Source organism: Ranitomeya variabilis, chromosome 8, assembly GCF_051348905.1.
Source record: "Ranitomeya variabilis isolate aRanVar5 chromosome 8, aRanVar5.hap1, whole genome shotgun sequence".
In the NCBI taxonomy this organism is placed as follows: Eukaryota; Metazoa; Chordata; class Amphibia; order Anura; family Dendrobatidae; genus Ranitomeya; species Ranitomeya variabilis.
The window spans coordinates 81074908-81146996 of NC_135239.1; positions in this window are offsets into that span (position 1 = coordinate 81074908).

Sequence of the window (72089 nt, forward strand, 5' to 3'; positions counted from 1 at the left end):
TGGAACCAGGATGGGGAGCAGAAGGTACAGGAGCAAGTGTCTGCGTGGCTTTTGCAGGACACAATGCCGGCTGCACAGCAGGGGAACAGCTGGCGGTGCTGAACCCCACTGACACATTGGCTGGTGTTTTTCTCTGTGCAGCTAGCAGTACCGGGCCCCAACTGGCGGTGTTAGAGCCCGGGGTCAGCAGGAGGAGGAGATGGAGCAGAGTGTAGGCCGAAGCCTGCACTGGCGGCAGCTTTGGGTCTGTTGTGCCTGCGTGGCAGTTGCAGGACACGTTGCCGGCTGCACAGCAGGGGAACAGCTGGCGGTGCTGAACCCCACTGACACATTGGCTGGTGTTTTTCTCTGTGCAGCTAGCAGTACCGGGCCCCAACTGGCGGTGTTAGAGCCCGGGGTCAGCAGGAGGAGGAGATGGAGCAGAGTGTAGGCCGAAGCCTGCACTGGCGGCAGCTTTGGGTCTGTTGTGCCTGCGTGGCAGTTGCAGGACACGTTGCCGGCTGCACAGCAGGGGAACAGCTGGCGGTGCTGAACCCCACTGACACATTGGCTGGTGTTTGGCTCTGTGCAGCTAGCAGTACCGGGCCCCAACTGGCGGTGTTGGAGCCCGGGCTCTGCAGGGGGAGCAGAGTGTAGGCCGAAGCCTACTTGAACCAATTTCAAAGGTAACCTTTAACCCCCCCTCAGGGGTTACAAAGTAGAAGAGCCACAGCTTATGCAGCAGTAGTGCTGCACAAGTCAAAGGTTGCTCTTTTAATTTTGCTCCTTGCACACGCTGAATGAAACACGTATAACATTTAGCCCTTTATACAGTCAAACTGTGTTGGAGGCGCGAGTTCCCTTTGTAATGAGACGCAGCACAGATGTCAAGAATCCCACCTTGGTGCTGGGTGCAGCCTCCTGAGCGTTGTTATTTGCTGTACAGGAGTCTGCGCTGTCGTGTTATCCCCTGGCCTAGCGCTGTTAGCGCTGCCCATCTTCTGACATCATTTAATGTCGGCCGGTGCGGTTCGCGATGACCATGAATCCCAGCCCCGCAGTGTCTTAACATTGTTAAAACACTGCGGGGCTGGGATTCATGGCCTGGCGCAGCACATATGTTCGCCTCTCACACTCGGGTCCTTACACCCGCTTCAGACTGTGCGGCGTCAACTGATCCCTTATCGCATGCCACGGCCATGAAGCCGCACAGTCTGAAGAAGGCGGAAGGAGATGAGGGACAGGCGAAGTGATGCACTGCTCATGCCCATCAATCACACCCTCGCAGTCCCAAGAAATAAGACACCGAGGGGCGTTGTGTGGGTCAGGGCGGCCGCAGAGGCGCAGGCAGCCAAACAATGATGCCAGAAGACGGGCAGCGCTACCAAGGGGGTTGCAGCGTGTCATTACAAAGGAAAGTCACACCACCGGGACGGTTAAATGGTCACACAGAGGACACATTTTAGACGTGTTTTCAGTTCCACATGTGCGAGGAGAATACGTTTATGAGCCACCTTGCACACATGCAGCATTACCGCTGTACAAGGTGGCCTTAAAAACGTACAAACGCCTGGGGGAGGGGGGACAGGTTCCCTTCAATTTCAGTTCTTGTGTCTGCGTGGCTTTTGCAGGACACGATGCCGGCTGCACAGCAGGGGAACAGCTGGCGGTGCTGAACCCCACTGACACATTGGCTGGTGTTTTTCTCTGTGCAGCTAGCAGTACCGGGCCCCAACTGGCGGTGTTAGAGCCCGGGGTCAGCAGGAGGAGGAGATGGAGCAGAGTGTAGGCCGAAGCCTGCACTCGCGGCAGCTTTGGGTCTGTTGTGCCTGCGTGGCAGTTGCAGGACACGTTGCCGGCTGCACAGCAGGGGAACAGCTGGCGGTGCTGAACCCCACTGACACATTGGCTGGTGTTTGGCTCTGTGCAGCTAGCAGTACCGGGCCCCAACTGGCGGTGTTGGAGCCCGGGCTCTGCAGGGGGAGCAGAGTGTAGGCCGAAGCCTACTTGAACCAATTTCAAAGGTAACCTTTAACCCCCCCTCAGGGGTTACAAAGTAGAAGAGCCACAGCTTATGCAGCAGTAGTGCTGCACAAGTCAAAGGTTGCTCTTTTAATTTTGCTCCTTGCACACGCTGAATGAAACACGTATAACATTTAGCCCTTTATACAGTCAAACTGTGTTGGAGGCGCGAGTTCCCTTTGTAATGAGACGCAGCACAGATGTCAAGAATCCCACCTTGGTGCTGGGTGCAGCCTCCTGAGCGTTGTTATTTGCTGTACAGGAGTCTGCGCTGTCGTGTTATCCCCTGGCCTAGCGCTGTTAGCGCTGCCCATCTTCTGACATCATTTAATGTCGGCCGGTGCGGTTCGCGATGACCATGAATCCCAGCCCCGCAGTGTCTTAACATTGTTAAAACACTGCGGGGCTGGGATTCATGGCCTGGCGCAGCACATATGTTCGCCTCTCACACTCGGGTCCTTACACCCGCTTCAGACTGTGCGGCGTCAGCTGATCCCTTATCGCATGCCACGGCCATGAAGCCGCACAGTCTGAAGAAGGCGGAAGGAGATGAGGGACAGGCGAAGTGATGCACTGCTCATGCCCATCAATCACACCCTTGCAGTCCCAAGAAATAAGACACCGAGGGGCGTTGTGTGGGTCAGGGCGGCCGCAGAGGCGCAGGCAGCCAAACAATGATGCCAGAAGACGGGCAGCGCTACCAAGGGGGTTGCAGCGTGTCATTACAAAGGAAAGTCACACCACCGGGACGGTTAAATGGTCACACAGAGGACACATTTTAGACGTGTTTTCAGTTCCACATGTGCGAGGAGAATACGTTTATGAGCCACCTTGCACACATGCAGCATTACCGCTGTACAAGGTGGCCTTAAATACGTACAAACGCCTGGGGGAGGGGGGACAGGTTCCCTTCAATTTCAGTTCTTGTGTCTGCGTGGCTTTTGCAGGACACGATGCCGGCTGCACAGAAGGGGAACAGCTGGCGGTGCTGAACCCCACTGACACATTGGCTGGTGTTTTTCTCTGTGCAGCTAGCAGTACCGGGCCCCAACTGGCGGTGTTAGAGCCCGGGGTCAGCAGGAGGAAGAGATGGAGCAGAGTGTAGGCCGAAGCCTGCACTGGCGGCAGCTTTGGGTCTGTTGTGCCTGCGTGGCAGTTGCAGGACACGTTGCCGGCTGCACAGCAGGGGAACAGCTGGCGGTGCTGAACCCCACTGACACATTGGCTGGTGTTTGGCTCTGTGCAGCTAGCAGTACCGGGCCCCAACTGGCGGTGTTGGAGCCCGGGCTCTGCAGGGGGAGCAGAGTGTAGGCCGAAGCCTACTTGAACCAATTTCAAAGGTAACCTTTAACCCCCCCTCAGGGGTTACAAAGTAGAAGAGCCACAGCTTATGCAGCAGTAGTGCTGCACAAGTCAAAGGTTGCTCTTTTAATTTTGCTCCTTGCACACGCTGAATGAAACACGTATAACATTTAGCCCTTTATACAGTCAAACTGTGTTGGAGGCGCGAGTTCCCTTTGTAATGAGACGCAGCACAGATGTCAAGAATCCCACCTTGGTGCTGGGTGCAGCCTCCTGAGCGTTGTTATTTGCTGTACAGGAGTCTGCGCTGTCGTGTTATCCCCTGGCCTAGCGCTGTTAGCGCTGCCCATCTTCTGACATCATTTAATGTCGGCCGCTGCGGTTCGCGATGACCATGAATCCCAGCCCCGCAGTGTCTTAACATTGTTAAAACACTGCGGGGCTGGGATTCATGGCCTGGCGCAGCACATATGTTCGCCTCTCACACTCGGGTCCTTACACCCGCTTCAGACTGTGCGGCGTCAGCTGATCCCTTATCGCATGCCACGGCCATGAAGCCACACAGTCTGAAGAAGGCGGAAGGAGATGAGGGACAGGCGAAGAAATGCACCGTTCATGCCCGTCAATCACACCCTCGCAGTCAAAATAAATAAGACACCGAGGGGCGTTGTGTGGGGCAAGGCGGCCGCAGAGGCGCACCCAGCCAAACAATGATGCCAGAAGACGGGCAGCGTTACCAAGGAGCTTGTTGCGTGTCAATACAAAGGAAAATCACACCTGAGGGACGTTTTAATGGTCACAGAGGACACATTTTAGACGTGTTCAGTTCCACGAGTGCAAGGAGAATACGTTTCTGAGCCACCTTGCACACATGCAGCATTACTGCTGTACAAGGTGGCTGTAAAACATAGAAACACCTGGGGGAGGGGGGACAGGTTCCCTTCAATTTCAGTTCTTGTGTCTGCGTGGCGGTCGCAGGACACGTTGCCGGCTACACAGCAGGGGAACAGCTGGCGGTGCTGAACCCCACTGACACATTGGCTGGTGTTTTTCTCTGTGCAGCTAGCACATCTGGGCCAAAACTGGCGGTGTTAGAGCCCAGGGTCAGCAGGAGGAGCAGGGGGAGAGGAGTGTAGGCCGAAGCCTGCACCGGAGCAAGTTGAAAGGAATCCTTTAACCCCCCCCCCCAGGCGTTTGTAGCTGAAAGAGCCATTGTGTACAGCACTAATGCTGGAAAAGGTAAACTTAGCTCTTTTAATTATGGTCCTTGCACATGCTGAACCTCTAACACTTATGAAATGTGTCCCCTCACAGCGTTAAACCGTCCGGTAGGTGGAACTTTCCTTTGTCGTGTGACGCAGCACAGCCATCATTTTTACCCCCTTGGCGCCGTGCGCCGCCTCCTCAGCATTGTTTGAATCTGTCCCGGAGTCTGCGCTGTTAGGTTAGCCCTTGGCCATGCACACATTTTGCGCTGCCCGTCTTCTGACATCATTTGGTGTCAGGCTGGCTGCACCTGTGCGGGTGCGCTGGCCGAGATCCCGCCTCGCAGTGTCGTCTAATGTAATCCCACCGCGGGCCTGGGATCCGTGGCCATGCGCAGTGCATATCCTCGCCTCTCACTCCCCTCCCTATGGCTTCTTCAGACTGTGCGGTGTCACGGCCGTGGCATGCTATTAGGGATCAGCTGACACCAAAGGAAAGTTCCACCTACCGGACGGTTTAACGCTGTGAGGGGACACATTTCATAAGTGTTAGGTTCAGCATGTGCAAGGAGCACCACGAAAAGAGGCACTTTTTCCCTTTGCATCATTACTGCTGCACAAGGTGGCTCCTTCAGTAACAAACGCCTGGGGGGGGGGGGGACAGGTTCCCTTAAATTTAACTTGTTGTGCCTGCGTGGCGGTCGCAGTACACGTTGCCGTATACACAGCAGGGGAACAGCTGGCGGTGCTGAACCCCACTAACACATTGGCGAGGTGTTTGGCTCTGTGCGTACAGCACTTCTGGACGGCAACTGGCGGTGTTGGAGCCCAGGGACAGATGGAGGAGGAGGAGGTAGGAGGAGGTAGGAGGGATTGCCACACACACAGCAGGGGAACAGCTGACGTTACTGAACCCCAATAACAGAGGAGGGACTGTTGACTGTGCGTACAGCACTTCTGGACGGCAACTGGCGGTGTTGGAGCCCAGGGACAGGTGGAGGAGGAGGAGGTAGGAGGAGGTAGGAGGGATTGCCACACACACAGCAGGGGAACAGCTGACGTTACTGAACCCCAATAACAGAGGAGGGACTGTTGACTGTGCGTACAGCACTTCTGGACGGCAACTGGCGGTGTTGGAGCCCAGGGACAGGTGGAGGAGGAGGAGGTAGGAGGAGGTAGGAGGGATTGCCACACACACAGCAGGGGAACAGCTGACGTTACTGAACGCCAATAACAGAGGAGGGACTGTTGACTGTGCGTACAGCACTTCTGGACGGCAACTGGCGGTGTTGGAGCCCAGGGACAGGTGGAGGAGGAGGAGGTAGGAGGAGGAAGGAGGGATTGCCACACACACAGCTGGGGAACAGCTGACGTTACTGAACCCCAATAACAGAGGAGGGACTGTTGACTGTGCGTACAGCACTTCTGGACGGCAACTGGCGGTGTTGGAGCCCAGGGACAGGTGGAGGAGGAGGAGGTAGGAGGAGGTAGGAGGGATTGCCACACACACAGCTGGGGAACAGCTGACGTTACTGAACCCCAATAACAGAGGAGGGACTGTTGACTGTGCGTACAGCACTTCTGGACGGCAACTGGCGGTGTTGGAGCCCAGGGACAGGTGGAGGAGGAGGAGGTAGGAGGAGGTAGGAGGGATTGCCACATACACAGCAGGGGAACAGCTGACGTTACTGAACCCCAATAACAGAGGAGGGACTGTTGACTGTGCGTACAGCACTTCTGGACGGCAACTGGCGGTGTTGGAGCCCAGGGACAGGTGGAGGAGGAGGAGGTAGGAGGAGGTAGGAGGGATTGCCACACACACAGCAGGGGAACAGCTGACGTTACTGAACCCCAATAACAGAGGAGCGACTGTTGGGACTGTGAGTACAGCACTTCTGGACGGCAACTGGCGGTGTTGGAGCCCAGGGACAGGTGGAAAAGCAGAGGAACACAATGTAGGCCGAAGCCTGAGAAAGTCGAAAGGGAACCTTTAACCCCCCCCCCAAGGCGTTTGTAGCTGAAAGAGCCAGCTTGTGCAGCACAAAAGATGCAAAAGGAAAAGGTGGCTCTTTTCATCATGCTCCTTGCAAACACAGAACTAAACACTTATAAAATGTGTCCCCTGAAACCGTGAAACCGTCCCGGAGGTGGGACTTTCCTTCGTAATATGACGCAGCACAGCCGTCATTCCTACCCCCCCGGCGCCGTGCCCCGGCTCCTCAGCGTTGTTTGATTCCGTCCCGGAGCCTGCGCTGTTATGTTATCCCGTGGCCAGGCACACTTAGCGCTGCCCATCTTCTGACATCATTTGGTGTCAGGCTGTCTGCGCCTGTGCGGCCGCGCTGGCCGAGGGCCCGCCTCGCAGTGTCTTCTGATTTAATCCCACTGGGGGCCTGGGATCCATGGCCATGCGCAGTGCATATCCTCGCCTCTCACTCCCCTCCCTACGGCTTCTTAAGACTGTGCGGTGTCACGGCCGTGGCATGCTATTAGGGACCAGCTGACACCGAACAGTCTGAAGAAGCCATAGGGAGATGAGTGAGAGGTGGAGGTTCAGATATGCACTGCGCATGTCCATGGATCCCAGGCCCCCAGTGGGATTAAATCAGAAGACACTGCGAGGCGGGCTCTCGGCCAGCACGGCCGCACAGGCGCAGCCATCCTGACACCAAATGATGCCAGAAGACGGGCAGCGCTAAGTGTGCCTGGTCACGGGATAACATAACAGCGCAGGCTCCGGGACGGAATCAAACAACGCTGAGGAGCCGGGGCACGGCGCCAAGGGGGTAGGAATGACGGCTGTGCTGCGTCATATTACGAAGGAAAGTCCCACCTCCGGGACGGTTTTACGGTATCAGTGGACACATTTTATAAGTGTTAAGTTCTGCGTGTGCAAGGAGCTAAACAAAAATAGCTACCTTTTCCTTGTGCAGCATTACTGCTGCACAAGGTGGCTCTTTCAGTAACAAACGCCTTGGGGGGGGGGGGACAGATTCCCTTACATTTCAGTTGTTGTGTCAGCGTGGCGGTCGCAGGACACATTGCCGGCTACACAGCTGGGGATCAGCTGACGTTACTGAAACCCAATAACACTGGGTCGTATGTTTTGACTGTGCAGACGACACTTCTGAGCCTCAACTGGCGGTGTTGGAGCCCAGGAATTACAGTTCAGGTGGTAGAAAGATGAACACAACAGGAGACCTGGATACTGTAGACAGTCACCTAATTATTTAATCAGGAAGAGGAGTGGCAAATTCCTGCGAGATCCAGGCCTTGTTCATTTTCAGGAAAGTAAGCCGGTCAACGTTATCGGAGGATAGTCGCATGCGACGGTCAGTTAGTACACCACCTGCAGCACTAAAGACACGTTCCGATAATACACTGGCCGCAGGGCAAGACAGCACCTCCAATGCATACTGGCTTAGCTCTGGCCATGTATCCAGCTTTGAGACCCAAAACTTGAAAGGGGAAGAGCCGTCTGGGAGTACAGCAAGAGGGCAAGACATGTAGTCTGTCACCATCTGACGGAACCGTTGCCTCCTGCTGACTGGAGCCGTCTGTGATGGTGTAGACTTTTGTGGCGGGCACAGAAAACTGTGCCACAGTTGGGCCATACTGGTCTTGCCTTGGGCAGAGGCACTGCTTCTGCTCCCTCTTTGTGCAGAGCCTCCACCACTGCCTGGACGCACTGAGCTGCTTTGGAATGCACTAGCAGCACTTCTCTGAGTTGGAATGGAGAAGATGATGGAATTGACCAGTGTGTCTTGGTACTCCCGCATTTTTCGCTCCCGGTTCAACGGTGTGATGAGGCTTTCTACGTTGTCCCGGTAGCGAGGATCGAGGAGGGTGAACACCCAATAATCAGACATGTTGAGAATGTGGGCGATGCGGCGGTCGTTTCTCAGGCACTGCAGCATGTAATCCACCATGTGCTGCAGACTGCCAACTGCCCAAGAAACGCTGTCCCCTGCTGGAGGCGTGATCTCTGCCCGCTCGTCATCACCCCACCCTCGCTGTACACACTGAGTACTGGACAATTGTGTAACTCCCTCCTCTGGACGGATGTCTTCCTCCTCCATTGACTCCTCCTCATCCTCCTCACAAACTGTCCCCTGCCTACGCGTTTGTGAGGAACCACGTGGCGCTGACTGTCCAGAAGATGATGGAAATGGTGAATCCTCATCCTCCACCTCTTCCACAACATCATCCCTTAGCGCTTGCAGTGATTTTTCAAGCAGGCAGATAAGGGGGACAGTCATGCTGACTAGTGCATCATCTGCTCTCGCCATCCGCGTGGAATAATCAAAGGGACGCAAAACCTGGCAGACGTCATTCATAGTGGCCCACTCTGTGGTTGTGAAGTCTGTACGGCGCTGACTGCGACTTCTTTGCGCCTGAAGCAGCTGGTACTCCATTACAGCTTGCTGCTGCTCACACAACCGCTCCAACATATGTAACGTGGAATTCCACCTGGTAGGTAGGTCACATATGATGCGATGTTCCGGCAGGCGGTGTCGGCGCTGCAGAGCCGCAATGCGCGCTTTTGCCTAGCTGGAACGCCGCAAGTGAGCACACTCTAGGCGGACCTTGTGCAGCAGTGCATCAAGATCCGGATAGTCCCTCAAAAAGCTCTGCACGACCAAATTGAGCACATGTGCCAGACATGGGATGTGAGTGAGGTTGCCGAGGCCCAGAGCTGCCACCAGATTTCGGCCATTATCACACACTACCATGCCTGGCTGGAGATTCGCTGGCACAAACCACACATCGCTCTCCTGCTTGATGGCTGTTATGGTTCTCAATGGCAAGAGAACATAGCCCAGCATACATAGGAACTAGCTCTTGGAAGGATGGAAACTTAAACTGACCATGAACTAAACCTGCCGCACAACTAACAGTAGCCGGGTAGCGTAGCCTGCGTTTTATCCCTAGACGCCCAGCGCCGGCCGGAGGACTAACTAATCCTGGCAGAGGAAAATATAGTCCTGGCTCACCTCTAGAGAAATTTCCCCGAAAGGCAGACAGAGGCCCCCACATATATTGGCGGTGATTTAAGATGAAAATAACAAACGTAGTATGAAAATAGGTTTAGCAAAATCGAGGTCCGCTTACTAGACAGCAGGAAGACAGAAAGGGTACTTTCATGGTCAGCTGAAAACCCTATCAATACACCATCCTGAAATTACTTTAAGACTCTAGTATTAACTCATAACATCAGAGTGGCAATTTCAGATCACAAGAGCTTTCCAGACACAGAAACGAAACTGCAGCTGTGAACTGGAACAAAATGCAAAAAACAAACAAGGACAAAAGTCCGACTTAGCTGGAAGTTGTCTGGTAGCAGGAACATGCACAGAAAGGCTTCTGATTACAATGTTGACCGGCATGGAAGTGACAGAGGAGCAAGGTTAAATAGCGACTCCCACATCCTGATGGGAACAGGTGAACAGAGGGGATGATGCACACAAGTTCAATTCCACCAGTGGCCACCGGGGGAGCCCAAAATCCAATTTCACAACAGTACCCCCCCTCAAGGAGGGGGCACCGAACCCTCACCAGAACCACCAGGGCGATCAGGATGAGCCCTATGAAAGGCACGGACCAGATCGGAGGCATGAACATCAGAGGCAGTCACCCAAGAATTATCCTCCTGACCGTATCCCTTCCATTTGACCAGATACTGGAGTTTCCGTCTGGAAACACGGGAGTCCAAGATTTTTTCCACAACGTACTCCAACTCGCCCTCAACCAACACCGGAGCAGGAGGCTCAACGGAAGGCACAACCGGTACCTCATACCTGCGCAACAATGACCGATGAAAAACATTATGAATAGAAAAAGATGCAGGGAGGTCCAAACGGAAGGACACAGGGTTAAGAATCTCCAATATCTTGTACGGGCCGATGAACCGAGGCTTAAACTTAGGAGAAGAAACCCTCATAGGGACAAAACGAGAAGACAACCACACCAAGTCCCCGACACAAAGCCGAGGACCAACCCGACGCCGGCGGTTGGCAAAAAGCTGAGTCTTCTCCTGGGACAACTTCAAATTGTCCACCACCTGCCCCCAAATCTGATGCAACCTCTCCACCACAGCATCCACTCCAGGACAATCCGAAGATTCCACCTGACCGGAGGAAAATCGAGGATGAAACCCCGAATTACAGAAAAAAGGAGACATCAAGGTGGCAGAGCTGGCCCGATTATTGAGGGCAAACTCCGCTAAAGGCAAAAAAGCAACCCGATCATCCTGATCTGCAGACACAAAACACCTCAAATATGTCTCCAAAGTCCGATTCGTCCGCTCGGTCTGGCCATTAGTCTGAGGATGGAAAGCAGACGAGAAAGACAAATCTATGCCCATCCTAGCACAGAATGCCCGCCAAAATCTAGACACGAATTGGGTTCCTCTGTCAGAAACGATATTCTCCGGAATACCATGCAAACGAACCACATTTTGAAAAAACAGAGGAACCAACTCGGAAGAAGAAGGCAACTTAGGCAGGGGAACCAAATGGACCATCTTAGAGAAACGGTCACACACCACCCAGATGACAGACATCTTCTGAGAAACAGGAAGATCCGAAATAAAATCCATCGAGATGTGCGTCCAAGGCCTCTTCGGGATAGGCAAGGGCAACAACAATCCACTAGCCCGAGAACAACAAGGCTTGGCCCGAGCACAAACGTCACAAGACTGCACAAAGCCTCGTACATCTCGTGACAGGGAAGGCCACCAGAAGGACCTTGCCACCAAATCCCTGGTACCAAAGATTCCAGGATGACCTGCCAACGCAGAAGAATGAACCTCAGAAATGACTTTACTGGTCCAATCATCAGGAACAAACAGTCTACCAGGTGGGCAACGATCAGGTCTATCCGCCTGAAAATCCTGCAAGGCCCGCCGCAGGTCTGGAGAAACGGCAGACAATATCACTCCATCCTTAAGGATACCTGTAGGTTCAGAATTACCAGGGGAGTCAGGCTCAAAACTCCTAGAAAGGGCATCAGCCTTAACATTCTTAGAACCTGGTAGGTATGACACCACAAAATTAAACCGAGAGAAAAACAACGACCAGCGCGCCTGTCTAGGATTCAGGCGTCTGGCGGACTCAAGATAAATTAAATTTTTGTGGTCGGTCAATACCACCACCTGATGTCTAGCCCCCTCAAGCCAATGACGCCACTCCTCAAAAGCCCACTTCATGGCCAAAAGTTCCCGATTCCCAATATCATAATTCCGCTCGGCGGGCGAAAATTTACGAGAAAAAAAAGCACAAGGTTTCATCACGGAGCAGTCGGAACTTCTTTGCGACAAAACCGCCCCAGCTCCGATTTCAGAAGCGTCGACCTCAACCTGAAAAGGAAGAGCAACATCAGGCTGACGCAACACAGGGGCAGAAGAAAAGCGGCGCTTAAGCTCCCGAAAGGCCTCCACAGCAGCAGGGGACCAATCAGCAACATCAGCACCCTTCTTAGTCAAATCAGTCAATGGTTTAACAACATCAGAAAAACCAGCAATAAATCGACGATAAAAGTTAGCAAAGCCCAAAAATTTCTGAAGACTCTTAAGAGAAGAGGGTTGCGTCCAATCACAAATAGCCCGAACCTTGACAGGATCCATCTCGATGGAAGAGGGGGAAAAAATGTATCCCAAGAAGGAAATCTTTTGAACCCCAAAAACGCACTTAGAACCCTTCACACACAAGGAATTAGACCGCAAAACCTGAAAAACCCTCCTGACCTGCTGGACATGAGAGTCCCAGTCATCCGAAAAAATCAGAATATCATCCAGATACACGATCATAAATTTATCCAAATAATCACGGAAAATGTCATGCATAAAGGACTGAAAGACTGAAGGGGCATTTGAAAGGCCAAAAGGCATCACCAAATACTCAAAGTGGCCCTCGGGCGTATTAAATGCGGTTTTCCACTCATCCCCCTGCTTAATTCGCACCAAATTATACGCCCCACGGAGATCTATCTTAGAGAACCACTTGGCCCCCTTTATGCGAGCAAACAAATCAGTCAGCAGTGGCAACGGATATTGATATTTAACCGTGATTTTATTCAAAAGCCGATAATCAATACACGGCCTCAAAGAGCCATCTTTCTTAGACACAAAGAAAAAACCGGCTCCTAAGGGAGATGACGAAGGACGAATATGTCCCTTTTCCAAGGACTCCTTTATATATTCTCGCATAGCAGCATGTTCAGGCACAGACAGATTAAATAAACGACCCTTAGGGTATTTACTACCCGGAATCAAATCTATGGCACAATCGCACTCCCGGTGCGGAGGTAATGAACCAAGCTTAGGTTCTTCAAAAACGTCACGATAGTCAGACAAGAATTCAGGAATCTCAGAGGGAATAGATGACGAAATGGAAACCAAAGGTACGTCCCCATGCATCCCCTTACATCCCCAGCTTAACACAGACATAGCGTTCCAGTCGAGGACTGGGTTATGAGATTGCAGCCATGGCAATCCAAGCACCAACACATCATGTAGATTATACAGCACAAGAAAGCGAATAATCTCCTGATGATCCGGATTAATTTGCATAGTTACTTGTGTCCAGTATTGTGGTTTATTACTAGCCAATGGGGTGGAGTCAATCCCCTTCAGAGGTATAGGAGTTTCAAGAGGCTCTAAATCATACCCACAGCGTTTGGCAAAGGACCAATCCATAAGACTCAAAGCGGCGCCAGAGTCGACATAGGCATCCGCGGTAATAGATGATAAAGAACAAATCAGGGTCACAGATAGAATAAACTTAGACTGAAAAGTGCCAATTGAAACTGACTTATCAAGCTTCTTAGTACGCTTAGAGCATGCTGATATAACATGAGTTGAATCACCACAATAAAAGCACAACCCATTTTTTCGTCTAAAATTCTGCCGTTCGCTTCTGGACAGAATTCTATCACATTGCATATTCTCTGGCGTCTTCTCAGTAGACACCGCCAAATGGTGCACAGGTTTGCGCTCCCGCAGACGTCTATCGATCTGGATAGCCATTGTCATGGACTCATTCAGACCCGCAGGCACGGGGAACCCCACCATAACATCCTTAACGGCATCAGAGAGACCCTCTCTGAAATTCGCCGCCAGGGCGCACTCATTCCACTGAGTAAGCACAGACCATTTACGGAATTTTTGGCAGTATATTTCAACTTCATCTTGCCCCTGAGATAGGGACATCAAGGCTTTTTCCGCCTGAAGCTCTAAATGAGGTTCCTCATAAAGCAACCCCAAGGCCAGAAAAAACGCATCCACATTGAGCAACGCAGGATCCCCTGGAGCCAATGCAAAAGCCCAATCTTGAGGGTCGCCCCGGAGCAAGGAAATCACAATCCTGACCTGCTGAGCAGGATCTCCAGCAGAGCGAGATTTCAGGGACAAAAACAACTTGCAATTATTTTTGAAATTTTGAAAGCAAGATCTATTCCCCGAGAAAAATTCAGGCAAAGGAATTCTAGGTTCAGATATAGGAACATGAACAACAAAATCTTGTAAATTTTGAACTTTCGTGGTGAGATTATTCAAACCTGCAGCTAAACTCTGAATATCCATTTTAAACAGGTGAACACAGAGCCATTCCAGGATTAGAAGGAGAGAGAGAGAGGAAGGCTGCAATATAGGCAGACTTGCAAGTGATTCAATTGAAAGCACACTCAGAACTGAAGGAAAAAAAAAAAAAAATTTCAGCAGACTTCTTTTTTCTCTCCTTTCTCTGCCAATTAATTTAACCCTTTGTGGGCCGGTCAAACTGTTATGGTTCTCAATGGCAAGAGAACATAGCCCAGCATACATAGGAACTAGCTCTTGGAAGGATGGAAACTTAAACTGACCATGAACTAAACCTGCCGCACAACTAACAGTAGCCGGGTAGCGTAGCCTGCGTTTTATCCCTAGACGCCCAGCGCCGGCCGGAGGACTAACTAATCCTGGCAGAGGAAAATATAGTCCTGGCTCACCTCTAGAGAAATTTCCCCGAAAGGCAGACAGAGGCCCCCACATATATTGGCGGTGATTTAAGATGAAAATAACAAACGTAGTATGAAAATAGGTTTAGCAAAATCGAGGTCCGCTTACTAGATAGCAGGAAGACAGAAAGGGTACTTTCATGGTCAGCTGAAAACCCTATCAATACACCATCCTGAAATTACTTTAAGACTCTAGTATTAACTCATAACATCAGAGTGGCAATTTCAGATCACAAGAGCTTTCCAGACACAGAAACGAAACTGCAGCTGTGAACTGGAACAAAATGCAAAAAACAAACAAGGACAAAAGTCCGACTTAGCTGGAAGTTGTCTGGTAGCAGGAACATGCACAGAAAGGCTTCTGATTACAATGTTGACCGGCATGGAAGTGACAGAGGAGCAAGGTTAAATAGCGACTCCCACATCCTGATGGGAACAGGTGAACAGAGGGGATGATGCACACAAGTTCAATTCCACCAGTGGCCACCGGGGGAGCCCAAAATCCAATTTCACAACAGATGGCATTCCAGAGCTCCTGCGCTGTGTGGCTACGATTCCCCAAAAAAATTAATTTCAAGACGGCCTGTTGACGTTTGGCCATGGCTGTGCTCATGTCGGTCGTAACAGGTACACGTTCATCACGGGTCCATGTGGAGGTGGACTGTGACGGCTCCTGCAGCGATGATTCTGAGGAACTGGTGTAAGAGGAGGAGTAAATGCGTACAGAATGGATTCCTGCAATCCTTGGAGTGGGCAGGACACGTCCTGCGCCACTCGCACGGTCTGTACCCGGCTCAACGACATTAACCCAATGGGCAGTGAGGGAAAGGTATCGCCCCTGTCCATGTTGACTGGTCCACGCATCGGTGGTGAGGTGGACCTTGCTACTGACGGCGTTCAGTAGCGCGTGTTTTATGTGTCCCTCCACATGCTTGTGCAGGGCAGGGACGGCTTGCCTGCTGAAGTAAAAGCGGCTGGGCACATTGTACTGTGGGACTGCCAATGACATCAAGTCACGGAAGCTGTCAGTCTCCACCAGCCTGAATGACAGCATTTCCAGTGACAGAAGTTTGGCAATGCCTGCAGTCAGAGCCTGTGCTCGTGGGTGGTTTGACGAGAAAGGCCGCCTTTTCTCCCATGCCTGTACTACCGATGGCTGTAGACTGGGCTGGGAGTGTGTGGATGACTGGGAAAGTGGTGCTGCGGGTGGAATTACAGCGGGTCTCTGGACAACAGGGCCAGAGGTTCTTCCACGGCGATCCTGGGAGGAAGCCGAACCAGCTGCGTGTGAGCTGGAGGAAGAGGCAACACGAGCTGAAGGGGTGGTAGCTGCCGCTGTTGGTTGGCCTAGCTCTTCAGTGTGTTTTTCTAACTCCGCTGGGTGCCTGGTGCACACATGTTTCCACATGTTGGAGGTATTGAGGTTGCTGACATTTTTCCCTCTTTTGACTTTTTGATGACACACCTTGCATCTGACATAGCAAATGTCATCTGCAACTGTGTCAAAAAAGGACCAGGCACTGCAAGTCTTGGGAGCGCCCTTTTTGGCTTTTGGAAGAGACATGCTCCTAACGGGTGCCAAAGCGGAGGCTGCAGGATCCGCAGTCTTCCCCCTCCCTCTCCCTCTTTGGGCCGTACGGGGAATCTCTTCCTCAGAGCTGCTCCCACCACCTTCCTGTCCCTCACGCCAAGATGGGTCAAGGACCTCATCATCTACACTACCCTCTGCCCCCAACTGCTCCTCCTGGGTAGTCTCAGCAGCAGAGCACGCACCAGTAAGTGGCACCTGAGTGTCATCATCAACTGATGCGGCCTGCGATGTGGTGACCGGAGCCACTGGCCCACCCGCCTCTTCAGAGGAAGAGAGAAAAAGCTGTTGGGCATCACTGCACCCTGCCTCTTCTTCCATTTCTCCAATGCTGCTTGGCTGGCCCCCTGTTTCCAAGCCAAGAGATTCAGAGAACAGAAGTAGAGACGGCTCCTGCCCTGGGCTCTCTGTCTGCCTGGGCAATTTGGCAGGTGGTGAAGAGACAGATGGCTGCTCTCCAGTGCTCTGTGTCTGAGAGGATGTGGCACTAATTGAAGTTGATGCATTAGCTGCCATCCATCCGACAACGGCTTCAATTTGTTCTTCACGCAGCAGCGGTGTACGGCGCTCTGACACAAAGCTGCGCATGAACGACTGTTGCCTGGTGAAAGTGGGTGCTGATGAGTCACCGGTGCCCGCAGCAGGCACAGAATCCCCACGTCCCCTCCCTGCTCCGCGCCCACGCCCACGTGCCTTACTCACTGCCTTCTTCATCTTGGTTGACTGATAAAGATAAGCAGAAAAGTACTAACGGCTTTGTGTGCTTATTCCTGAACAACTCCTCCTAACAGGTATAAGAAACACTAATTTTCTAAAGTGTGGACTAGACTTTAATATGAGCTAATGTGGCCTACACAAATGTAAAGTGGTGTAACTGGTGTGTTTGGTGAACTTTATTATTTATTTATTTTTTGGGGGCTGAACTGACAACGGATAGAGCTGCAGTCACACGGAGACCGTGCAGACAGCCGTAAACGGCGCTGCAAGGCCCAAAAACCCTCCTCTACGTTATCCTATCTAGTGTTTTTCCACAAATTAGCTGGAGATGGGTGGAAAGACACTAATAGGAATTTTTTGAAAAAATGTGCAGCAGCCTGCACTACTTAAAACAAAATGAAAATTGATTTGGCGGTATGACGCAGTGAACAACCCTGAGCTGGAGACAACCAGGCTATGGCTGCTCACAGACTACAGGGCGAGCTGCAGTCACACGGAGACCGTGCAGACAGCCGTAAACGGCGCTGCAAGGCCCAAAAACCCTCCTCTACGTTATCCTATCTAGTGTTTTTCCACAAATTAGCTGGAGACGGGTGGAAAGACACTAATAGGATTTTTTTGAATAAATTAGCAGCAGACTACACTACTTGGAAAAAAAAAAAAAAAGGACAGTATGAGGCAATGAACCACCCTCCCTGAACTGAATACAACCAGCTATGGATGGCCTATGTGGCTGCACTCAGACTAGAGAGTGGGCTGCACTCACACACACACACACAGACCTTGCAGATCGCTGTGAAAACAGCGCTACAAGGCAAAAGCAAGGTGAATAGTAGGTGAACACAGCGGTTGCTAAATTAGCCTTTGGAAAGCACAAAGAAGCAAATCGCTATCTCTAAACTGGCCCTCAGTCAGCAAACAGCGTCCTGTCACTAACTGAATTCACAGCAGAGTGATCGCAAAATGGCGCCAGCGACTTTTAAACTGCATCATGACATCATTTCAGCAGCCAATCACAGCCATGCCAGTAGTTTCATGCCCTCCATGCTGAACAGGATGTGCCCACACTTGAAATCATTCTCATTGGCTGAATTTCTGCATTTTGAATCTGGGAACTTCCGATTCCGGTATCCGATACGCGGCAAGTATCGGAATCCCGGTATCGGAATTCCGATACCGCAAGTATCGGCCGATACCCGATACTTGCGGTATCGGAATGCTCAACACTAGTGTCTACATTGAGCAAGGCCGGATTCCCAGATTCCAGGGAAAATGCCCAATCCTGCGGGTCACCACGCAGCAGAGAAATTACAATTTTTACTTGCTGGATGGGATCACCAGAGGAACGGGGCTTCAGAGCAAAAAACAGTTTACAGTTATTTTTAAAGCTCAAAAATTTGGATCTGTCCCCGAAGAACAGATCGGGGGTAGGAATTCTAGGCTCTAAAACAGGAGTCTGCACGATATAATCAGAAATACCCTGTACTCTAGCAGCAAGTTGATCCACCCGAGAAGCAAGTCCCTGAACATCCATGTCAACGCCTAACTCCTGAGCCACCCAGAAGTGAAGAGGGAAAAAAAACCACAACAGAGTACAGAAAAAAAAAATGGCTCAGCACTTTCTTTCCCTTCTTTTGAGATGCTGTTAACTCATTGTTGGCCAGTTGTACTGTTATGAACTGGTGGCCTAGGAGCAGCATGGACGAGCTCTGGAGTAGGTGGCCTCTATACTGACCGCAGACCCTGAACTTAACACATCAACTAGAAGTATCCGTGGGATGTTCCTGTCACTCCCTAGACACCTCGTCACGGCCGGAGGACTAATTACCCCTAAAGAAAGAAACAGGAATACTATCTTGCCTCAGAGAAAATTCCCAAAGGAAAGGCAGCCCCCCACAAATATTGACTGTGAGAGGAGAGGAAAATTACAAACACAGACTGAAAACAGAATTTAGCAAAGGAGGCCACGCTACCTAGAAAGAAAAGACGGGAGAGAGTACTGTGCGGTCAGTATAAAAAATACTACAAAATCCACCACAGAGAATACAAAAATCTTCACACCTAACTAAAGGCATGGAGGGTAACTCTGCGACTCCAGAGCTTCCAACTTGGCTGAATAAATCTTTACACAGACAAAGCTGGACAAGAAAAAACATAGCAATTCACAGAACTATTAAGTCCACCGCATGTGGACTGCAAAAACAGAGCCAGGACTTATCTTTGATGATTTGGACAATCCAGAAGGAGAAACCAAGCAGAGATGTGGATCCCTAGAAAACAATGGACAACTGGCACACAACTGGCACTCATTAAAGGAAGCAGCCAGACTAAATAGCCCCGTCCAAAGTGGAAGCAGCTGATGATTGTTGTGAAGGACAAACAGCAGCACTACCACTTATAACCACCGGAGGGAGCCCAAGAGCAGAACCCACAACAGAATTCACAACACCCATCCCTCCTCAGCTGCCGCTCCTCTCCCATCCACAGCCACAGGGTACATATAATAGGTACATCCATACTATAAGTGTAATAATTATAGGGGATAACTCAGGAGACTTTTTGCGTGGAACAAGACAACTACAGGACACAGTTTTATAAGTGGTAAAGTCTATATTATCACATGGTGATTCAGTTCAAATCATATCTTAGCTCAACCAGGGAGGCCTGGTTAATAGTCTCAGGTTAATGCAAAGCAGCAGCAGCTTACATGTCCAGCAAATGCAGGTGGAAGTAAATACGAGCCGCAGATGAAGGAGGATTACTGGAAACTTGTGTATGCAGCAGGAACTCAGAGCAGAGTAGCAGGATCACCACACAGGTTCACAGGAGCAGGTGTATAGCCAGGGAGTAATCAGAGATCAGGAGCTGGATGCAAGGCAGAATACTCTAGCACAGACTGAAGGCTGGGGTGGAGTTTTATATCAGGAAGACACAGTGCACATGAGACCAAAGACGCCATCTTGGAGAAGGGCAGTAATGCACAAAAGGTAAAAAATGTTCAGAGTCCTGACAATAAGATGCAAATTTTGGAGGAAAAAAGTATGTCTGATAGTCCAAACAATATAGTATATATAAAAGCAAATTTTTCTTCGTATTTTTTTATTGTGGGGACTTTTTATTTTTGCTACTATTTTTTATTTTCACAGATGTTTTGTACATGTAATTTGTTCCCCAAGAGATCATAAAAGAATTGGGAAATCTTTTTTGGCTCATTTTCCCTCCTGTAACAGGGGTATCCATAGGAGACAGAATCAACTACACTGTACCTTTCTGGCTTCATACACTGTTTACATCCAGGCATCAGTGAAGCTGCAAACAGTTTGTCGGTAGGGTCAACCAACTGATCTATTATTGGCAACCTATCCTAAAAATAGATCTTGAATGTCACAGTGGCAGATACCTCATTTAAGAAAACATAGAATACCATAATGAAATAAGTTGATTAAACCGTATGTTATCCATCAATGCATGTAGAAAAGCCGCAGAGACACCATCACGTGTTTCTCAACGCAAGCAATCAATAGCCAGGTCTTTCACCTGGAAGGAACAACCACGGGAAGGGCAGCATCCACCTTCCTGGTAGAAACAGCTGTCTGTGGATGGATGCCATGTTTTGGCATAGGTGGTTTTCCTTTATTGGATGCTGCCCTTCCCGTGGTTGTTCCTTCCCGGTGAAAGACCTGGCTATTCATTGCTTGCGTTGAGAAACACATGATGGTGTCTCCGCGGCTTTTCTACTTGCATTTGCATATCTCCAATAAGGGATGGGGCAGTGTTCTGGATCACTGCGTTGAGAAACACGTGATGGTGTCTCAACGGTGTTGAATGTTTTGATCTCCCCGAGGTCATTCATCCTTATGTTATCCATCAATGTTATGCTATCGACGACAATCCATGATCCAGAATCTAAACCTTATGATCTTGTAATGTGACTCATATTATTTAAAATATATAAATATGTAAAAAAAAATTCTAATTTATCTTTAAAAAATATGTGATTATTATTTTAGAGAGAACCTGACAGCTGATACATGCTGCCCGATCCATGGACAGCATGTATCAGACACTAGATGTATTAACTCAGCCAGGTATGTATGTTTCTTGTGGCATTTCCTGAAGAAGAGGTTGCAAAAAACCTTGAAACATGTAGAATAAACCACTGTCAAACTTTACTAACTTTCTGGAATCTCATCATTTGGACAGTGCTGACAAAATCCACGTATTCCTTTGCAGAGTTCTATAACAAAGTGGCATTTCAGAGAAAAACATACTTTACAAGCTACAGAGAACTGATCTTCCTGTAGATTAGTCAGGCAGACGGGTCCCCAGTGGGTTAGCCCCTCCTGCTGCCCTGGATTGACAGGTCTCTGTCAACATGTAACAGGCAACACTGTTGTGAATTAGACTTTTTGGCTCCCTCTTGTGGTTACTAGTGATATGACTCTGGGATTGTCTTTCCTCAGTTTGGCACCCACCTGGGTCGTTAGTCCAGGGGTGTTGCTATATAAACTTCCTGGATCCTTAGTCCAATGCCTGGCATCGTTGTAATCAGATCCTTTCTGTTTACTCCTGTCTGCTGTTCCTGGTTCGTGCAAAATTAAGCTAAGTCCTGCTTCTTTGTTTTTTGGTTATCTGCTTTGCTCTTATTTTTGTCCAGCTTGTACTAAATGTTATTCCTGACTTTGCTGGAAGCTCTAGGGGGCTGGTGTTCTCCCCCCGGGCTGTTAGATGGTTCGGGGGTTCTTGAATATCCAGCGTGGATATTTTGATAGGGTTTTTGCTGACCATATAAGTCATCTTACTATTAGTGTTGAGCGATACTTTCCGATATCGGAAAGTATCGGTATCGGAAAGTATCGGCCGATACCGTCAAAATATCGGATCCAATCCGATACCGATACCCGATCCCAATGCAAGTCAATGGGACGAAAATATCGGAATTAAAATAAACCCTTTATAAACTTGTAGGTTCATTCTACATGAAGGAAAACAACTAAGAATAATGTAGGATGTATTGGGGGACGTGGCGGAGATATTAAAGGGACAGAGGTTTAGCCCAATGTAATAGAATAGCAGGATTTTTAATTTTTTTTTATGAAGTTCGGCGTTAGAAAGAATTTGACTATGTTATTTTTTTTTTTTTTTATGTCAGATATTGATGTTTCACTACTTCCACGCCCTTCACCTTCTTTTTTACTTCTCCCACGCTTTCTTCTTAATTATCCTCATCATCAGCTTCTTTGACATCAACTTCTTCACCTTATTCATCTTCTTCTTCATCTTCTACCTATTATTTTTTGGGTTACATTGTTCATATTCTTTTTATTTTACTATTATCTTCATCATATTCAACTTCTTCATCATATTCTTATTTGTGACAGGCATTCCCGTAGTTGTTATCTATAAAAGTTTGAAGATTACACCTTCCGTTCTGCCTGTCACAAACCAGTTACATTTGTCCGCGTTCAGTTTGGCCTGCAGCATCAGGCTTTATCCAGGGGCACCACGAGGAGGAACGGACTCACCCCCATACACTGCTTAGTCTTCTTCTGCTTATAATTTACATAATATTTTTTTGCTCTGATATTTTGTGTTATGCTTAATGTCCTTCTGCTCTTTGTTCTGCAGCCTCTTGTTCTTCTGCTTCTCGGTCTTCCAGGTCGTCGTCGTCTCCAGGGTCGTCGTCTCCGGGGTCGTCGTCATCGGGGTGGTCTCCGGGGTCGTCGTCATCGGGGTGGTCTTCAGGGTCATCGTCTCCAGGGTCGTCGTCATCACGGTGGTTGTCATCTCTGGTGTCGTCGTCATCTTAGGGGTGTTCTTCCGGGTCATCGTGTTTAGTCTCTTGAACTTGGAAATGTAGCAGAAGGTACAAGAAGGCTGAGAAAATGCCGAGAACCAGCTGATGGAACTGGAACTCGGATGGCTACCCGAAGGTCCAAGAGCCAATGGAACTACCGAGGACCAGCTGACGTTACTGGAACCCGGTTACTAAGCAGGAGGTACCCGTGCCTGAAAGCACTACCAAGGACCACCTGACGTTGGTGGAACTCGGATACCCAGAGGGAGGCACCTAAGCCAAAGGCTCTGCCCGGAACCAGCTGACGGTACTGGAACCAGGATGGGGAGCAGAAGGTACAAGAGCAAAAGACACTGCCGAGAACCAGCTGACGGTGCTGGAACCCGGATGGGTAGCCGAAGGTCCAAGAGCCAATGGAACTACCGAGGACCAGCTGACGTTACTGGAACCCGGTTACTAAGCAGGAGGTACCCGTGCCTGAAAGCACTACCAAGGACCACCTGACGTTGGTGGAACTCGGATACCCAGAGGGAGGCACCTAAGCCAAAGGCTCTGCCCGGAACCAGCTGACGGTACTGGAACCAGGATGGGGAGCAGAAGGTACAAGAGCAAGTGTCTGCGTGGCTTTTGCAGGACACGATGCCGGCTGCACAGCAGGGGAACAGCTGGCGGTGCTGGACCCCACTGACACATTGGCGAGGTGTTTTTCTCTGTGCAGCTAGCACATCTGGGCCCCAACTGGCGGTTTGTTAGAGCCCAGGGTCAGCAGGAGGAGGAGCAGGAGGAGGAGGAGCAGGGGGAGGGGAGTGTAGGCCGAAGCCTGCACTGGCGGCAGCTTTGGGTCTGTTGTGTCTGCGTGGCTTTTGCAGGACACGTTGCCGGCTACACAGCAGGGGAACAGCTGGCGGTGCTGGACCCCACTGACACATTGGTGAGGTGTTTGGCTCTGTGCAGCCAGCACTTCCGGACAGCAACTAGCGTTGTTGGAGCCCGGGCTCTGCAGGTGGAGCAGAGTGTAGGCCGAAGCCTACTTGAACCAATTTCAAAGGTCACCTTTAACCCCCCCTCAGGGGTTAGAAAGTAGAAGAGCCACAGCTTATGCAGCAGTAGTGCTGCACAAGTCAAAGGTTGCTCTTTTAATTTTTCTCCTTGCACACGCTGAATGAAACACGTATAACATTTAGCCCTTTATACAGTCAAACTGTGTTGGAGGCGCGAGTTCCCTTTGTAATGAGACGCAGCACAGGTGTCAAGAATCCCACCTTGGTGCTGGGTGCAGCCTCCTGAGCGTTGTTATTTGCTGTACAGGAGTCTGCGCTGTCGTGTTATCCCCTGGCCTAGCGCCGTTAGCGCTGCCCATCTTCTGGCATCATGTAATGTCGGCCGGTGCGGTTCGCGATGACCATGAATCCCAGCCCCACAGTGTCTTAACATTGTTAAAACACTGCGGGGCTGGGATTCAGGGCCTGGCGCAGCACATATGTTGGCCTCTCACACTCGGGTCCTTACACCCGCTTCAGACTGTGCGGCGTCATCTGATCCCTTATCGCATGCCACGGCCATGAAGCCGCACAGTCCGAAGAAGGCGGAAGGAGAGGAGGGACAGGCGAACTGATGCACTGATCCTGCCCATCAATCACACCCTCGCAGTCCCAATAAATAAGACAACGAGGGGCGTTGTGTGGGTCAGGGCGGCCGCAGAGGCGCAGGCAGCCAAACAATGATGCCAGAAGACGGGCAGCGCTACCAAGGGGGTTGCAGCGTGTCATTACAAAGGAAAGTCACACCACCGGGACGGTTAAATGGTCACACAGAGGACACATTTCAGACGTGTTTTCAGTTCCACATGTGCGAGGAGAATACGTTTCTGAGCCACCTTGCACACATGCAGCATTACCGCTGTACAAGGTGGCTGGATAACGTAAAAACGCCTGGGGGAGGGGGGACAGGTTCCCTTCAATTTCAGTTCTTGTGTCTGCGTGGCTTTTGCAGGACACGTTGCCGGCTGCACAGCAGGGGAACAGCTGGCGGTGCTGGACCCCACTGACACATTGGCTGGTGTTTTTCTCTGTGCAGCTAGCACATCTGGGCAAAAACTGGCGGTGTGTTAGAGCCCAGGGACAGCAGGAGGAGGAGCAGGAGGAGGAGGAGCAGGGGGAGGGGAGTGTAGGCCGAAGCCTGCACAGGCGGCAGCTTTGGGTGTGTTGTGTCTGCGTGGCTTTTGCAGGACACGTTGCCGGCTACACAGCAGGGGAACAGCTGGCGGTGCTGGACCCCACTGACACATTGGCGAGGTGTTTGGCTCTGTGCAGCCAGCACTTCCGGACAGCAACTAGCGTTGTTGGAGCCCGGGCTCTGCAGGTGGAGCAGAGTGTAGGCCGAAGCCTAATTGAACCGATTTCAAAAGTCACTTTTAACCCCCCCTCAGGGGTTACAAAGTAGAAGAGCCACAGCTTATGCAGCAGCAGTGCTGCGCAAGTCAAAGGTTGCTCTTGTAATTTTTCTCCTTGCACACGCTGAATGGAACACGTATAACATTTAGCCCTTTATACAGTCAAACTGTGTAATGGAGGCGAGAGTTCCCTTTGTAATGAGACGCAGCACAGGTGTCAAGAATCCCACCTTGGTGCTGGGTGCAGCCTCCCGAGCGTTGTTATTTGCTGTACAGGAGTCTGCGCTGTCGTGTTATCCCCTGGCCTAGCGCCGTTAGCGCTGCCCATCTTCTGGCATCATGTAATGTCGGCCGGTGCGGTTCGCGATGACCATGAATCCCAGCCCCGCAGTGTCTTAACATTGTTAAAACACTGCGGGGCTGGGATTCAGGGCCTGGCGCAGCACATATGTTCGCCTCTCACACTCGGGTCCTTACACCCGCTTCAGACTGTGCGGCGTCATCTGATCCCTTATCGCATGCCACGGCCATGAAGCCGCACAGTCCGAAGAAGGCGGAAGGAGAGGAGGGACAGGCGAACTGATGCACTGATCCTGCCCATCAATCACACCCTCGCAGTCCCAATAAATAAGACAACGAGGGGCGTTGTGTGGGTCAGGGCGGCCGCAGAGGCGCAGGCAGCCAAACAATGATGCCAGAAGACGGGCAGCGCTACCAAGGGGGTTGCAGCGTGTCATTACAAAGGAAAGTCACACCACCGGGACGGTTAAATGGTCACACAGAGGACACATTTCAGACGTGTTTTCAGTTCCACATGTGCGAGGAGAATACGTTTCTGAGCCACCTTGCACACATGCAGCATTACCGCTGTACAAGGTGGCTGGATAACGTAAAAACGCCTGGGGGAGGGGGGACAGGTTCCCTTCAATTTCAGTTCTTGTGTCTGCGTGGCTTTTGCAGGACACGTTGCCGGCTGCACAGCAGGGGAACAGCTGGCGGTGCTGGACCCCACTGACACATTGGCTGGTGTTTTTCTCTGTGCAGCTAGCACATCTGGGCAAAAACTGGCGGTGTGTTAGAGCCCAGGGACAGCAGGAGGAGGAGCAGGAGGAGGAGGAGCAGGGGGAGGGGAGTGTAGGCCGAAGCCTGCACAGGCGGCAGCTTTGGGTGTGTTGTGTCTGCGTGGCTTTTGCAGGACACGTTGCCGGCTACACAGCAGGGGAACAGCTGGCGGTGCTGGACCCCACTGACACATTGGCGAGGTGTTTGGCTCTGTGCAGCCAGCACTTCCGGACAGCAACTAGCGTTGTTGGAGCCCGGGCTCTGCAGGTGGAGCAGAGTGTAGGCCGAAGCCTAATTGAACCGATTTCAAAAGTCACCTTTAACCCCCCCTCAGGGGTTACAAAGTAGAAGAGCCACAGCTTATGCAGCAGCAGTGCTGCGCAAGTCAAAGGTTGCTCTTGTAATTTTTCTCCTTGCACACGCTGAATGGAACACGTATAACATTTAGCCCTTTATACAGTCAAACTGTGTAATGGAGGCGAGAGTTCCCTTTGTAATGAGACGCAGCACAGGTGTCAAGAATCCCACCTTGGTGCTGGGTGCAGCCTCCCGAGCGTTGTTATTTGCTGTACAGGAGTCTGCGCTGTCGTGTTATCCCCTGGCCTAGCGCCGTTAGCGCTGCCCATCTTCTGGCATCATGTAATGTCGGCCGGTGCGGTTCGCGATGACCATGAATCCCAGCCCCGCAGTGTCTTAACATTGTTAAAACACTGCGGGGCTGGGATTCAGGGCCTGGCGCAGCACATATGTTCGCCTCTCACACTCGGGTCCTTACACCCGCTTCAGACTGTGCGGCGTCATCTGATCCCTTATCGCATGCCACGGCCATGAAGCCGCACAGTCCGAAGAAGGCGGAAGGAGAGGAGGGACAGGCGAACTGATGCACTGATCCTGCCCATCAATCACACCCTCGCAGTCCCAATAAATAAGACAACGAGGGGCGTTGTGTGGGTCAGGGCGGCCGCAGAGGCGCAGGCAGCCAAACAATGATGCCAGAAGACGGGCAGCGCTACCAAGGGGGTTGCAGCGTGTCATTACAAAGGAAAGTCACACCACCGGGACGGTTAAATGGTCACACAGAGGACACATTGCAGACGTGTTTTCAGTTCCACATGTGCGAGGAGAATACGTTTCTGAGCCACCTTGCACACATGCAGCATTACCGCTGTACAAGGTGGCTGGATAACGTAAAAACGCCTGGGGGAGGGGGGACAGGTTCCCTTCAATTTCAGTTCTTGTGTCTGCGTGGCTTTTGCAGGACACGTTGCCGGCTGCACAGCAGGGGAACAGCTGGCGGTGCTGGACCCCACTGACACATTGGCTGGTGTTTTTCTCTGTGCAGCTAGCACATCTGGGCCCCAACTGGCGGTGTGTTAGAGCCCAGGGACAGCAGGAGGAGGAGCAGGAGGAGGAGGAGCAGGGGGAGGGGAGTGTAGGCCGAAGCCTGCACTGGCGGCAGCTTTGGGTCTGTTGTGTCTGCGTGGCTTTTGCAGGACACGTTGCCGGCTACACAGCAGGGGAACAGCTGGCGGTGCTGGACCCCACTGACACATTGGCGAGGTGTTTGGCTCTGTGCAGCCAGCACTTCCGGACAGCAACTAGCGTTGTTGGAGCCCGGGCTCTGCAGGTGGAGCAGAGTGTAGGCCGAAGCCTACTTGAACCGATTTCAAAGGTCACCTTTAACCCCCCCTCAGGGGTTAGAAAGTAGAAGAGCCACAGCTTATGCAGCAGTAGTGCTGCACAAGTCAAAGGTTGCTCTTTTAATTTTTCTCCTTGCACACGCTGAATGAAACACGTATAACATTTAGCCCTTTATACAGTCAAACTGTGTTGGAGGCGCGAGTTCCCTTTGTAATGAGACGCAGCACAGGTGTCAAGAATCCCACCTTGGTGCTGGGTGCAGCCTCCCGAGCGTTGTTATTTGCTGTACAGGAGTCTGCGCTGTCGTGTTATCCCCTGGCCTAGCGCCGTTAGCGCTGCCCATCTTCTGGCATCATGTAATGTCGGCCGGTGCGGTTCGCGATGACCATGAATCCCAGCCCCACAGTGTCTTAACATTGTTAAAACACTGCGGGGCTGGGATTCAGGGCCTGGCGCAGCACATATGTTGGCCTCTCACACTCGGGTCCTTACACCCGCTTCAGACTGTGCGGCGTCATCTGATCCCTTATCGCATGCCACGGCCATGAAGCCGCACAGTCCGAAGAAGGCGGAAGGAGAGGAGGGACAGGCGAACTGATGCACTGATCCTGCCCATGAATCACACCCTCGCAGTCCCAATAAATAAGACACCGAGGGGCGTTGTGTGGGTCAGGGCGGCCGCAGAGGCGCAGCCAGCCAAACAATGATGCCAGAAGACGGGCAGCGCTACCAAGGGGGTTGCAGCGTGTCTTTACAAAGGAAAGTCACACCACCGGGACGGTTAAATGGTCACACAGAGGACACATTGCAGACGTGTTTTCAGTTCCACATGTGCGAGGAGAATACGTTTCTGAGCCACCTTGCACACATGCAGCATTACCGCTGTACAAGGTGGCTGGATAACGTAAAAACGCCTGGGGGAGGGGGGACAGGTTCCCTTCAATTTCAGTTCTTGTGTCTGCGTGGCTTTTGCAGGACACGTTGCCGGCTGCACAGCAGGGGAACAGCTGGCGGTGCTGGACCCCACTGACACATTGGCTGGTGTTTTTCTCTGTGCAGCTAGCACATCTGGGCCCCAACTGGCGGTGTGTTAGAGCCCAGGGACAGCAGGAGGAGGAGCAGGAGGAGGAGGAGCAGGGGGAGGGGAGTGTAGGCCGAAGCCTGCACAGGCGGCAGCTTTGGGTGTGTTGTGTCTGCGTGGCTTTTGCAGGACACGTTGCCGGCTACACAGCAGGGGAACAGCTGGCGGTGCTGGACCCCACTGACACATTGGCGAGGTGTTTGGCTCTGTGCAGCCAGCACTTCCGGACAGCAACTAGCGTTGTTGGAGCCCGGGCTCTGCAGGTGGAGCAGAGTGTAGGCCGAAGCCTACTTGAACCGATTTCAAAGGTCACCTTTAACCCCCCCTCAGGGGTTAGAAAGTAGAAGAGCCACAGCTTATGCAGCAGTAGTGCTGCACAAGTCAAAGGTTGCTCTTTTAATTTTTCTCCTTGCACACGCTGAATGAAACACGTATAACATTTAGCCCTTTATACAGTCAAACTGTGTTGGAGGCGCGAGTTCCCTTTGTAATGAGACGCAGCACAGGTGTCAAGAATCCCACCTTGGTGCTGGGTGCAGCCTCCCGAGCGTTGTTATTTGCTGTACAGGAGTCTGCGCTGTCGTGTTATCCCCTGGCCTAGCGCCGTTAGCGCTGCCCATCTTCTGGCATCATGTAATGTCGGCCGGTGCGGTTCGCGATGACCATGAATCCCAGCCCCACAGTGTCTTAACATTGTTAAAACACTGCGGGGCTGGGATTCAGGGCCTGGTGCAGCACATATGTTGGCCTCTCACACTCGGGTCCTTACACCCGCTTCAGACTGTGCGGCGTCATCTGATCCCTTATCGCATGCCACGGCCATGAAGCCGCACAGTCCGAAGAAGGCGGAAGGAGAGGAGGGACAGGCGAACTGATGCACTGATCCTGCCCATGAATCACACCCTCGCAGTCCCAATAAATAAGACACCGAGGGGCGTTGTGTGGGTCAGGGCGGCCGCAGAGGCGCAGCCAGCCAAACAATGATGCCAGAAGACGGGCAGCGCTACCAAGGGGGTTGCAGCGTGTCATTACAAAGGAAAGTCACACCACCGGGACGGTTAAATGTTCACACAGAGGACACATTGCAGACGTGTTTTCAGTTCCACATGTGCGAGGAGAATACGTTTCTGAGCCACCTTGCACACATGCAGCATTACCGCTGTACAAGGTGGCTGGATAACGTAAAAACGCCTGGGGGAGGGGGGACAGGTTCCCTTCAATTTCAGTTCTTGTGTCTGCGTGGCTTTTGCAGGACACGTTGCCGGCTGCACAGCAGGGGAACAGCTGGCGGTGCTGGACCCCACTGACACATTGGCTGGTGTTTTTCTCTGTGCAGCTAGCACATCTGGGCAAAAACTGGCGGTGTGTTAGAGCCCAGGGACAGCAGGAGGAGGAGCAGGAGGAGGAGGAGCAGGGGGAGGGGAGTGTAGGCCGAAGCCTGCACAGGCGGCAGCTTTGGGTGTGTTGTGTCTGCGTGGCTTTTGCAGGACACGTTGCCGGCTACACAGCAGGGGAACAGCTGGCGGTGCTGGACCCCACTGACACATTGGCGAGGTGTTTGGCTCTGTGCAGCCAGCACTTCCGGACAGCAACTAGCGTTGTTGGAGCCCGGGCTCTGCAGGTGGAGCAGAGTGTAGGCCGAAGCCTAATTGAACCGATTTCAAAAGTCACCTTTAACCCCCCCTCAGGGGTTACAAAGTAGAAGAGCCACAGCTTATGCAGCAGCAGTGCTGCGCAAGTCAAAGGTTGCTCTTGTAATTTTTCTCCTTGCACACGCTGAATGGAACACGTATAACATTTAGCCCTTTATACAGTCAAACTGTGTAATGGAGGCGAGAGTTCCCTTTGTAATGAGACGCAGCACAGGTGTCAAGAATCCCACCTTGGTGCTGGGTGCAGCCTCCCGAGCGTTGTTATTTGCTGTACAGGAGTCTGCGCTGTCGTGTTATCCCCTGGCCTAGCGCCGTTAGCGCTGCCCATCTTCTGGCATCATGTAATGTCGGCCGGTGCGGTTCGCGATGACCATGAATCCCAGCCCCGCAGTGTCTTAACATTGTTAAAACACTGCGGGGCTGGGATTCAGGGCCTGGCGCAGCACATATGTTCGCCTCTCACACTCGGGTCCTTACACCCGCTTCAGACTGTGCGGCGTCATCTGATCCCTTATCGCATGCCACGGCCATGAAGCCGCACAGTCCGAAGAAGGCGGAAGGAGAGGAGGGACAGGCGAACTGATGCACTGATCCTGCCCATCAATCACACCCTCGCAGTCCCAATAAATAAGACAACGAGGGGCGTTGTGTGGGTCAGGGCGGCCGCAGAGGCGCAGCCAGCCAAACAATGATGCCAGAAGACGGGCAGCGTTACCAAGGAGCTTGTTGCGTGTGTCAATACAAAGTCAAATCACACCTGAGGGACGTTTTAATGGTCACAGAGGACACATTTTAGACGTGTTCACTTCAACATGGGCAAGGAGAATAAGTTTCTGAGCCACCTTGAACACATGCAGCATTACTGCTGTTCAAGGTAGCTGTAAAACATAGAAACACCTGGGGGAGGGGGGACAGGTTCCCTTCAATTTCAGTTCTTGTGTCTGCGTGGCGGTCGCAGGACACGTTGCCGGCTACACAGCAGGGGAACAGCTGGCGGTGCTGAACCCCACTGACACATTGGCTGGTGTTTTTCTCTGTGCAGCTAGCACATCTGGGCAAAAACTGGCGGTGTTAGAGCCCAGGGTCAGCAGGAGGAGCAGGGGGAGCGGAGTGTAGGCCGAAGCCTGCACTCGAGCAAGTTGAAAGGAAACCTTTAACCCCCCCCCCCCCCCAGGCGTTTGTAGCTGAAAGAGCCATTGTGTACAGCACTAATGCTGGAAAAGGTAAACTTAGCTCTTTTAATTATGGTCCTTGTACATGCGGAACCAAACATTTATGAAATGTGTCTCCTCACAGCGTTAAACCGTCCGGTAGGTGGAACTTTCCTTTGTCGTGTGACGCAGCACAGCCATCATTTTTACCCCCTTGGCGCCGTGCGCCCCCTCCTCAGCGTTGTTTGAATCTGTCCCGGAGCCTGCGCTGTTAGGTTAGCCCTTGGCCATGCACACATGTTGCGCTGCCCGTCTTCTGACCTCATTTGGTGTCAGGCTGGCTGCGCCTGTGCGGGTGCGCTGGCCGAGATCCCGCCTCGCAGTGTCGTCTAATGTAATCCCACCGCGGGCCTGTGATCCGTGCCCGTGCGCAGTGCATATCCTCTCCTCTCACTCCCCTCCCTACGGCTTTTTCAGACTGTGCGGTGTCACGGCCGTGGCATGCTATTAGGGACCAGCTGACATCGCACAGTCTGAAGAAGCCGTAGGGAGGGGAGTGAGAGGAGAGGATATGCACTGCGCACGGGCACGGATCACAGGCCCGCGGTGGGATTACATTAGACGACACTGCGAGGCGGGATCTCGGCCAGCGCACCCGCACAGGCGCAGCCAGCCTGACACCAAATGAGGTCAGAAGACGGGCAGCGCAACATGTGTGCATGGCCAAGGGCTAACCTAACAGCGCAGGCTCCGGGACAGATTCAAACAACGCTGAGGAGGGGGCGCACGGCGCCAAGGGGGTAAAAATGATGGCTGTGCTGCGTCACACGACAAAGGAAAGTTCCACCTACCGGACGGTTTAACGCTGTGTGGGGACACATTTCATAAGTGTTAGGTTCAGCATGTGCAAGGAGCATCACGAAAAGAGGCACTTTTTCCCTTTGCATTATTACTGCTGCACAAGGTGGCTCCTTCAGTAACAAACGCCTGGGGGGGGGGGGGGTCAGGTTCCCTTACATTTAACTTGTTGTGTCTGCGTGGCGGTCGCAGTACACGTTGCCGTATACACAGCAGGGGAACAGCTGGCGGTGCTGAACCCCACTAACACATTGGCGAGGTGTTTGGCTCTGTGCGTACAGCACTTCTGGACGGCAACTAGCGGTGTTGGAGCCCAGGGACAGGTGGAGGAGGAGGAGGTTGGAGGAGGTTGGAGGAGGTAGGAGGGATTGCCACACACACAGCAGGGGAACAGCTGACGTTACTGAACCCCAATAACAGAGGAGGGACTGTTGACTGTGCGTACAGCACTTCTGGACGGCAACTGGCGGTGTTGGAGCCCAGGGACAGGTGGAGGAGGAGGAGGTTGGAGGAGGTAGGAGGGATTGCCACACACACAGCAGGGGAACAGCTGACGTTACTGAACCCCAATAACAGAGGAGCGACTGTTGACTGTGCGTACAGCACTTCTGGACGGCAACTGGCGGTGTTGGAGCCCAGGGACAGGTGGAGGAGGAGGAGGTTGGAGGAGGTAGGAGGGATTGCCACACACACAGCAGGGGAACAGCTGACGTTACTGAACCCCAATAACAGAGGAGGGACTGTTGACTGTGCGTACAGCACTTCTGGACGGCAACTGGCGGTGTTGGAGCCCAGGGACAGGTGGAGGAGGAGGAGGTAGGAGGAGGTAGGAGGGATTGCCACACACACAGCAGGGGAACAGCTGACGTTACTGAACCCCAATAACAGAGGAGGGACTGTTGACTGTGCGTACAGCACTTCTGGACGGCAACTGGCGGTGTTGGAGCCCAGGGACAGGTGGAGGAGGAGGAGGTTGGAGGAGGTAGGAGGGATTGCCACACACACAGCAGGGGAACAGCTGACGTTACTGAACCCCAATAACAGAGGAGCGACTGTTGACTGTGCGTACAGCACTTCTGGACGGCAACTGGCGGTGTTGGAGCCCAGGGACAGGTGGAGGAGGAGGAGGTTGGAGGAGGTAGGAGGGATTGCCACACACACAGCAGGGGAACAGCTGACGTTACTGAACCCCAATAACAGAGGAGGGACTGTTGACTGTGCGTACAGCACTTCTGGACGGCAACTGGCGGTGTTGGAGCCCAGGGACAGGTGGAGGAGGAGGAGGTAGGAGGAGGTAGGAGGGATTGCCACACACACAGCAGGGGAACAGCTGACGTTACTGAACCCCAATAACAGAGGAGGGACTGTTGACTGTGCGTACAGCACTTCTGGACGGCAACTGGCGGTGTTGGAGCCCAGGGACAGGTGGAGGAGGAGGAGGTTGGAGGAGGTAGGAGGGATTGCCACACACACAGCAGGGGAACAGCTGATGTTACTGAACCCCAATAACAGAGGAGCGACTGTTGACTGTGCATACAGCACTTCTGGACGGCAACTGGCGGTGTTGGAGCCCAGGGACAGGTGGAGGAGGAGGTTGGAGGAGGTTGGAGGAGGTAGGAGGGATTGCCACACACACAGCAGGGGAACAGCTGACGTTACTGAACCCCAATAACAGAGGAGGGACTGTTGACTGTGCGTACAGCACTTCTGGACGGCAACTGGCGGTGTTGGAGCCCAGGGACAGGTGGAGGAGGAGGAGGTTGGAGGAGGTAGGAGGGATTGCCACACACACAGCAGGGGAACAGCTGACGTTACTGAACCCCAATAACAGAGGAGCGACTGTTGACTGTGCGTACAGCACTTCTGGACGGCAACTGGCGGTGTTGGAGCCCAGGGACAGGTGGAGGAGGAGGAGGTTGGAGGAGGTAGGAGGGATTGCCACACACACAGCAGGGGAACATCTGACGTTACTGAACCCCAATAACAGAGGAGGGACTGTTGACTGTGCGTACAGCACTTCTGGACGGCAACTGGCGGTGTTGGAGCCCAGGGACAGGTGGAGGAGGAGGAGGTAGGAGGAGGTAGGAGGGATTGCCACACACACAGCAGGGGAACAGCTGACGTTACTGAACCCCAATAACAGAGGAGGGACTGTTGACTGTGCGTACAGCACTTCTGGACGGCAACTGGCGGTGTTGGAGCCCAGGGACAGGTGGAGGAGGAGGAGGTTGGAGGAGGTAGGAGGGATTGCCACACACACAGCAGGGGAACAGCTGACGTTACTGAACCCCAATAACAGAGGAGCGACTGTTGACTGTGCGTACAGCACTTCTGGACGGCAACTGGCGGTGTTGGAGCCCAGGGACAGGTGGAGGAGGAGGAGGTTGGAGGAGGTAGGAGGGATTGCCACACACACAGCAGGGGAACAGCTGACGTTACTGAACCCCAATAACAGAGGAGGGACTGTTGACTGTGCGTACAGCACTTCTGGACGGCAACTGGCGGTGTTGGAGCCCAGGGACAGGTGGAGGAGGAGGAGGTAGGAGGAGGTAGGAGGGATTGCCACACACACAGCAGGGGAACAGCTGACGTTACTGAACCCCAATAACAGAGGAGGGACTGTTGACTGTGCGTACAGCACTTCTGGACGGCAACTGGCGGTGTTGGAGCCCAGGGACAGGTGGAGGAGGAGGAGGTTGGAGGAGGTAGGAGGGATTGCCACACACACAGCAGGGGAACAGCTGACGTTACTGAACCCCAATAACAGAGGAGCGACTGTTGACTGTGCGTACAGCACTTCTGGACGGCAACTGGCGGTGTTGGAGCCCAGGGACAGGTGGAGGAGGAGGAGGTTGGAGGAGGTAGGAGGGATTGCCACACACACAGCAGGGGAACAGCTGACGTTACTGAACCCCAATAACAGAGGAGCGACTGTTGGGACTGTGCGTTCAGCACTTCTGGACGGCAACTGGCGGTGTTGGAGCCCAGGGACAGGTGGAGGAGGAGGAGGTTGGAGGAGGTAGGAGGGATTGCCACACACACAGCAGGGGAACAGCTGACGTTACTGAACCCCAATAACAGAGGAGCGACTGTTGGGACTGTGCGTACAGCACTACCAGGCAACAACTAGCGGTGTTGGAGCCCAGGGACAGGTGGAAAAGCAGAGGAACACAATGTAGGCCGAAGCCTGAGAAAGTCGAAAGGGAACCTTTAACCCCCCCCCAAGGCGTTTGTAGCTGAAAGAGCCAGCTTGTGCAGCACAAAAGATGCAAAAGGAAAAGGTGGCTCTTTTCATCATGCTCCTTGCAAACACAGAACTAAACACTTATAAAATGTGTCCCCTGCAACCGTAAAACCGTCCCGGAGGTGGGACTTTCCTTCGTAATGTGACGCAGCCCAGCCGTCATTCCTACCCCCCCGGCGCCGCGCACCGGCTCCTCAGCGTTGTTTTATTCCGTCCAGGAGCCTGCGCTGTTATGTTATCCCGTGGCCAGGCACACTTAGCGCTGCCCGTCTTCTGGCATCATTTGGTGTCTGGATGGCTGCGCCTGTGCGGCCGCGCTGGCAGAGAGCCCGCCTCGCAGTGTCTTCTGATTTAATCCCACTGGGGGCCTGGGATCCATGGACATGCGCAGTGCATATCTGAACCTCCACCTCTCACTCATCTCCCTATGGCTTCTTCAGACTGTGCGGTGTCACGGCCGTGGCATGCTGTTAGGGACCAGCTGACACCGAACAGTCTGAAGAAGCCATAGGGAAATGAGTGAGAGGTGGAGGTTCAGATATGCACTGCGCATGTCCATGGATCCCAGGCCCCCAGTGGGATTAAATCAGAAGACACTGCGAGGCGGGCTCTCTGCCAGCGCGGCCGCACAGGCGCAGCCATCCAGACACCAAATGATGCCAGAAGACGGGCAGCGCTAAGTGTGCCTGGCCACGGGATAACATAACAGCGCAGGCTCCTGGACGGAATAAAACAACGCTGAGGAGCCGGTGCGCGGCGCCGGGGGGGTAGGAATGACGGCTGGGCTGCGTCACATTACGAAGGAAAGTCCCACCTCCGGGACGGTTTTACGGTATCAGTGGACACATTTTATAAGTGTTAAGTTCTGCGTGTGCAAGGAGCTAAACAAAAATAGCTACCTTTTCCTTGGGCAGCATTACTGCTGCACAAGGTGGCTCTTTCAGTAACAAACGCCTTGGGGGGGGGGGACAGATTCCCTTACATTTCAGTTGTTGTGTCAGCGTGGCGGTCGCATGACACATTGCCGGCTACACAGCTGGGGATCAGCTGACGTTACTGAAACCCAATAACACTGGGTCGTATGTTTTGACTGTGCAGACGGCACGTCTGAGCCTCAACTGGCGGTGTTGGAGCCCAGGAATTTAAGTTCAGGTGGTAGAAAGATGAACACAACAGGAGACCTGGATAACGTATACAGTGACCTAATTATTCAATCAGGAGGAGGAGTGGCAAATTCCGGCGAGATCCAGGCCTTGTTCATTTTCAGGAAAGTAAGCCGGTCAACGTTATCGGAGGATAGTCGCATGCGACGGTCAGTTAGTACACCACCTGCAGCACTAAAGACACGTTCCGATAATACACTGGCCGCAGGGCAAGACAGCACCTCCAATGCATACTGGCTTAGCTCTGGCCATGTATCCAGCTTTGAGACCCAAAACTTGAAAGGGGAAGAGCCGTCTGGGAGTACAGCAAGAGGGCAAGACATGTAGTCTGTCACCATCTGACGGAACCGTTGCCTCCTGCTGACTGGAGCCGTCTGTGATGGTGTAGACTTTTGTGGCGGGCACAGAAAACTGTGCCACAGTTCGGCCATACTGGTCTTGCCTTGGGCAGAGGCACTGCTTCTGCTCCCTCTTTGTGCAGAGCCTCCACCACGGCCTGGACGCACTGAGCTGCTTTGGAATGCACTAGCAGCACTTCTCTCAGTTGGAATGGAGAAGATGATGGAATTGACCAGTGTGTCTTGGTACTCCCGCATTTTTCGCTCCCGGTTCAACGGTGTGATGAGGCTTTCTACGTTGTCCCGGTAGCGAGGATCGAGGAGGGTGAACACCCAATAATCAGACATGTTGAGAATGTGGGCGATGCGGCGGTCGTTTCTCAGGCACTGCAGCATGTAATCCACCATGTGCTGCAGACTGCCAACTGCCCAAGAAACGCTGTCCCCTGCTGGAGGCGTGATCTCTGCCCGCTCGACATCACCCCACCCTCGCTGTACACACTGAGTACTGGACAATTGTGTAACTCCCTCCTCTGGACGGATGTCTTCCTCCTCCATTGACTCCTCCTCATCCTCCTCACAAACGGTCCCCTGCCTACGCGTTTGTGAGGAACCACGTGGCGCTGACTGTCCAGAAGATGATGGAAATGGTGAATCCTCATCCTCCACCTCTTCCACAACATCATCCCTTAGCGCTTGCAGTGATTTTTCAAGCAGGCAGATAAGGGGGACAGTCATGCTGACTAGTGCATCATCTGCACTCGCCATCCGCGTGGAATAATCAAAGGGACGCAAAACCTGGCAGACGTCATTCATAGTGGCCCACTCTGTGGTTGTGAAGTCTGTACGGCGCTGACTGCGACTTTTTTGCGCCTGAAGCAGCTGGTACTCCATTACAGCTTGCTGCTGCTCACACAACCGCTCCAACATATGTAACGTGGAATTCCACCTGGTAGGTAGGTCACATATGATGCGATGTTCCGGCAGGCGGTGTCGGCGCTGCAGAGCCGCAATGCGCGCTTTTGCCGTGCTGGAACGCCGCAAGTGAGCACACTCTAGACGGACCTTGTGCAGCAGTGCATCAAGATCCGGATAGTCCCTCAAAAAGCTCTGCACGACCAAATTGAGCACATGTGCCAGACATGGGATGTGAGTGAGGTTGCCGAGGCCCAGAGCTGCCACCAGATTTCGGCCATTATCACACACTACCATGCCTGGCTGGAGATTCGCTGGCACAAACCACACATCGCTCTCCTGCTTGATGGCATTCCAGAGCTCCTGCGCTGTGTGGCTACGATTCCCCAAGAAAATTAATTTCAAGACGGCCTGTTGACGTTTGGCCACGGCTGTGCTCATGTCGGTCGTAACAGGTACACGTTCATCACGGGTCCATGTGGAGGTGGACTGTGACGGCTCCTGCAGCGATGATTCTGAGGAACTGGTGTAAGAGGAGGAGTCAATGCGTACAGAATGGATTCCTGCAATCCTTGGAGTGGGCAGGACACGTCCTGCGCCACTCGCACGGTCTGTACCCGGCTCAACGACATTAACCCAATGGGCAGTGAGGGAAAGGTATCGCCCCTGTCCATGTTGACTGGTCCACGCATCGGTGGTGAGGTGGACCTTGCTACTGACGGCGTTCAGTAGCGCGTGTTTTATGTGTCCCTCCACATGCTTCTGCAGGGCAGGGACGGCTTGCCTGCTGAAGTAAAAGCGGCTGGGCACATTGTACTGTGGGACTGCCAATGACATCAAGTCACGGAAGCTGTCAGTCTCCACCAGCCTGAATGACAGCATTTCCAGTGACAGAAGTTTGGCAATGCCTGCAGTCAGAGCCTGTGCTCGTGGGTGGTTTGACGAGAAAGGCCGCCTTTTCTCCCATGCCTGTACTACCGATGGCTGTAGACTGGGCTGGGAGTGTGTGGATGACTGGGAAAGTGGCGCTGCGGGTGGAATTACAGCGGGTCTCTGGACAACAGGGGCAGAGGTTCTTCCACGGCGATCCTGGGAGGACGCCGAACCAGCTGCGTGTGAGGTAGAGGAAGAGGCAACACGAGCTGAAGAGGTGGTAGCTGCCGCTGTTGGTTGGCCTACCTCTTCAGTGTGTTTTTCTAACTCCGCCGGGTGCCTGTTGCGCACATGTTTCCACATGTTGGAGGTATTGAGGTTGCTGACATTTTTCCCTCTTTTGACTTTTTGATGACACACGTTGCATCTGACATAGCAAATGTCATCTGCAACTGTGTCAAAAAAGGACCAGGCACTGCAAGTCTTGGGAGCGCCCTTTTTGGCTTTTGGAAGAGACATGCTCCTAACGGGTGCCAAAGCGGAGGCTGCAGGATCCGCAGTCTTCCCCCTCCCTCTCCCTCTTTGGGCCGTACGGGGAATCTCTTCCTCAGAGCTGCTCCCACCACCTTCCTGTCCCTCACGCCAAGATGGGTCGAGGACCTCATCATCTACACTACCCTCTGCCCCCAACTGCTCCTCCTGGGTAGTCTCAGCAGCAGAGCACGCACCAGTAAGTGGCACCTGAGTGTCATCATCAGCTGATGCGGCCTGCGATGTGGTGACCGGAGCCACTGGCCCACCCGCCTCTTCAGAGGAAGACAGAAAAAGCTGTTGGGCATCACTGCACCCTGCCTCTTCTTCCATTTCTCCAATGCTGCTTGGCTGGCCCCCTGTTTCCAAGCCAAGAGATTCAGAGAACAGAAGTAGAGACGGCTCCTGTCCTGGGCTCTCTGTCTGCCTGGGCAATTTGGCAGGTGGTGAAGAGACAGATGGCTGCTCTCCAGTGCTCTGTGTCTGAGAGGATGTGGCACTAATGGAAGTTGATGCATTAGCTGCCATCCATCCGACAACAGCTTCAATTTGTTCTTCACGCAGCAGCGGTGTACGGCGCTCGGACACAAAGCTTCGCATGAACGACTGTTGCCTGGTGAAAGTGGGTGCTGATGAGTCACCGGTGCCCGCAGCAGGCACAGAATCCCCACGTCCCCTCCCTGCTCCGCGACGGCTCCCACGCCCCCGTGCCTTACTCACTGCCTTCTTCATCTTGGTTGACTGATAAAGATAAGCAGAAAAGTACTAACGGATTTGTGTGCTTATTCCTGAGCAACTCCTCCTAACAGGTATAAGAAGCACTAATTATCTAAAGTGTGGACTAGACTTTAATATGAGCTAATGTGGCCTACAGAAATGTAAAGTGGTGTAACTGGTGTGTTTGGTGAACTTTATTATTTATTTATTTTTTGGGGGCTGAACTGACAACAGATAGAGCTGCAGTCACACGGAGACCGTGCAGACAGACGTAAACGGCGCTACAAGGCCCAAAAACCCTCCTCTACTTTATCCTATGTAGTGTTTTTCCACAAATTAGCTGGAGACGGGTGGAAAGACACTAATAGGATTTTTTTGAATAAATTAGCAGCAGACTACACTATTTGGAAAAAAAAGAAAATTGATTTGGCGGTATGACGCAGTGAAAAACCCTGAGCTGGAGACAACCAGGCTATAGCTGCTCACAGATTACAGGGCGAGCTGCAGTCACACGGAGACCGTGCAGACAGCCGTAAACGGCGCTGCAAGGCCCAAAAACCCTCCTCTACTTTATCCTATGTAGTGTTTTTCCACAAATTAGCTGGAGACGGGTGGAAAGACACTAATAGGATTTTTTTAAATTAATTAGCAGCAGACTACACTACTTTGAAAAAAAAGAAAATTGATTTGGCGGTATGACGCAGTGAAAAACCCTGAGCTGGAGACAACCAGGCTATAGCTGCTCACAGATTACAGGGCGAGCTGCAGTCACACGGAGACCGTGCAGACAGCCGTAAACGGCGCTGCAAGGCCCAAAAACCCTCCTCTACTTTATCCTATGTAGTGTTTTTCCACAAATTAGCTGGAGACGGGTGGAAAGACACTAATAGGATTTTTTTAAATTAATTAGCAGCAGACTACACTACTTTGAAAAAAAAGAAAATTGATTTGGCGGTATGACGCAGTGAAAAACCCTGAGCTGGAGACAACCAGGCTACAGCTGCTCACAGATTACAGGGCGAGCTGCAGTCACACGGAGACCGTGCAGACAGCCGTAAACGGCGCTGCAAGGCCCAAAAACCCTCCTCTACTTTATCCTATGTAGTGTTTTTCCACAAATTAGCTGGAGACGGGTGGAAAGACACTAATAGGATTTTTTTAAATTAATTAGCAGCAGACTACACTACTTTGAAAAAAAAGAAAATTGATTTGGCGGTATGACGCAGTGAAAAACCCTGAGCTGGAGACAACCAGGCTACAGCTGCTCACAGATTACAGGGCGAGCTGCAGTCACACGGAGACCGTGCAGACAGCCGTAAACGGCGCTGCAAGGCCCAAAAACCCTCCTCTACTTTATCCTATGTAGTGTTTTTCCACAAATTAGCTGGAGACGGGTGGAAAGACACTAATAGGATTTTTTTGAATAAATTAGCAGCAGACTACACTACTTGGGAAAAAAAAAAAAAAAAGGAACAGTATGAGGCAATGAACCACCCTCCCTGAACTGAATACAACCAACTATGGATGGCCTATGTGGCTGCACTCAGACTGGAGACTGGGCTGCACTCACACACACACACACACAGACCCTGCAGATCGCTGTGAAAACAGCGCTACAAGGCAAAAGCAAGGTGAATAGTAGGTGAACACAGCGGTTGCTAAATTAGCCTTTGGAAAGCACAAAGAAGCAAATCGCTATCTCTAAACTGTCCCTCAGTCAGCAAACAGCGTCCTGTCACTAACTGAATTCACAGCAGAGTGATCGCAAAATGGCGCCAGCGACTTTTAAACTGCATCATGACATCATTACACCAGCCAATCACAGCCTTGCCAGTAGTTTCATGCCCTCCATGCTAAACAGGATGTGCCCACACTTGGAATCAATCTCATTGGCTGAATTTCTGCTTTTTGAATCTTAGAACTTCCGATTCCGGTATCCGATACGCGGCAAGTATCGGAATCCCGGTATCGGAATTCCGATACCGCAAGTATCGGCCGATACCCGATACTTGCGGTATCGGAATGCTCAACACTACTTACTATATTCTGCTAATAGCTAGTGGGCCTCTCTTTGCTAAATACCTAGCTCATTCTTACGTTTGTCTTTTCCTCTTACCTCACCGTTATTATTTGTTGGGGGCTTGTATCCTACTTTTGGGGTCTTTTCTCTGGAGGCAAGAAAGGTCTTTCTTTTCCCTTCTAGGGTTAGTTAGTTCTCCGGCTGGCGCGAGACGTCTAGAACCAACGTAGGCACGTTCCCCGGCTGCTGCTATTTGTGGTGCTAGGATTAGATATATGGTCAGCTCAGTTACCACTGCCCTATGAGCTGGTTTTTTGTGTTTGCAGACTTAGTAATTATTTCTGAGACCCTCTGCCATTGGGGTCATAACAGTATGCCAGGCCAACATTGAATGTTTAATGCATTGCAGAAGTGGGATTATAAGAAAGGAAATTCTGAGTTTTTTTTTTTTTTTTTTTTTCCTCTCTTCCTCCCCTTTACCTCTGAGTGGCTTGTGCTTGCTGCAGACATGAATGTCCAGACCTTGATTACAAGTGTAGACCAGCTTGCTGCTCGTGTGCAGGGCATACAAGATTTTGTTACCAGTAGTCCAATGTCTGAACCTAAAATACCTATTCCTGAACTGTTTTCTGGAGACCGATTTAAGTTTAGGAATTTTAGGAATAATTGTAAATTGTTTCTATCTCTGAGACCCCGTTCATCTGGAGATTCAGCTCAGCAAGTTAAAATTGTTATCTCTTTTTTACAGGGTGACCCTCAGGATTGGGCTTTCTCGCTAGCGCCAGGAGATCCGGCATTGGCAAATATTGATGCGTTTTTTCTGGCGCTCGGATTGCTTTACGAGGAACCCAATCTTGAAGTTCAGGCAGAAAAAGCCTTGCTGGCTATTTCTCAGGGTCAGGATGAAGCCGAAGTGTATTGCCAAAAATTTCGGAGATGGTCCGTGCTTACTCAGTGGAATGAGTGTGCTCTGGCTGCAAATTTCAGAAATGGCCTTTCTGAAGCCATTAAGAATGTGATGGTGGGTTTCCCCATTCCTACAAGTCTGAATGATTCCATGGCGCTGGCTATTCAAATTGACCGGCGTTTGCGGGAGCGCAAAACCGCTAATCCTCTGGTGGTGTTGTCTGAACAAACACCTGATTTAATGCAATGTGATAGAATTCAGACTAGAAATGAGCGGAAAAATCATAGACATCAGAATGGGTTGTGTTTTTACTGTGGTGATTCTACACATGTTATATCAGCATGCTCTAAACGCCTAACAAGGGTTGTTAGTCCTGTCGCCATTGGTAATTTGCAACCTAAATTTATTTTGTCTGTGACTTTAATTTGCTCATTGTCTTCTTACCCTGTTATGGCGTTTGTGGATTCAGGTGCTGCCCTGAGTCTTATGGATCTGTCATTTGCCAAGCGCTGTGGTTTTGTTCTTGAACCGTTGGTAAATCCTATTCCTCTTAGAGGTATTGATGCTACGCCATTGGCGGAAAATAAACCGCAGTTTTGGACGCAGGTAACCATGTGCATGACTCCTGAACATCGGGAGGTGATTCGTTTTCTTGTTCTGCATAAAATGCATGATTTGGTTGTTTTGGGTCTGCCATGGTTACAGACCCACAATCCAGTCTTGGATTGGAAGGCTATGTCTGTGTCAAGTTGGGGCTGTCAGGGAATTCATGCTGATTCCCCGCCGGTGTCTATTGCTTCCTCTACTCCTTCGGAAGTTCCTGAGTATTTGTCTGATTATCAGGATGTATTCAGCGAGTCCAGGTCCAGTGCTCTGCCTCCTCATAGGGACTGTGACTGCGCCATAGATTTGATTCCAGGTAGTAAATTTCCTAAGGGAAGACTATTTAATCTGTCTGTACCTGAGCATGCCGCAATGCGTTCGTATATCAATGAGTCTCTGGAGAAGGGGCATATCCGTCCATCCTCTTCCCCTCTTGGTGCGGGATTCTTTTTTGTGGCCAAGAAGGACGGATCTTTGAGACCTTGTATTGACTATCGGCTTCTGAATAAAATCACTGTTAAATTTCAGTATCCTTTGCCTCTGTTGTCGGACTTGTTTGCCCGGATTAAAGGTGGCAAGTGGTTCACCAAGATAGATCTTCGTGGTGCGTACAACCTTGTGCGCATTAAGCAAGGAGATGAATGGAAGACAGCATTTAATACGCCCGAAGGTCATTTTGAGTACTTGGTGATGCCTTTTGGGCTCTCTAATGCTCCCTCAGTGTTTCAGTCCTTTATGCATGATATTTTCCGGAAGTATCTGGATAAATTTTTGATTGTTTATCTGGATGATATTCTGGTTTTCTCTGAAGATTGGGACTCACATGTGGAGCAGGTCAGGATGGTGTTTCAGGTTTTGCGTGAGAATGCTTTGTTTGTTAAGGGCTCAAAGTGTCTCTTTGGAGTACAGAAGGTTCCCTTTTTGGGGTTTATTTTTTCCCCTTCTGCTGTGGAGATGGACCCAGTCAAGGTCCGAGCTATTCATGATTGGACTCAACCCACGTCAGTTAAGAGTCTTCAGAAGTTCTTGGGTTTTGCTAACTTCTACCGTCGTTTTATCGCTAATTTTTCTAGCGTTGTAAAACCTTTGACGGATATGACCAAGAAAGGTTCTGATGTTGCTAACTGGGCTCCTACAGCCGTGGAGGCGTTCCAAGAGTTGAAGCGCCGGTTTACTTCGGCGCCTGTTTTGTGCCAGCCTGATGTCTCACTTCCCTTTCAGGTCGAAGTGGATGCTTCTGAGATTGGGGCAGGGGCCGTTTTGTCGCAGAGAGGCCCTGGTTGCTCGGTAATGAGACCATGTGCTTTCTTCTCTAGGAAGTTTTCGCCTGCTGAGCGGAATTATGATGTTGGCAATCGGGAGTTGCTGGCCATGAAGTGGGCATTTGAGGAGTGGCGTCATTGGCTCGAGGGTGCTAAGCATCGTGTGGTGGTCTTGGTGAGGGTTCGGTGACCCCTCCTTAAGGGGGGGGTACTGTTGTGAATTAGACTTTTTGGCTCCCTCTTGTGGTTACTAGTGATATGACTCTGGGATTGTCTGTCCTCAGTTTGGCACCCACCTGGGTCGTTAGTCCAGGGGTGTTGCTATATAAACTTCCTGGATCCTTAGTCCAGTGCCTGGCATCGTTGTAATCAGATCCTTTCTGTTTACTCCTGTCTGCTGTTCCTGGTTCGTGCAAAATTAAGCTAAGTCCTGCTTCTTTGTTTTTTGGTTATCTGCTTTGCTCTTATTTTTGTCCAGCTTGTACTAAATGTTATTCCTGACTTTGCTGGAAGCTCTAGGGGGCTGGTGTTCTCCCCCCGGGCCTTTAGACGGTTCGGGGGTTCTTGAATATCCAGCGTGGATATTTTGATAGGGTTTTTGCTGACCATATAAGTCATCTTACTATATTCTGCTAATAGCTAGTGGGCCTCTCTTTGCTAAATACCTAGCTCATTCTTACGTTTGTCTTTTCCTCTTACCTCACCGTTATTATTTGTTGGGGGCTTGTATCCTACTTTTGGGGTCTTTTCTCTGGAGGCAAGAAAGGTCTTTCTTTTCCCTTCTAGGGTTAGTTAGTTCTCCGGCTGGCGCGAGACGTCTAGAACCAACGTAGGCACGTTCCCCGGCTGCTGCTATTTGTGGTGCTAGGATTAGATATATGGTCAGCTCAGTTACCACTTCCCTATGAGCTGGTTTTTTGTGTTTGCAGACTTAGTAATTATTTCTGAGACCCTCTGCCATTGGGGTCATAACAAACATGTAACAGCTGTCAGGTTTTCTTTAAAGGGAGTTGTCTTGTCCAAATCAATAAGTCTGCTGTCAGTCTGTGTGATTGCAGACTTATAAATTACCCCAGTGAACGTTTCTGACCTGGAACCAGAGACTATGCTTGTGTTATGCATGCTCCTGGCCAGTGGGTACTTGTATGGAGTGAAGCGGCGCCCTCTAGCCAGCCACCCTCTCTGGTCAGCCATGCCCACTGAATGGCCGCAACACTCGACAGGGTGCAACCTCTCAATACAAGTGCATGGAGCGAGGCTCCGTCCAATGGACAGTCTCTTAGCGGGAGTATGTATAACTCATACATATTCTCTGGTCCCAGGGCAGAAACTGATGAATTCCAGCTGTTCACAGTGCATGCGCTGGTGGGATTCAAAAGTCTACAGTGACACAGAGTGACTGCAAACTTATTGATTTGGACCGGACAACCTCTTTAATTTTGTACTTCTCTCTCTTCTTTCCTTATTTTTAAGATTGAATGCTTGCTTCTGAAAGCATAACATTATATGATAAACTGATATTTATTGATAGCTTAAGATGACTTACAAATGATATCTTAGTCAATACTTATAGGTGATCTATTTGCTACTGCAGTTATTAGCTACTACAGTTCTATTAGGGCTAGAGCTATAATCTGTACCTACAAATTAGTCACAATGCCTAGGGGAAACCTCAGGTAGTCTTAAACACACCACCAGCATCAGTCCATGAGACAAGAGTCAGACGGCACTAGAAGCGTGCAAAGTTTCTCAGTCTTGAGTAGATTAACCACTGTTGTGCAGGGAACACGAGCTGATTGGGTATATGGTGCTCAGCATGGAATAATAGACTAGATATTCATATGAAGTAAAAGAACAATGCGGCACTCACCCTTTAGTTGCTATGCTTGCGTGTTCTTTATTGGATAAGAAAAAGTTAATCACAAACGTCCATTAGGACTACAGATGAGCGAGAGGGTGCGGGAGTGTGGACGACGGCCGTTTCGCACCAAATGTGCTTCGACGGGTCCAGGACTAAAGGGTGAGTGCCGCATTGTTCTTTTACTTCATATGAACACCACCAGCATCTTCGTTGGCCCAAGCTACTGCACAGCCCCACCCCGCTCTTGGCAGCTTTGGAATTTCGGAAAGGCCACTGAGCATAAACTCATGTCTATTACAGGTGTACCAGGAATTCAGTGTAGAGAAAGCTTTATTTTTTTACAGCAAGAATGATTACAATGTACAGACAACTAAACCACTATTGATAATAGGCAGATGTAATACTGAAGCAAATTAGCTTTAGTAGGAGAAGCCTGGAGAGTCACTTTATAATGCTCTCCTTGACACTTATTCATAACCTTTTTTTATGGTTTGCATTAGCATTTCACAGTGTTTTCCATCTATACAACACTTTGCTACAAAATGTTTAGCTTGTTGATTATTATAGTCAAACGATGAACCTTTTAGCATTATTTTCTGTAATTTAAGGAAACATAGCTGAAAAATACCTAATTAATGGATTAAGTCATGTGTACCCCAACAACAGGTTCATCTACAGAGTAAAGCTTTAGAACAACCTATGTGTTTGGATAGAGAGACTGTACAATAAGTGGTCTCATCTAAATTCGTACAACAGATTTGATTGTGCGTTATAAATATAGCTAATTAAGGGAGCTTATTACAAGTAGTACTTAGTACCTATTGATTTATATAGAACCAATCGGTTTGCGATTTCAGCATCCAATTTTCCATCTGCCATTTCCTTTTCATTTATAAAGTCACTTAGGGAATATTGTTTCCATTCCTTCCATAAAAGACTTTATACATTAATCTGCATTGCTAAATATAGCTTCAGAAAACAAGAATCAGATAATCCTTCTCAGCATTGAATTATCTGTGGAAGATATTTCAGATGTTGGTCATCTGCCAACTTTGCTTTGTTTGGATTCACTAAGGAGAATTTGACTAAAGAAATCAAGTTTATTGTAATTGCTAAATCTGGTCTGGTATATTGATATGTATGGCATATATTCACAGAGTTTCTAAGCAAACTGAGCAGACAAAAAAAAGCTGATCAGTTAGGTGTCTTGTATTTTTCAAATGGTGAAAAGGTGCACAGTCTTAAGTTATATACGAGACAAGTGCTGGAACAAAAACTAAGGCTGGTTTCACACTAGCATAGGGCAGAGGTGCGGAGGACAGCGTAGTTCCTCCATAAAGCCCCGCCCACTGCCGCACCTCTTCCATTCAGCTCCGCCTACATCAGAATGCGTCCTGTGTACCTATCTTTAACATTGGGTTCGCAGGCCATGCAAATGTACAGTACAGACCAAAAGTTTAGACACACTTTCTTATTTAAAGATTTTTCTGTCTTTTCATAACTATTAAAATTTACATTCACACTGAAGGCATCAAAACTATCAATTAACACATGTGGAATTATATACTTAACAAAAAAGTGTGAAACATCTGAAATTATGTCTTATATTCTAGGTTCTTCAAACTCATCAAGAGAATGCCAAGAGTGTGCAAAGCAATCATCAAAGCAAAAGGTGGCTACTTTGAAGAACCTAGAATATAAGACATAATTTCAGTTGTTTCACATATATACTATACTATATACATATATACTCACGTATATAATTTCACATGTGTTAATTTATAGTTTGATGCCTTCAGTGTGAATGTACAATTTTCATAGTCATGAAAATACAGAAAAATCTTTAAATGAGAAGGTGTGTCCAAACTTTTGGTCTGTACTGTATGTGGATGCCTCCGCATGCGTTGTTTTGACATTGCGCCGAAACGCAACATGTTGCATTTTGTTGCAGTTGGCGCAGCGTCAAAACGACGCATGCAGAGGCATCCGCATACATTCGCATGACCTGCGTACCCAATTTTACCCAAATGTACCACACTCTGATGTCATCCAAGTGCAATTCGATGGTTTCCACAGACTCAATAACTTGCATGGCCGAGTGCAGCCAGATGGTTTCCACAGACTCCTTGACTTGCATAGAGGAGTGCAATATAATTATCGGATCTAACTCAGGCATCTTGTTATTTTTCCCTCTGGTTGAGGTCTGAGGAAAAATTGGCATGGCCACATAGCATAACATTGGTCCACGTATGATCCGATGCTTTCTCACATGACTATGTTAGTTAGAGCTGGATACTGACTTCACATGGATAGTACTGGGATCAAAGTTATTCAATTGGGCTCTTCAGATTTTTAACGTTGCAAAGTACACGGAAAGCTAGCACTCAATCACTGTGGTTCACGGTGCTAGTGAACGGGGCCTGAAGTCCCATAGACCATGTATAGAAAAAGATCACTGCACTCGTATAGTTCAAATTGCTTATCAAAAGTTTATTCAGATCAAAAAGTTCATGGAAACTAGGCGATATTATATTTTAACGTTTCGGCCAGCCCGTGGCCTTGTTCACAAAATCGCCCAAAATAACTTCATTACAGTAAGGACACTGTGAGCTTGGTGAGCTTGGTAAAGAACGCAGTTGTGTAACCAAACTGGTATGGTATAGGTGCTTACCAGTACAGTACAAACGTAGTTCCAGCTGGGATCAAGTCTGGTTTGTGTTTTAGAGTCTGGGATACAGTTCAAATTGTGCAGTCCCCGTGTGGTCTGGTATTTCCTAGTAGGAGCAGGGAGGAATAGTGCTGTCTCATGTACAGAGTCAGGGGCACGTTTCAGACTATATAGTCCCTGTAGTATTTGGCATATCACAGAGGGAACAGGGGGTGATAGCAATCCAAATCACCTCGTTGTCCTGCACCAGAGGCAAGCGTTGGTGGCCAAGTGGAGGGAGCCGACACTATAATGTGTCCAGGCAGTGGGTAGGCCTATTTCACCAATGACTATCTAAATGATCCAGAGGATGCACGCGAGAAGGCCATGTGGTGAGATGAAATCAAAATATAACTTTTTAGTATCAACTCCATTCGCTATGTTTGGAGGAAGAAGAAGTATGAGTACAGCCCAAGAACACCATCATCCCAACCATGAAGCATGGTGGGGGAAACATCATACTTTGGAGGTGCTTTTTTCAAAGCGGACATTACGACTGCAAGGTATTAAAGGGAGGATGGATGAGGTCATGTATCGAGATATTTTGGCCAACAACCTCCGTCCCTCAGTAAGGGCATTGAAGATGGATCGTGGCTGGGTCTTCCAGCATGACAATGACCCAAAACACACAGCCAAGGCACCTAAGGAGTGGCTCTGTAAGCAGAATTTCAAGGTTCTGGAGTGGCCTACTCAGTCTCCAGACCTGAACCCAATAGAAAATCTTTGGAAGGAGCTGAAACTCAATGTTGCCCAGTGACAGCTCCAAAACCTGAAAGATCTGGAGAAGATCTGTATGGAGGAGTGGGCCTAAATCCCTGCTACAATGTGTGCAAACTTGTTCAAGAAATACAGAAGTGTCTAACCATTGTAATTGCAAGCAAAGGTTTCTGTACCAAATATTAAGTTCCGTTTTCCAGTCTATTAAATACTTATTTCATGCAATAAAATTAAAATTAATTGTGTAAAAATCATACAATGTGATTTTCTGTTTTTTATTTTTAGATTCTGTCTCTCATAGTTGAAGTGTACCTACAATAAAAATTACAGACCTCTCCATTCTTTCTAAGTGGGAAAACTTGCAAAATAGGCAGTGTATCAAATACTTGTTTTCCCCACTGTAGGTAGGCTGGTTTCCTGCTATAGCATCACAGTTTAGGGCTAAATTAAGTTTTTATATGAATCAGTAACACAAAACTAACCCTAAATCGTGGGTGCTATTTTTCGTATCACAAACCAACAAAAAATGTTTTCTGAAAGTGTTCTTGTAAATTGTGATGTGCACTGCCATCTTCGTAGTAAAATATATCTCCGGACTTGTCTCCCATTGAGCACATCTGAACGTAACTGGTTGGCAATTGCAAAGGGAGCTGCCAGCAGCAAATCTTGATGATTTGCCGAAGTGCATTCAGCATGACATTTCTCAGACAACCATTGATAATCTCATCGATACACTGAAGGAGTATAATTGCAGGAATTTCTGCCTATAGAGCTCAAACTTATTTCTGAATAAAATGAGATGCTTTGAAAATTGTGTTTGCATTTTTTCTTAATCAACATGTCCATACATCCTGTAATTTTCATAATTCCATGACTTTTCCTTCTTGGCATTTCAATTTAGATGTTGAAGAATATACAGTGGTTTGCAACAGTTTTCACCCCCTTTGAATGTTTCGTGTTTTTCTGCCTCACAACTTGAAATTTTATTTGTTTGTTTTGAAAGTTAGCATCAGTTCATATAAAGAGCATGCGTACAACTGTGAGCATTCGACTTTCTTTTAATTGTGAAGCAAACAACAAATAGAACAATATTAGGCTACGTTCACATTTGCGTTGTTGGGCGCAGCGTCGTCGATGCATACCGACGCATGCGTCATGCGCCCCTATCTTTAACATGGGGGGGCGCATGGACATGCGCCGGTATGCGTTGTACTGCGTTTTACGACGCATGCATCATATAGACGCACAAGACAGGGCGCAGGGGACGCTACTTGTAGCATTTTCCCTGCGCCGAAAGTACCGATCTGTAGGATCTTATGACAACGCATGCCTCGCAAAACTCTGCGTTGTGTACATGCGTTGTTGGTTGCGTCGCATCGCCGATGCTGCGCCCAACAACGCAAATGTGAACGTAGCCTTACTGAATACTTCAGTGTGCATAACTATTTACTAAACTAAAGGCAGTACTTTGTAGAGCCTCCTTTATTGGCAGTAACAGCTGCAATTCACTTTAGAGTTTAAATAAGTCGCTATGAGCTATCTACAACTTGCAATTGGGATTTTTGTCCATTCCTCAAGGCAAAACTATTTCAGTTCCTTCAAGTTGGCTGTTTCCTCTGATGACAAGCAATCTTCAAGTATGACCACAGAATCTCAATTGGATTAAGGTCTGGGCTTTGACTAGGCCGCTCCAAAACATTTACACGTTTCTCTTTAAACCACTCGGGTGTTGCCTTAGCAGTATGTTTTGGGTCATTGTCTTCTTGAAAAGTGAGCCTCTATCCCAGTCTCAAATCACTGACAGACTGAAGCAGGTTTTTCTAAAAAATACCCCTGTATTTCGCTCCATCCATCTTCCCCTCAACAAGGACCATTATCTCTCTCCCTACTGCCAAAAAATATTCCCACAGCACAGTGCTGCCACCAAGTTTTAATGTGGGGATGGTGTTGTGGGGTGATGAGATATGTTTTTTTGTTGCCAGATATAGCGTTTACCTTGGTGACTAAAAAGTAAAATTTTGGTCTTATCTGAACACAGCACCTTCCTCCATACATTTGGGGAGTTACCACATGTCTTTTGGCAAACTCAAAATTAGCCGTACAATTTTTTTTTTGTGTAAGTAAAGGCTTTTTCTGCCCACTATCCCACAAAGGCCACCTCTATGGAGTGTATGGCTTATTGTGGTCATATGGACAGATAACCCAGTCTCTGCTTGGGATCTTTGCAGCTCCTTCAGGGTTACCTTTGGTCTCTGCTCTGTTTCTCTGATTAATGCCATCCTTGCCTGGGCTGAGAGTTTTGGTGGACGACCCCTCTTGTGACAAGTTTGTTGTGGTACCTTGTTCTTTCCATTTGATGTTAATGGATTTGTTGGTGCTTTGGGGGATCATCAGAGATTGGATATTACCCAACTCTGACTTGCACTTCGCAACAACTTTGTTCCTGAATTGTTTTGAGATCTCTTTGGTCTTCATGGTGTTGTTTGGCTAGTGGTGCCTCTTCCTTAATGATATTGCAGACTCTATGGCCTTTCAGAAAAGGTGTGTATATTCTGACAGACCATGTAACACTTAGATTGCACATAGGTGTACTTGTTTCATTAAATATGTGACTTATGAAGGCAATTGCTTGCACCAGAAATTGCTAGGAGTTTCATTGAAAAAGGAGAAATGGGTAAGGTTATGCACCTTTTTCTACCACACTTTTTCCTTCCACTCAACTTTCCATTAATAAGCTTGGATACAGCACTCTGTGAACAGCCAGCTTCTTTAGCAATGACCTTTTATGCCTTAACCTCCTTGTAGAGTGTGTCAATGACTGCCTTCTGGACATCTGTCAAGTCAGCAGTCTTCCCCATGATTGTGGAACCTACTGAAACAGACTAAATGGCCTTTTTAAATGCTTAGGAACCCCTTGCAGGTGTTTTTTTTCTTAATTATTCTAATTTATTAAGGTAATGACTTTTGGGTTTTCATTTTCTGTAAGCCATAATCGTCAACATTAACGGAAATAAGCACTTGAAATAGATCACTCTGTAAGCTTTTGTGCACCTTGGGAGAGTTCAGTTTTAGTGTATGTATGTTTTTAATATGTGTGTGTTTTTTCCTATAATCTGCTGCCACTAAGACGGAGCACAGCACAAGCGGCAGCTAATTTTCCAACCAATCAAGGGTTGGATCCAATTGATATATGTGCTCAATGAGTGTATAAAATCATGGGTATTCATTGTGTATGTACACTTGCCTGATGAAGGAGCTAGAACGGCTCTGAAGCGCGTAGCAACAAATAAAGTTTTTATATCATTACCCCAGTGATACATCACCTCATTACCTGTAGCAGCATTGAAACCAACCACTATCTTCTCCATTCCTTGGATTGACCTCATTATTCATCATTGTTGTGCCTGTTATTGTACAACAGGCTCAGGTGACGACGTCCATCACTGTGACTGTGTTTTTTTCCATTATGATCTGTGCAAAGTGCAAAATACATCATATAACAGCAGTGTCTAATATATATATATATATATATATATATATATATATATATATATATATATATATATATATATATAATATATAATTGCCTAGAATACTACTTCCTGCAATTTGTGCCAACTTCCGTGGCTTTGTCCGGAGCTAATGTCCGGAGCTAATGTCCGGAGCTAATGTCCGGAGCTAATGTCCGGAGATAAGTGACGTCACCAGTGTCCTACACCCAGGCAGAGCACAGTGGCCCCAGGCAGAGCACAGGGGCCCCAGGCAGAACATGGGGCCCCAGGCAGAGCACAGGGGCCCCAGGCAGAGCACAGGGGCCCCAGGCAGCATATGGGGCCCCAGGCAGAGCACAGGGGCCCCAGGCAGCATATGGGGCCCCAGGCAGAGCACAGTGGCCCCAGGCAGAGCACACACCAAATCGGAGGCCGAGGGGCCCCGCCAACCAAATCGGAGGCCGAGGGGCCCCGCCAACCAAATCGGAGGCCGAGGAGCCCCGCCCACCAAATCGAAGGCCGAGGGGCCCGGCCCCGCCCACCAAAGCGGAGGCCGAGGGGCCCCGACCACCACATCAGAGGCCGAGGGGCCCCGCCCACCAAATCGGAGGCCGAGGGTCCCCGCCCACCAAATCGGAGGCCGAGGGTCCCCGCCCACCAAATCGGAGGCCGAGGGTCCCCGCCTACCAAATCGGAGGCCGAGGGTCCCCGACCACCAAATCGGAGGCCGAGGGTCCCCGCCCACCAAATCGGAGGCCGAGGGTCCCCGCCCACCAAATCGGAGGCCGAGGGGCCCCGCCCACCAAATCGGAGGCCGGGGGTCCCCGCCCTCCAAATCGGAGGCCGAGGGGCCCCGCCCACCACATCGGAGGCCGAGGGACCCCGCCCACCAAATCGGAGGCCGAGGGTCCCCGCCCACCAAATCGGAGGCCGAAGGTCCCCGCCCACCAAATCTGAGGCCGAGGGTCCACACCATCCAAATCGGAGGCCGAGGGGCCCCGCCCACCACATCGGAGGCCGAGGGTCCCCGCCCACCAAATCGGAGGCTGAGGGTCCCCGCCCACCAAATCGGAGGCCGAGGGTCCCCGCCCACCAAATCGGAGGCCGAGGGGCCCCACCAACCAAATCGGAGGCCGAGGAGCCCCGCCCACCAAATCAAAGGTCGAGGGGCCCCGCCCATGAAAGCGGAGGCCGAGGGTCCCCGCACACCAAATCGGAGGCAGAGGGACCCCGCAGACCAAATCGGAGGCCGAGGGGCCCCGCCCACCAAAGCGGAGGCCGAGGGTCCCCGACCACCAAATCGGAGGCTGAGGGTCCCTGCCCACCAAATCGGAGGCCGAGGGTCCCCGCCCACCAAATCGGAGGCCGAGGGTCCCCGCCCACCAAATCGGAGGCCGAGAGTCCCCGCCCACCAAATCGGAGGCCGAGGGGCCCCGCCCACCAAAGCGGAGGCCGAGGGGCCCCGCCCACCACATCGGAGGCCGAGGGGCCCCGCCCACCAAATCAGAGGCCGAGGGGCCCCGCCCACCAAATCGGAGGCCGAGGGTCCCCGCCCACCAAATCGGAGGCCGAGGGTCCCCACCCACCAAATCGGAGGCCGAGGGTCCCCACCCACTAAATTGGAGGCCGAGGGTCCCCGTCCACCAAATCGGAGGCCGAAGGGCCCCGCCAACCAAATCGGAGGCCGAGGGGCCCCGCCCACCAAATCGGAGGCCGAGGGTCCCCGCCCACCAAATCGGAGGCCGAGAGTCCCCGCCCACCAAATCGGAGGATAAGGGGCCCCGCCAACCAAATCGGAGGCCTAGGGGCCCCGCCAACCAAATCGGAGGCCGAGGAGCCCCGCCCAACAAATCGAAGGCCGAGGAGCCCCGCCCACCAAATCAAAGGTCGAGGGGCCCCACCAACCAAATCGGAGGCCGAGGAGCCCCGCCCACCAAATCAAAGGTCGAGGGGCCCCGCCCATGAAAGCGGAGGCCGAGGGTCCCCGCACACCAAATCGGAGGCAGAGGGACCCCGCAGACCAAATCGGAGGCCGAGGGGCCCCGCCCACCAAAGCGGAGGCCGAGGGTCCCCGACCACCAAATCGGAGGCCGAGGGTCCCTGCCCACCAAATCGGAGGCCGAGGGTCCCCGCCCACCAAATCGGAGGCCGAGGGTCCCCGCCCACCAAATCGGAGGCCGAGAGTCCCCGCCCACCAAATCGGAGGCCGAGGGGCCCCGCCCACCAAAGCTGAGGCCGAGGGGCCCCGCCCACCACATCGGAGGCCGAGGGGCCCCGCCCACCAAATCGGAGGCCGAGGGGCCCCGCCCACCAAATCGGAGGCCGAGGGTCCCCGCCCACCAAATCGGAGGCCGAGGGTCCCCACCCACCAAATCGGAGGCCGAGGGTCCCCACCCACTAAATTGGAGGCCGAGGGTCCCCGTCCACCAAATCGGAGGCCGAAGGGCCCCGCCCACCAAATCGGAGGCCGAGGGGCCCCGCCAACCAAATTGGAGGCCGAGGGGCCACGCCCACCAAATCGGAGGCCGAGGGTCCCCGCCCACCAAATCGGAGGATAAGGGGCCCCGCCAACCAAATCGGAGGCCGAGGGGCCCCGCCAACCAAATCGAAGGCCGAGGAGCCCCGCCCAACAAATCGAAGGCCGAGCGGCCCCGCCCACCAAAAGCGGAGGCCGAGGGGCCCGGCCCCACCCACCAAAGCGGAGGCCGAGGGGCCCCGACCACCACATCGGAGGCCGAGGGGCCCCGCCCACCAAATCGGAGGCCGAGGGTCCCCGCCCACCAAATCCGAGGCCGAGGGTCCCCGCCCACCAAATCGGAGGCCGAGGGTCCCCGCCCACCAAATTGGAGGCCGAGGGTCCCCGCCCACTAAATCGGAGGCCGAGGGGCCCCGCCTACCAAAAGCGGAGGCCGAGGGGCCCGGCCCCGCCCACCAAAGCGGAGGCCGAGGGGCCCCGACCACCACATCGGAGGCCGAGGGGCCCCGCCCACCAAATCGGAGGCCGAGGGTCCCCGCCCACCAAATCGGAGGCCGAGGGTCCCCGCCCACCAATCGGAGGCCGAGGGTCCCCGCCCACCAAATTGGAGGCCGAGGAGCCCCGCCCAACAAATCGAAGGCCGAGCGGCCCCGCCCACCAAAAGCGGAGGCCGAGGGGCCCGGCCCCGCCCACCAAAGCGGAGGCCGAGGGGCCCCGACCACCACATCGGAGGCCGAGGGGCCCCGCCCACCAAATTGGAGGCCGAGGGTCCCCGCCCACCAAATCGGAGGCCGAGGGGCCCCGCCCACCAAATCGGAGGCCGAGGGTCCCCGCCCACCAAATTGGAGGCCGAGGGTCCCCGCCCACTAAATCGGAGGCCGAGGGGCCCCGCCCACCAAATCGGAGGCCGAGGGTCCCCGCCCACTAAATCGGAGGCCGAGGGGCCCCGCCTACCAAATCGGAGGCCGAGGGGCCCCGCCCACCAAATTGAAGGCCGAGGGGCCCCGCCCACCAAAGCGGAGGCCGAGGGTCCCCGCACAACAAATCGGAGGCAGAGGGACCCCGCCCACCAAATCGGAGGCCGAGGGGCCCCGCCCACCAAAGCGGAGGCCGAGGGTCCCCGACCACCAAATCGGAGGCCGAGGGTCTCCGCCCACCAAATCGGAGGCCGAGGGTCCCCGCCCACCAAATCGGAGGCCGAGGGTCTCCGCCCACCAAATCGGAGGCCGAGAGTCCTCGCCCACCAAATCGGAGGCCGAGGGGCCCCGCCAACCAAATCGGAGGCCGAGGGGCCCCGCCAACCAAATCGGAGGCCAAGGAGCCCCGCCCACCAAATCGAAGGCCGAGCGGCCCCGCCCACCAAAGCGGAGGCCGAGGGGCCCGGCCCCGCCCACCAAAGAAGAGGCCGAGGGGCCCCGCCCACCACATCGGAGGCCGAGGGTCCCCGCCCACCAAATCGGAGGCCGAGGGTCCCCGCCCACCAAATCGGAGGCCGAGGGTCCCCGCCCACCAAATCGGAGGCCGAGGGTCCCCGCCCACCAAATCGGAGGCCGAGGGTCCCCGCCCACCAAATCAGAGGCCGAGGGTCCCCGCCCACCAAATCGGAGGCCGAGGGTCCCCGCCCACCAAATTGGAGGCCGAGGGTCCCCGCCCACCAAATCGGAGGCCGAGGGTCCCCGCCCACCAAATCGGAGGCCGAGGGGCCCCACCAACCAAATCGGAGGCCGAGGAGCCCCGCCCACCAAATCGAAGGCCGAGCGGCCCTCCCACCAAATCGGAGGCCGTGGGGCCCCGCCAACCAAAGCGGAGGCCGAGGGTCCCCGCCCACCAAATCGGAGGCAGAGGGACCCCGCCCACCAAATCGGAGGCCGAGGGGCCCCGCCCACCAAAGCGGAGGCCGAGGGTCCCCGCCCACCAAATCGGAGATCGAGGGTCCCCGCCCACCAAATCGGAGGCCGAGGGTCCCCGCCCACCAAATCGGAGGCCGGTCCCCGCCCACCAAATCGGAGGCCGAGGGTCCCCACCCACCAAATCGGAGGACGAGGGGCCCCACCAACCAAATCGGAGGCTGAGGAGCCCCGCCCACCAAAAGTAAGTGCGGCCCCAAAAGTAAGTGCGCCCCCGGGTGCAAAAGTAAGTGCGCCCCCGGGTGCAAAAGTAAGTGCGCTACCGTGTGCAAAAGTAAGTGCGCCCCCGGGTGCAAAAGTAAGTGCACCCCCGGGTGCAAAAGTAAGTGCGCCCCCGGGTGCAAAAGTAAGTGCGCCCCCGGGTGCAAAAGTAAGTGCGCCTCTGGGTGCAAAAGTAAGTGCGCCCCTGGCCCCGGGTGCAAAAGTAAGTGCACCCCCGGGTGCAAAAGTAAGTGCGCCCCCGGGTGCAAAAGTAAGTGCGCCCCCGGGTGCAAAAGTAAGTGCGCCTCTGGGTGCAAACGTAAGCGCGCCCCTGGCCCCGGGTGCAAAAGTAAGCGCGCCCCCCAGTCCCGTGTGTGAAAAGTGCTGCTGTAAAGCTGGTAGCGCTGTTCAAGCACCATGTATTTCCTTCAGGAAATGCCCATCTAATATATAATTGCCTAGAATACTACTTCCTGCAATTTGTGCCAACTTCCGTGGCTTTGTCCGGAGCTAATGTCCGGAGATAATGTCCGGAGCTAATGTCCGGAGCTAATGTCCGGAGCTAATGTCCGGAGCTAATGTCCGGAGATAAGTGACGTCACCAGTGTCCTACACCCAGGCAGAGCACAGGGGCCCCAGGCAGCATATGGGGCCCCAGGCAGAGCACAGTGGCCCCAGGCAGAACACAGGGGCCCCAGGCAGCATATGGGGCCCCAGGCAGAGCACAGTGGTCCCAGGCAGAGCACAGGGGCCCCAGGCAGCCTATGGGGCCCCAGGCAGAGCACAGTGGCCCCAGGCAGAACATGGGGCCCCAGGCAGAGCACAGGGGCCCCAGGCAGAGCACAGGGGCCCCAGGCAGCATATGGGGCCCCAGGCAGAGCACAGTGGTCCCAGGTAGAGCACAGGGGCCCCAGGCAGCCTATGGGGCCCCAGGCAGAGCACAGGGGCCCCAGGCAGCATATGGGGCCCCAGGCAGAGCACAGGGGCCCCAGGCAGAGCACAGGGGCCCCAGGCAGCATATGGGGCCCCAGGCAGAGCACAGGGGCCCCAGGCAGCATATGGGGCGCCAGGCAGAGCACAGTGGCCCCAGGCAGAGCACAGGGGCCCCAGGCAGAACATGGGGCCCCAGGCAGAGCACAGGGGCCCCAGGCAGAGCACAGGGGCCCCAGGCAGCATATGGGGCCCCAGGCAGAGCACAGGGGCCCCAGGCAGCATATGGGGCCCCAGGCAGAGCACAGTGGCCCCAGGCAGCATATGGGGCCCCAGGCAGAGCACAGTGGCCCCAGGCAGAGCACAGGGGCCCCAGGCAGCATATGGAGCCCTAGGCAGAGCACAGTGGTCCCAGGCAGAGCACAGGGGCCCCAGGCAGCTTATGGGGCCCTAGGCAGAGCACAGTGGCCCCAGGCAGAACATGGGGCCCCAGGCAGAGCACAGTGGCCCCAGGCAGAGCACAGGGGCCCCAGGCAGAACATGGGGCCCCAGGCAGAGCACAGGGGCCCCAGGCAGAGCACAGGGGCCCCAGGCAGCCTATGGGGCCCCAGGCAGAGCACAGGGGCCCCAGGCAGCATATGGGGCCCCAGGCAGAGCACAGTGGCCCCAGGCAGAGCACAGGGGCCCCAGGCAGCATATGGGGCCCCAGGCAGAGCACAGTGGTCCCAGGCAGAGCACAGGGGCCCCAGGCAGCCTATGGGGCCCCAGGCAGAGCACAGTGGCCCCAGGCAGAACATGGGGCCCCAGGCAGAGCACAGGGGCCCCAGGCAGCATATGGGGCCCCAGGCAGAGCACAGTGGTCCCAGGTAGAGCACAGGGGCCCCAGGCAGCCTATGGGGCCCCAGGCAGAGCACAGGGGCCCCAGGCAGCATATGGGGCCCCAGGCAGAGCACAGGGGCCCAAGGCAGCATATGGGGCCCCAGGCAGAGCACAGTGGCCCCAGGCAGAGCACAGGGGCCCCAGGCAGAACATGGGGCCCCAGGCAGAGCACAGGGGCCCCAGGCAGCATATCGGGCCCCAGGCAGAGCACAGGGGCCCCAGGCAGCATATGGGGCCCCAGGCAGAGCACAGCGATATTTTGGACCACTGTGCGGTGTTTCAGACCCCCTGTGTGATGTCTGGGGCCCTGTTCTTAAGTATATTAAAGATTAAAGTAACGTATATTAAAGTATATTATAGATCAAATTTGACACGTTTATGAGCACCATTGAGTGATATACTCAAGAATGACATAATTTTTCAACATTTTATGGTTTCAAACTGTAAACACTCAGAGTTTTTTTTACTTCAACCAGAAAACCTTAACGGTTCATAAAAAACTTGACTGTTCAGGATATGATAAAAGTCATAGTATTCTGAATCTTTAACTTATAAAGATACCTTTACATGGGGTGATTATTGGTTCCAGAGAGGCTTTCGGCCGATAATCGTACACATGGCTGGTGACAGGACAATACAATATAAACGTTCAAAGGTAAACACTGATAACATTAAAATCTAATATATAATTGCCTAGAATACTACTTCCGGCAATTTGTGCCAACTTCCGTGGCTTTGTCCGGAGATAATGTCCGGAGATAAGTGACGTCACCAGCGTCCTACACCCGCTCAGGGTGGACAAAGATATATGCCTTCGTGGTGCGTGGCACTTTTCTGATTGGTTGCCGCCTGCTGCGAGCGACCAATCAGAAATGTGCCGTACTGTCAAGAATTGTCAAGAGCTGGTGAGTGCAGCCATTTTTTGTTCTTTCTTACTATTATTTATTAATTGTATTATTCTTACATTTGAATAAATAAAGTATATATGGATTCTAGACTCCCGATTCTTTAGAATCGGGCTGCCATCTAGTATATATATATATATATATATATATATATATATATATATATATATATATATATATATGCTATGTCTGCAGCCAAGGCACAGTCACACAGGAGAGAATCTGCCATGTAATTATCATAATCTTTTCATTATTGTTTTTCTCCTTTAACCCCTTAACGACTGCCGATACGCCTTTTAACGGCGGCAGTTAAGGGTACTTAAACCACAGCGCCGTTGGAAAAAGTGTATAGTACACCCCAGAGTCGGATTTTCTCTGGGGTCTCGGTTGCCAGGGGAACCCAGAGAACATGATTAGGGTCGGTTTTTACCAACCCCCGGGTTGCGATCGCCGCCATTTACCGGCAGCCACAAAAAAAAAAAAAGTAATTTCTCTGTCCTCCAATGTGATCGCACATCAGAGGACAGAGAAATGGGGCCCCAGATAGCCCCCCGATACTCAACCATCTCCTCTGATGCTCTTCGTGGCTCCCGATGGGCGCCACCATCTTTATCTGGGCCAAAAATGGCGGGCGCATGCGCAGTGTGCCCACCGGCCGGCAGCCGGCAGATCTATGGAGTCTCAGCTACCGGGGGTAGCCGAGACCCCAAAGAACATGATAGGGGTTGGTTTTTACCGACCTCTGTTTTGCGATCGCCGGCAATTAATCATTTAGCGGCAACCGCAAAAAGAAAAAAAAAAGTGGCGTCATTCTCTGTCCTCTGATGTGATCGCACATCAGAGGACAGAGAAATAGGGGGATCGGGGACCCTGTTATACTTACCGGTGTCCCTGGGTCCTCCTGCAACCCCTCCTAGCCACTGGCTTCTTCCTCCGGGAAGAAAATGGCGGGCGCATGCGCAATGCGCCCGCCGTGATGTGCCAGCCAGCAGAGGAAAATTCTTCCTCTCATTTTATTTTAGTCAATGTGAGATCCTATCACAGTGATCAAAATAAAAACATAGTACATACCCCCCCTTTAACACCCCCTTAGTTAGGAAAAAATAATAAAATAAGAAAAATATGTATTTCTATTTTCCAATTAGGGTTAGGGCTAGGGTTAGGGTTAGGGATAGGGTTAGGGCTAGGGTTAGGATTAGGGTTAGGGTTAGGGTTAAAGTTAGGGTTAGGGCTAAAGTTAGTGTTAGGGCTAAGGTTAGCGTTGATGCTAAAGTTAGGGTTGGGGCTAAAGTTAGGGTTAGGTCTAGGGTTGGGGCTAAAGTTAGGGTTAGGGTTGGGGCTAAAGGTAGGGTTAGGGCTAGGGTTAGGGTTGGTGCTAAAGTTAGGGTTAGGGTTGGTGCTAAAGTTAGGGTTAGGGTTGGTGCTAAAGTTAGGGTTAGGGCTAGGGTTGGGGCTAAAGTTAGGGTTAGGGTTGGGGCTAAAGTTAAGGTTAGGGTTGGGGCTAAAGCTAGGGCTAGAGTTGGGATTAGGGTTAGGGTTGGGATTAGGGTTAGGGTTAGGGTTGGTATTAGGGTTAAGGTTGGCATTAGGGTTACGTTTGGGATTAGGGTTAGGTTTGGGATTAGGGTTAAGGTAAGGGTTGGGATTAGGGTTAGGTTTGAGGTTAGGGTTGAGATTATGATTAGGGGTGTGTTGGGCTTAGAGATTTGATTAGGGTTAGGGTTGGGATTAGGGTTAGGGGTGTTTTGGTGTTAGGGTTGTGATTAGGGTTATGGTTAGGGTTGGGATTAGGGGTGTTTTGGGTTTAGGGTTTTGATTAGGTTTATGGATTGGGTTGGGATTAGCGTTAGGGGTGTGTTGGGGTTACGGTTGGAGTTAGAATTGGGGGGTTTCCACTGTTTAGGTACATCAGGAGTTTCCAAACGCGACAGCCAATTTTGCGCTCAAAAAGTCAAATGGTGCTCCCTCCCTTCTGAGCTCTGCCGTGCGCCCAAACAGTGGTTTACCCCCACATATGAGGTATCAGCGTACTCAGTACTAATTGGACAACAACTTTTGTGGTCCAGATTCTCCTGTTTCCCTTGCAAAAATAAAAAAATGGGGGCTAAAATATTATTTTTGTGGGAAAAAAAGGATTTTTTATTTTCATGGCTCTGCGTCAAACTTCTGTGAAGCACTTGGGCGTTCAAAATGCTCATCACATATCTATATAAGTTCCTTGGGGGGTCTAGATTCCAAAATAGGGTCACTTGTGGGGGGTTTCTACTGTTTAGGTACATCAAGGGCTCTGAAAATGCAACATGACACCCGCAGACCATTCCATCTGCATTTTAAAACGTCACTACTTCCCTTCCGAGCCCTGATGTGTGCCCAAACAGTGGTCCCCCCACATATGGGGTATCAGCGTAGTCAGAACAAATTGGACAACAAATCTTAGGGTCCAATTTCTCCTGTTACCCTTGGGAAAATAAAAAATTGGGGGCTAAAAAAATCAATTTTGTGGAAAAAAAATTATTTATTTTCACGACTCTGCATTATAAACTTCTGTGAAGCACTTGGGCGTTCAAAGTGCTCACCACACATCTAGATAAGTTCCTTGGTGGGTCTTATTTCCAAAATGGGGTCACTTGTGGAGGGTTTCTACTGTTTAGGTACATCAGGAGCTCTGCAAACGCAAAATAACGCCCGCAGACCATGCTATCAAAGTCTGCATTCCAAAACGGCGCACCTTCCCTTCTGAGCTCTGCCATGCGCCCAAACAGTGGTCCCCCCCACATATGGAGTATCAGCGCAGTCAGCATAAATTGCACAATAAATTTTGGGTTCCAATTTCTCCTGTTACCCTTGTGAAAGTAAAAATCTGGGGGTGAAAAAAATCATTTTTGTGAAAAAAATATGATTTTTTTATTTTCATGGCTCTACATTATAAACTTCTGTGAAGCAGTTGGGGGTTCATAGTGCTCACTACACATCTAGATAAGCTCTTTGGGGGGGTCTAGTTTCTAAAACAGGGTCACCTGTGGGGGGTTTCTACTGTTTAGGTACATCAGGAGCTCTGCAAATGCAACATGACGCCCGCAGACCATTCCATCAAAGTCTGCATTTTAAAACGTCACTACTTCCCTTCCGAGCCCCAATGTGTGCCCAAACAGTGGTCCCCCCACATATAGGATATCAGCATACTCAGGACAAACTGGACAACAAATTTTGTGGTCCAATTTCTCCTGTTACCCTTGAGAAAATAAAAAATTGTGAGATAAAAAAATCCTTTTTGAGGGAAAAAAAGGATTTTTGATTTTCACGGCTCTACATTATAAATTTCTGTGAAGCACTTGGGGGTTCAAAGTGGTCACCACACATCTAGATAAGCTTCTTAATGGGTTTAGTTTCCAAAATGGGGTCACTTTTGGGGGTTTCCAGTGTTTAGGCACATCAGGGGCTCTCCAAAAGCGACATGGCATCCGATCTCAATTCCAGCCAATTTTGCATTAAAAAAGTCAACCAGAACTCCTTCTCTTCCAAGCTCTGCCATGCGCCCAAACTGTCGTTTACCCTCACATATGGGGTATCAGCGTACTCAGCACAAATTGCACAACTTTTTGGGTCCAATTTCTCATGTTACCTGTTGTGAATTAGACTTTTTTGGCTCCCTCTTGTGGTCACTAGTGATATGATTCTGGGATTGTCTTTCCTCAGTTTGGCACCCACCTGGGTCGTTAGTCCAGGGGTGTTGCTATATAAACTTCCTGGTTTCTCAGTCCAGGGCCTGGCATCGTTGTAATCAGTTCCTTTCTGTTTGCTCCTGTCTGCTGGTCTTGGATCTTGCAAAATTAAGCTAAGTCCTGCTTCCTTGTTTTTTGGTTATTTGCTTTGCTCTCATTTTTTGTCCAGCTTGTACTAAATGTGATTCTTGATTTTGCTGGTAGCTCTAGGGGGCTGGTGTTCTCCCCCCGGGCCTTTAGACGGTTCGGGGGTTCTTGAATATCCAGCGTGGAAATTTTGATAGGGTTTTTGCTGACCATATTAGTCATCTTACTATATTCTGCTATTAGTCAGTGGGCCTCTCTTTGCTAAATATCTAGTTCATTCTTACGTTTGTCTTTTCTCCTTACCTCACCGTTATTATTTGTTGGGGGCTTGTATCCAACTTTTGGGGTCTTTTCTCTGGAGGCAAGAAAGGTCTATCTTTTCCCTTCTAGGGTTAGTTAGTTCTCCGGCTGGCGCGAGACATCTAGAACCAACGTAGGCACGTTCCCCGGCTGCTGTGTTGTGATTTTGCTTTTTGCTCCCTCTAGTGGTCATTAGTGATTTGACTCTGGAGCGTCTGTCTTTTCCTATATCCTCACCTGGGCCGTTAGTTCAGGGGCGTTGCTATATAAGCTCCCTGGACCTTCAGTTCAATGCCTGGCATCGTTGAAATCAGAGCTAATCTGTTGTGCTCTTGTCCTCTGATCCTGGTTCCTGTTTTTCAAGCTAAGTCTGCTTCTTTGCTTTTTGCTTTTGTTTTGTTTGGTATTTTTGTCCAGCTTGTTCCTATCTGTATCCTGACCTTTGCTGGAAGCTCTAGGGGGCTGGTGTTCTCCCCCCGGACCGTTAGACGGTTCGGGGGTTCTTGAATCTCCAGCGTGGATTTTTATAGGGTTTTTGTTGACCAGATAAGTTATCTTGCTATATTCTGCTATTAGTAAGCTGGCCTCTCTTTGCTGAACCTGGTTCATTTCTGTGTTTGTCATTTCCTCTTACCTCACCGTTATTATTTGTGGGGGGCTTGTATCTTGCTTTGGGGTCCCTTTCTCTGGAGGCAAGAGAGGTCTTTGTTTTCTTCTCCTAGGGGTAGTTAGATTCTCCGGCTGGCGCGAGTCATCTAGCGATCACCGTAGGCATGATCCCCGGCTACTTCTAGTGTTGGCGTTAGGAGTAGCTATTTGGTCAACCCAGTTACCACAGCCCTATGAGCTGGATTTTGTATCTTGCAGACTTACACGTTCCTCTGAGACTCTGTCCACTGGGGTCATAACAGTATGCCAGGCCAGTATTAAATGTTTAATGCATTGCAGAAGTGGGATTATAAGAAAGAAAATTTTGAGTTTTTTTTTCCCTCTCTCATTTTTTTTTTTCTTTTCCCCTTTACCTCAGAGTGGCTTAAGCTTGCTGCAGACATGAATGTCCAGACCTTGATTACAAGTGTGGACCAGCTTGCCGCTCGTGTGCAGGGTATACAAGATTATGTTACCAGAAATCCTAGGTCTGAACCCAAGATTCCAATTCCTGAACTGTTTTCAGGAGACCGATTTAAGTTTAGGAATTTCAGGAATAATTGTAAATTATTTTTGTCCCTGAAACCTTGTTCGTCTGGAGACTCTGCTCAACAAGTAAAAATTGTTATTTCATTCTTACGGGGTGACCCTCAGGATTGGGCTTTTTCGTTGGCGCCAGGAGATCCGGCATTGGCTGATATTGATGCGTTTTTTCTGGCGCTCGGTTTACTTTATGAGGAACCCAATCTTGAGATTCAGGCAGAGAAGGCCTTGCTGGCTATGTCTCAGGGCCAGGACGAGGCTGAGGTGTATTGCCAAAAATTTCGGAAATGGTCCGTGCTGACACATTGGAACGAGTGTGCACTGGCCGCTAATTTTAGAAATGGCCTTTCTGAGGCCATTAAGAATGTTATGGTGGGTTTTCCCATTCCCACAGGTCTGAATGATACCATGTCCCTGGCTATTCAAATTGACCGGCGGTTGCGGGAGCGCAAAACCGCAAATTCCCTCATGTTGTTGTCTGAACAGACACCTGATGTGATGCAATGTGATAGAAAAACCGCAAATTCCCTCATGGTGTTGTCTGAACGGACACCTGATTTGATGCAATGTGATAGATTCCTGACTAGAAATGAGAGGAAAATTCATAGACGCCGGAATGGCTTGTGCTACTACTGTGGTGATTCTACACATGTTATCTCAGCATGCTCTAAACGTATATCTAAGGTTGTTAGTCCTGTCACCGTTGGTAATTTGCATCCTAAGTTTATTCTGTCTGTAACTTTGATTTGCTCACTGTCATCTTATCCTGTCATGGCGTTTGTAGATTCGGGTGCTGCCCTGAGTCTTATGGATCTCTCATTTGCTAAGCGCTGTGGTTTTATTCTTGAACCATTAGAAAATCCTATCCCTCTTAGGGGTATTGATGCTACGCCATTGGCAGAAAATAAGCCGCAGTATTGGACACAGGTTACCATGTGCATGACTCCTGAACACCGCGAGGTGATACGTTTTCTCGTTCTACATAAAATGCATGATTTGGTTGTTTTGGGGCTGCCATGGTTACAGACCCATAATCCAGTCCTTGACTGGAAGGCTATGTCAGTGTCTAGTTGGGGCTGTCGTGGTATTCATGAGGATTCCCTGCCTGTGTCTATTGCTTCTTCTACGCCTTCGGAAGTTCCGGAGTACTTGTCTGATTATCAGGATGTCTTTAGCGAGTCCAGGTCCAGTGCATTGCCTCCTCATAGGGAATGTGACTGTGCAATAGATTTGATTCCAGGCAGTAAATTTCCTAAGGGAAGACTGTTTAATCTGTCGATACCTGAACATACCGCTATGCGTTCATATATCAAGGAGTCTCTGGAGAAAGGACACATCCGTCCGTCTTCTTCCCCTCTTGGTGCGGGATTCTTTTTTGTGGCTAAAAAGGACGGATCTTTGAGGCCTTGTATTGACTATCGGCTTTTAAATAAGATCACTGTCAAATTTCAGTATCCTTTGCCGCTGTTGTCTGACTTGTTTGCCCGGATTAAAGGTGCCAAGTGGTTTACCAAGATAGACCTTCGTGGTGCATACAACCTTGTGCGCATTAAGCAAGGGGATGAATGGAAAACCGCATTCAATACGCCCGAAGGTCATTTTGAGTACTTGGTGATGCCTTTTGGGCTCTCTAATGCCCCTTCAGTTTTTCAGTCCTTTATGCATGACATTTTCCGGAACTATCTGGATAAATTTCTGATCGTTTATCTGGATGATATTCTGGTTTTTTCTGATAATTGGGACTCGCATGTGGAGCAGGTCAGGATGGTCTTTAAAATTTTGCATGAAAATTCTTTGTTTGTCAAGGGCTCAAAGTGTCTTTTTGGTGTACAGAAGGTTCCCTTTTTGGGGTTCATTTTTTCCCCTTCTGCTGTGGAGATGGACCCAGTCAAGGTCCGAGCTATTCTTGATTGGACTCAGCCCTCGTCAGTTAAGAGTCTTCAGAAGTTCTTGGGTTTCGCTAACTTCTACCGTCGTTTTATCGCTAACTTTTCTAGCATTGTGAAACCTTTGACGGATATGACCAAGAAGGGCTCCGATGTGGTTAATTGGGCTCCTGCTGCCGTGGAGGCTTTCCAGGAGTTGAAACGTCGGTTTACTTCGGCGCCTGTTTTGTGCCAGCCTGATGTCTCGCTTCCCTTTCAAGTTGAGGTGGATGCTTCAGAGATTGGAGCAGGGGCCGTTTTGTCGCAGAGAGGCCCTGGTTGCTCTGTTATGAGACCTTGCGCCTTTTTCTCTAGGAAGTTTTCGCCTGCGGAGCGAAATTATGATGTGGGCAATCGGGAGTTGTTGGCCATGAAATGGGCATTTGAGGAGTGGCGTCATTGGCTCGAGGGTGCTAAGCATCGTGTGGTGGTCTTGACTGATCACAAAAATCTGATGTATCTCGAGTCTGCTAAACGCCTGAATCCTAGACTGGCCCGCTGGTCATTGTTTTTCTCCCGTTTTGACTTTGTTGTCTCGTATTTACCAGGTTCAAAGAATGTGAAAGCCGATGCTCTTTCCAGGAGCTTTGTGCCTGATGCTCCTGGAGTCGCTGAACCTGTTGGTATTCTTAAGGATGGTATTATCTTGTCAGCTATTTCTCCAGATCTGCGACGTGTGTTGCAGAGATTTCAGGCTGATAGGCCTGATTCTTGTCCACCTGACAGACTGTTTGTGCCTGATAAGTGGACCAGCAGAGTCATTTCCGAGGTTCATTCCTCGGTGTTGGCAGGTCACCCAGGAATTTTTGGCACCAGAGATCTGGTGGCCAGATCCTTTTGGTGGCCTTCCTTGTCTAGGGATGTGCGGTCATTTGTACAGTCCTGTGGGACTTGTGCTCGAGCTAAGCCTTGCTGTTCTCGTGCCAGCGGGTTGCTCTTGCCCTTGCCTGTCCCTAAGAGACCTTGGACACATATCTCCATGGATTTCATTTCTGATCTTCCGGTGTCTCAGGGCATGTCTGTTATCTGGGTGATATGTGATCGCTTCTCCAAGATGGTCCATTTGGTTCCTTTGCCTAAACTGCCTTCCTCTTCCGATCTGGTTCCTGTGTTTTTCCAGAACGTGGTTCGTTTGCACGGCATCCCTGAGAATATTGTGTCAGACAGAGGATCCCAGTTCGTTTCCAGATTCTGGCGATCCTTTTGTAGTAGGATGGGCATTGACTTGTCGTTTTCGTCTGCTTTCCATCCTCAGACTAATGGACAGACGGAGCGAACTAATCAGACTTTGGAGGCTTATTTGAGGTGTTTTGTCTCTGCTGATCAGGACGATTGGGTGACCTTCTTGCTGTTAGCTGAGTTTGCCCTTAATAATCGGGCTAGTTCCGCCACCTTGGTTTCGCCGTTTTTCTGCAACTCTGGTTTCCACCCTCGTTTTTCTTCGGGTCATGTGGAACCTTCTGACTGCCCTGGGGTGGATTCTGTGGTGGATAGGTTGCAGCGGATCTGGAATCTTGTGGTGGACAACTTGAAGTTGTCACAGGAGAGGGCTCAGCGCTTTGCCAACCGCCGCCGCGGTGTGGGTCCCCGACTACGTGTTGGGGATTTGGTGTGGCTTTCTTCCCGCTTTGTTCCTATGAAGGTTTCCTCTCCCAAATTTAAACCTCGTTTTATTGGTCCTTACAAGATATTGGAAATTCTTAATCCTGTATCCTTTCGCCTGGATCTTCCTGTGTCGTTTGCTATCCACGTGTTTCATAGGTCCTTGTTGCGGCGGTACGTTGTGCCTGTGGTTCCTTCTGCTGAGCCTCCTGCTCCGGTGTTGGTTGAGGGCGAGTTGGAGTACGTGGTGGAGAAGATCTTGGATTCTCGTCTCTCCAGGCGGAGGCTTCAGTACCTGGTCAAGTGGAAGGGCTATGGTCAGGAAGATAATTCCTGGGTGGTCGCCTCTGATGTTCATGCGGCCGATTTAGTTCGTGCCTTTCACGCCGCTCATCCTGATCGCCCTGGTGGTCGTGGTGAGGGTTCGGTGACCCCTCACTAAGGGGGGGGTACTGTTGTGATTTTGCTTTTTGCTCCCTCTAGTGGTCATTAGTGATTTGACTCTGGAGCGTCTGTCTTTTCCTATATCCTCACCTGGGCCGTTAGTTCAGGGGCGTTGCTATATAAGCTCCCTGGACCTTCAGTTCAATGCCTGGCATCATTGAAATCAGAACTAATCTGTTGTGCTCTTGTCCTCTGATCCTGGTTCCTGTTTTTCAAGCTAAGTCTGCTTCTTTGCTTTTTGCTTTTGTTTTGTTTGGTATTTTTGTCCAGCTTGTTCCTATCTGTATCCTGACCTTTGCTGGAAGCTCTAGGGGGCTGGTGTTCTCCCCCCGGACCGTTAGACGGTTCGGGGGTTCTTGAATCTCCAGCGTGGATTTTTATAGGGTTTTTGTTGACCAGATAAGTTATCTTGCTATATTCTGCTATTAGTAAGCTGGCCTCTCTTTGCTGAACCTGGTTCATTTCTGTGTTTGTCATTTCCTCTTACCTCACCGTTATTATTTGTGGGGGGCTTGTATCTTGCTTTGGGGTCCCTTTCTCTGGAGGCAAGAGAGGTCTTTGTTTTCTTCTCCTAGGGGTAGTTAGATTCTCCGGCTGGCGCGAGTCATCTAGCGATCACCGTAGGCATGATCCCCGGCTACTTCTAGTGTTGGCGTTAGGAGTAGCTATTTGGTCAACCCAGTTACCACAGCCCTATGAGCTGGATTTTGTATCTTGCAGACTTACACGTTCCTCTGAGACCCTGTCCACTGGGGTCATAACACTGCTGCTATTTGTGGTGCTAGGATTAGATATATGGTCAGCCCAGTTACCACTGCCCTATGAGCTGGTTTTTTGTGTTTGCAGACTTGGTATGTACTTTTGAGACCCTCTGCCATTGGGGTCATAACAGTTACCCTTGTGAAAATAAAAATTTGGGGGCAAAAAGATAATTTTTGCAGAAAAATTGTGATTTTTTATTTTAACGGCTCTACGTTATAAATTTCTGTGAAGCACCTGGGGGTTTAAGTGCTCACCACACATCTAGACAAGTTCCTTAAAGGGTCTAGTTTCCAAAATGGTGTCACTTGTGGGGGGTTTCTACTCTTTAGGCACATCAGGGGCTCTCCAAATGCGACATGGTGTCCGATCTCAATTCCAGCCAATTCTGGATTGAAAAAGCCAAACGGTGCTCCTTCTTTTCCAAGCTCTGCCGTGCGCCCAAACAGCAGTTTACCCCCACATATGGGGTATCGACGTACTCAGGAGAAATTGCTCAACAACTTTCGTGGTCTAATTTCTCCTGTTACCCTTGTGAAAATAAGAATTTGTGGGAGAAAAGATCATTTTTGTGTAAAAAATGCGATTTTTTTTATTTTCACGGCTCTACGTTATAAACTTCTGTGAAGCACTTGGGGGTTCAAAGTGCTCACCAAACATCTAGATAAGTTTCTTAAGGGGTTTAGTTTCCAAAATGGTGTCACTTGTGGGGGGTTTCCACTGTTTAGTCACATCAAGGGCTCTCCAAATGCGACATGGCATCCGATCTCAATTCCAGCCAATTCTGCATTGAAAAAGTCAAATGGTGCTCCTTCTCTTCCAAGCCCTGCCGTGCGCCCAAACAGTGGTTTACCCCCACATTTGGGGTATCGGAGTATTCAGGAGAAATTGCACAACTAATTTTGTTGTTCATTTTCTCCTTTTACACTTGTGAAAATAAAAAAAATTGGTTCTGAAGTAAAATGTTTGCAA